The sequence below is a fragment of the Quercus suber genome, unplaced genomic scaffold (genome assembly GCF_002906115.3).
Source record: "Quercus suber isolate HL8 unplaced genomic scaffold, Cork oak 2.0 scaffold_44, whole genome shotgun sequence".
Classification (NCBI taxonomy): domain Eukaryota; kingdom Viridiplantae; phylum Streptophyta; class Magnoliopsida; order Fagales; family Fagaceae; genus Quercus; species Quercus suber.
The window spans coordinates 1,184,775-1,256,863 of NW_027069509.1; the positions used below are offsets into that span (position 1 = coordinate 1,184,775).

A 72,089-nucleotide genomic window follows, 5' to 3' on the forward strand; every position below is an offset into this window, starting at 1 on the left:
AGCCAAAAATTTATCCCATTTTTTTTTTTTTTTTTTTTTTTCCAAAAACTGATGTTCTGGTAAGATCATGTAGGATCATATAGGATCGTAGGATCTTACATAAGATCCTACTATTTTTACAATCCTAGTACGATTCTAAACGTTTTGGTAAGGTGGGATTGTAAAATCATACGATCGTATGATTTAGATCACGATTTTGACAACCACGAATACAAGTAATCATTTCAATGACTATGTAAATTTTTTAAAACTAACAATTTATAGAAATACATTCTTTTTATTGGTTGAGAAAATCATTTAATGTCCTTCTGTTATTGAATAATTTTTCGTATTAATCTTTGTTTTTCTCTATTCGTTGGGCCATTGATGGCATCTATGTCTAAGATAACTAACTAACAGCTTGAAGCCTTGAACACCTCTTCATTTTTTATTCCTCTATACTTTGTATAATTTGGAAGGCTAAGGAAAAAACAAACAAAGAATAACTTATTTTAAATGATATAGTAATTTGTGAAAAACTAAATTTTCATTTGTGAAATGGTACCTCTCACTTTCAATAATAAAATTATAAATAAGCAGGATCTTAATACCTTATTAAAATGATTCCTCATTTTGCTTAAAAGACACCACTAAAAAAACACACACAATAAAAGAAAGAAAGACATAAGATAGAGACGGAAGCATTTAATCAAAATATTGTGTTTTGAAATAAACAAAGACCATTTCATACTAAGATGTAATTTTATAAATAATTTAAAATTATTCATGGTACAAGGTAGTTTAGAATCTTATTATTCTATTTAATATACTAATGTTAAGGTGACATAATAAATCTTCACCTTAAAACGACTTCAATGATATCAATTCCTCCTAAAAAGAAGAAAATCCTTGTAACTTCAAGTCTTCAATTCTAATACAAAGTCAAGCTCAAGTTTTGTCTTGCCTACCGAGGCTTGAACATCATTATAAAGTTTTTGACTCAGGCTTGAGAATTTTTCTGCCATCATGAACTTGGCCCTTTTTCTCTTTCACTTCCAATCAAGTTCAGTTTTTCATCTTTATATCATACTAGTCGCCAACCCGTACGATGTATGGGAAAACTATTGATAATAAGATTTAATGAAATTTAAAAATAGGAAATTGAGTTTATGATATGCAAATCATTATAAAAAAATTAATGCATGGTCAAATTGAAATATAACTCAAAAAAAAAAAAAAGTATGGTTGCGTGTGTTTTATGTGCATCAGAAGTAGAGGTATTTATAGAACGTTGCTTCTCATCCGAATTTCACATGTTTTGATCAATGCAGCATCATAGGAACAAAGACCTGAAACAGTACTACCTGTTATACAAAGAAGAATACCAACCAAATAAGTTTTGTACTAAATATACAAGTAAAATTGTACAAACAAATTATTGATTCCTATAAAACTATTTTATGCTCAAAGATATACAAACATTAACCTAAAGTAAACCCATCCAAGCACTGAGATTCAAAACTTTAACACTAAACTTAAAATAATATCAACTATTTCAAGCTTTTAGGAAAAATAAATTTTTGGTCACAAAATAACCATTCAACCACAAATTCTAAATACAAAGAAGGAAATATGTGAATTAAGAACATGCAAATACATGGAGAGAGAGAGAGAGAGAGAGAGAGAGAGAGAGAGAGAGAGAGATGCTTAATTGGAACAATAAGAGTCATTATATATGATAATAGGAAAATGAAAGAAGAGGAAAGAGAGTATAGATATTATGGTAATAGGAAATGAAGAAAAGAGGAAAGAGAGTATAGATCTTTAGGTTTATGGAAGGGGAAAAAACATAAATTGTTTTAAATCCAAATTTCATAATATATAATTAGATTTGTGTTTTAGGAGCGATGGAAGGGGGGGGGGGGGTGGGGGGAACCAAAAAAGGGAAAAAAGAAAAAAAGAAAAGGAAAGAGTGGTTTTGTTTTTTCTTAGGAAACATAGATTTTGTTAGGGGTGATTTAGTTATGGTAAATTGGGTTACCTAAAAAAAATCTAAGGGAAAAAAGAAAAGGAAAAAAAAAATTTGATGGAGTATTTAAGTTTATAGTGGATATTAATTATAATGGTGGAACTTATAGTGCATATTGTTGACACATGCTAAAAAGATTGATATGTATCCATAATTGTTTGCTACATGGCGTTATTTGTCATATCATATCTAATAAATGGAAGAAGTTATAATTGATAGAGGAGGTGAGGAGGTTGTAATTTATTGGTGACTGTTAGAATTCCATATAATAGCTGTATTTGAAGAGTTTGGATTAATGGAAAGACACATGATAGAATTGGAGATAGAGTAACACTTGAATTTAAAGAGATACTCAATAAATGTCGAACGGTAAATCTAAAAATAAAAAATAAAATAAGAAAATAAATGATGGCATAATGCTGATGTGGCTTAATTGGAGCATAACAACAAGTACACTTCAGCTTTTAGATATATATATAGATTTGAAATCATGTGTACATGTTATGTTCACCTCCAATTTGCTTGTCACCTTGTTTGAATTTCCCCAAAAAATCAATTTCATACATCAACCAAACTAGTGCCATTGAGGACAAAGCAACTAGCGCTGGACCAAGCAGCCATAACAACAAAGGGAAGGTAATGCATAGAAGTCGGCTACCAATAAAAGCCAACATGAACCCTCGCTCGAACACGATTTGTGTGTGTTCAGGTGATGAGAATTCAGGAGCAGCATTTATCAAGAAATTGGCATCGATTAGGTACCCAATGGACATAGAGCTACACAAGAAGCTAAGCAACAAAAGAAGTGTTGCTGAGCCAAACTTTACAGCAAACATCCCACCAGATTGCAAGCCAAAAATAGGGTTGTCAAAGAGGTGGCTTGTTTCGCTTGCTTTGTAGGAATTGTTGATTAGAGCTGCCAGTGCCACGCTAAGAAGAATTGTTATTGAAGCAGTGACTGAGGTAGCCATTAGAGTGTTTCTCAAGCTTTGCACAGCCAGCATACCCTTCTTATCATCACCCTGCATAGCAAAACACGTATTAGCAAAAAAGTAATGCAAAGTACACAATAATTTTCACAACTGTCAACATGATTTGTTGTGATTTGGAGCAACGCTAGTTGAGTTTACATGTATGTCACGAAACCATGCTCTCCTCTTTATTTCATTGATTCCAATGGTGGTACTGAAGGGCTTCTTCTTGAAGTTAAGCCATAGATAGACATGATAACCTGCTGTAAGGAAGAGACTGAAGGGAACCAATATGGTGTCCAAATAAACAACCAGTACTCCCATCTTTGATAAATATTAAAGGCATGCATGGTTTGGTAGCCAAAGGAACCTATTTATGAAGGTGTAGCCAAGTGATATGATATTCTTGATCATTTGGCAGGTCATGATAGTAAAGTCTAGCTGACAATGTAATGCATTTTCTTTTTTAATGATGGGGTGGGTTCATTTGTGGAAATCGTAGAGTGGACATTAAAATATGATGCTGGGACGTGTGAGCATTGCACTATATATACAAAATGCCTATTACTCAAAAAGTAGATTCAAGTGTTCTACCCACTAAATTTATGATGGAATTATTCAATGATGCCGTGCCTCTATTGCCTTACCCTTACGCAACCATAGTAAAATTGTTTCCCCTACGGAATTGGATGAATCATCAAATTAAAAGTCTATCATGGTTTGGATTGGCTAACACTTAATTAAGTCAGGTTGATACAATTAAACAAGAAAAATTCTTTTATCTTCTGAACTTATGCGTGTGTTTAATTGGTGGACTAGATATTATAGTACCAAATTCGAGAACATCCCAAAGGGAATTGTTATTTAATAAAAGTTGTCTTTGATTGAGCATTATTTTAACATTGATTTATTGTCTTGTTAAAGTAATACTAGTTATATTCTTTGTTAAGTTTTTTTTTTTTTTTGCTGAATATATTCTTTGTTAAGTTAGTTTGTAATATTTTTAATTTTCAAATTATTAGAGCAATAACATTAGGCGTTTCTAAAAAAAATTATATTTTAACATATTTATATAATTACTTTATCTATATTAACATAGTTTTTTTGATGAACATCTATATTAACATAGTATTTGACAATACACACCAAATTTGCATCTTTTACTTTTAACACATTACCATTAAAATAATCTAAAATAAGAACAACCTTTTATTAAAAAGAAAAAAACTTAGCCACAACGCTAACAGTTAAAAAGAAAAAAATTTCAACCAAGAATGAGAGATCTGACACGTGAGAGGAGAGAGAAAAAGAAAAGAAAAATAAAATAATAATAACATATGGTACACATGGTATACTCCTATAATTAGTAAAAGTGTATGTATTGTACCAAATGTTAAATTTGTTGGCCTTGAGAGATTTGATGTTGGGATATTTTTAATATTTGTGTCTGCTAAATGTTAAAATTTATCGTTAAATACTTGTGCTTTAAGTAATCTTTTTATAATCAAATTAGAAATATTAAGTATTTTCTCTTGATTTAGAATGAGCTGCCATGCAATGCAATAATGGTGGCATCTCAAAGTGACATAGATGGGAGTTGTTAATGAAAAGATGTTATAATGCCTGTACTAAAAATTTAAAAAGATGTCTCTAAGAAAAAGAAAGAAGATGCGCACTCATGAGTAATCTTTGTTTCATATAATGCAGGACATTGTTTGATCATTATTATTTATTAAAAGATGTCAATTTTCAATAAGTGCTGAGTGATTGTCATTATGAAAAATTTATTACATTAATAAAGGATGAGATTGCTTCAAACTGAAGCACAGCCAGCAGTGGACAGTTATCATTCCACTAGTCCCTATCAAGTATCAACCATGAGCAATGGAGTAGTTCCTCATTATGAGTTAAGAAGTTAAGGCCATAGCCCATAGCTTCTCAGAAGTTTCAATAATAAGAAAATCTGTACTGGTGTGTAGTATATTGATGACAGTGCCTTGAAGGCCACAAAAACAAGGAAAGTCTAAAGCACCAGTATGATAAGTGGGATTCTTGATGTAATTCGAACTTTTCAATGGCTGAAATATTGTAATATATGGAAAATGTTAGTAAATGAGGTGAAAACAAGAAGAGCTATAGAAATATTGGTTTTGAGGCATGTTGAATTGTTGTCTTTAAGAACCAAAAAAAAAAAAAAAATGCTAAACGGCTCCTAAAAAATTGCCTCTAGGATACAGTAAAGTCTAAAGTACAGTAAATCTGAAGTATACCGATAGTGATAGTAATTCTGGAGAATTTTATACTTTCTTTAAATCTTATTATATATGAAACCCCAATACACACAGTCAATGAAGAGAAACCAATGAACGTCACAAACTTTCAAAATATAGTTAAAATTGTTAGAGGCCTGTTAGTAATAAGTAATATCCTACTCTACCTAGTCTTATTAGGAAAACTTGTCTGCATAATTTTGCAGAGTGCTAAAAATTTGAACAGCTTTGCTTGACCGAACCATTGATCAAACTTTACAATGCCTCAAATAGAAAGTTTGATCGACCTTCTCCCAGAGTTGCTTTAGTGGTGATATAACTGGAACTTTGCTCGGTGGCAAGACAATTTGCTCAAGTGAAACTCAAATAGAAAGTTAGCATGAAACTCGCTTGAGCTAGCGATCCTTTAAAAATGATAGCTATAACTTTTTCTTCTTCATTTTTTCACTTCTAAAATGGGACTTTCTTTCTCTCTCTGAGCAAAAAAAAAAAAAAAAAAAATCTATTCACCAATAGAGTGTCTTATCTATCAATTTTATAACGTAAAAATCTTAATTAAGGCCCAGAAATGTAATGAATAAAAATTATTTTTAAAAATATTATATTCTTTTTTCAATGCGCTGCATTTTATTAATATATTTTACTATGTCTACGGAAATTTAAGATAGTAAAATTTTTTAATCTTTGAAAAATTTTACTCTATGTTTCTCTCTCTATCAAAATTAAAAATTATAATTAATAGTTTTTCGAACAAATCTACTATTGAAATTCATTGTTCAATACACAATGACCATCTTAAACATGATATTTATTATGATACTAATTATTTAGATTTATATTTAGAATTAAAAATTTTAAAATATGTTTTATAAATAGATGAAAATAGTTCAATTAACATATTAAGTTATGAAAAATTGCTATATTATTTTTCTAATGCATGTATAGCTTAATTATAAAATAATAACTAACAATACATCTTACTTTTTTGTATGAATAAGAAAGAAGTTATCCAACATTAAAAATGTTAAAACCCTATTTAGTTAAAATATATCACAAAAAAGATTGAGCGAATTAAGGATATTACCAATTGGAAAGAAAAGTTTAGCGGAAGTTGAACACAAACACATGATTAGTAGCTATCTTGCAGCAAAAAGCAAGAAAAATAGATTTTTAAATGAAAAAGATTAAAACACAAATATAATTCAATTAATATTTAAAATAAGAGAAGTCACACTAAAAATTGTCATCTTAGACTCAAAAATGTGTTGAGCTGATTCTAAACTAGGCCCTATTATTGTGGAATATGAATTTGAACAAAGTTTGAGATGAATTTATTTAAAGTTGAATTGAGGTATTTGACAAAAATGACACAATTTAGAATTTATAAGTTTTTTTATTTGAAATTTATATATAAAATACTCTATCCATATGAAAAATTCTCATAGCAATGTGGCCATATTTTGCATGAAAGACATTTAACATGTTTCATGATTTTGACATGATCATCATGGTATTAGTACAAAGAAATCAATTCAATTGGTGTTAAAATTGTTAAAAAAAACACAAATATCAAATTGATGGCTTTACAAAGAAGAATTCAACAAGAATCACCATTACTTTGATAGGATATTGGAAGAAATTAATAATTTTGTACAGCTTAATCCAAATATAGATTCCTATTCCAAAACCATTCTCAGAGTAACAAAAAAAGGAAGATACATTAGAGAATTGATGGAACAATTGCAAGCCCAATCTTTCATTTTAAAAAAAAGCTTAATTACTGTCTTATACTCTCTAATCCCTTTTAATAGTTTTAATTGTTTGGAAATATCATATATCTAAACAATAAGGAACTGTTGTAGAACAAAGTATGGGGTTATTTTTATTGTTTGTTTATTTTTGATATTATTTGTATTTTTCATTATTTTAGGTGATAAGATATATTTTTAAGCTTCCCTAATCAAATTAGAGCCGGTATCAATTAGTATCCGTTTAAGAATATTATTACTTGTAAAATAAATTTTCTAGATCACTTTAAACAGATATATATTACAAATTTAGAACAACATTCAATAAAATTAAGGTGTCTTCTTTGTTTTGATTCAAGAAACTCTTATGGATTTAAGGGTTTTATTATGCTAAAAAGAGATCTAGCCATATATCAGATTTTTTTTTATTCACATGTCAAATCTTTTTAGTGATATGGTATGGAAACTAGGCTGTGTAAATTGAAGAGGAAGAGGTAAGCCATATGGGATGCACATGAGGCTCAATAGCAACGTATCTATGCGATTTGTGACATACTTAATAATTTGAGTTTCAATACCAAACAAATACATGAACACCATGAAAGTAACCGTGTCAGAGAATTTTCTTATCACCGATCTATCAATAGAAACATTCATAATTTTAATGATGATCCATGCTTTGATGGGGTGTCATACAAATTCTAGCACTTCTCAAGAGAAGGGACATAAGCCATTAGTTAGTCCATAAAATGCCCCTTTATACAATTTTACCTTCATATCTAACCTTTGAAACACAAATTTTTTTTTCTAGTAACTGTAGTTTCTTAATTATTTTATTACCAAAAGATTTGAGTCCAACAACCATTTGAACCAATTAGTTTGATAATAGGGTAAAGTATAAGTTTGGTCACTAGCCTTTACATTATTTTTCAATTTGGTCCCTCTTATTTCAAATGTGTCAATTTAATTTCTAACATTTTGATATAGTGTTAAAACAGTCAATGCCATTGAGTAGTGGATAGAAAAAGCTAACATGGCTAACTGTAATATTAAAATACTAGTTGGAAACCCGTGCGATGCACGAAAAAACTATTGTGTATGAATATTTAAACAATTCTTTGTTTCTTCCTCTTTAATTGTACATTAGGATTTCAATCTCAGAAATTCTTATCCTTCATAAGAAACATTAAATTAGTGAATGGAAAATATCAATCAAATTAAATTTAAATTAAAATAGGATTCCAATCCATAACATCTCAATTATCATCAATATAAGCTTGCCAATAGAACATGTTGAGATTATGTTAGAGGATTGGACAGTCTACGAATTAGGCTTGAATATATTTATTATGCAACATCTTTGAATAGTAGAAGAAAATTATAACATTAGTTAGCAACATCATAGTTAGAAATAAGTCAAATAACCACTAGACATCATTGAAACCATAACAATTCTAAACAAATTAATTAAATAGCTATACAAATTCATTAAGGAAAAAAACCATGTACAAATTGTGAGCAGAAAAAGAAAAGATGAATCAAAGAGCACTAACAAAGCATTAATTAAGCAACTTCTCAAATTCCATCTCTAACTCTTTGTTTAATAATTAACAGCGGCTAAATTTCAGAAAACTAAAAATCAGGACCTAGAGTAGAATCACTCACTCACCAAAATCAAAAGCAAAATTCATTACTCAATTTGTGTGGAGCGTGATCAGTGTACTAATTTTTACATAGGTACATGATTCAAGGATACAATTTCTCTGTTTATACAGAAATGCATAAAGTGCTATTTGAATTTGATTACTTATTTACTTGTAAGCTCTAGACCCTGTTAAGATAAATGCCTTTGATCTATAGCTCACGTTGCCTCTACAGATCATGTTGCAAATCAAAATTCCAATTCAAATGCTTCTACAACTTTCAGATAAACTTGCAGTGGATTTGGTTCCAACTATTGTATTTTATTTAAATTCAAATGTCTCATCATTATGTTTTATCCCTAGCTTCTATCTAATAATCTTATTGTTTTCTTTTGTTTCTTTATATATAATTTCAATACAACTCATGGGTTGGTAATTTAGCTAACACCAATTATTTGGATTTTGATTCAACCAACTATTCTTTGAAAGTAAACAGGAGTACAAATCATCTCCTTCGCCACTACCAGCCCAAATTTGGTTGGTTTTATTTTATTAATAGTCTCTTAGATGTTGAGTCACTCCACCATAATTTTGTGGTGCCTTGCTTGACATATGACCCCATATTCACGTATCCACAATTCTTTTCAATATACATTCAAAAAAAACTAAAAACAGTAGCACTACCTATAAATTCCAAATTTCCAATAAAAAAAACTTCCTAATAGGCCAAAAAATCAAGTTTATAAGAGGTAGCCACATGAATCCAGATAAAAGTCCACAAAATTAAAGCCAAATTTTTGATATTATTTGTATTTTTCATTATTTTAGGTGATAAGATATATTTTTAAGCTTCCCTAATCAAATTAGAGCCGGTATCAATTAGTATCCGTTTAAGAATATTATTACTTGTAAAATAAATTTTCTGGATCACTTTAAACAGATATATATTACAAATTTAGAACAACATTCAATAAAATTAAGGTGTCTTCTTTGTTTTGATTCAAGAAACTCTTATGGATTTAAGGGTTTTATTATGCTAAAAAGAGATCTAGCCATATATCAGATTTTTTTTTATTCACATGTCAAATCTTTTTAGTGATATGGTATGGAAACTAGGCTGTGTAAATTGGAGAGGAAGAGGTAAGCCATATGGGATGCACATGAGGCTCAATAGCAACGTATCTATGCGATTTGTGACATACTTAATAATTTGAGTTTCAATACCAAACAAATACATGAAGACCATGAAAGTAACCGTGTCAGAGAATTTTCTTATCACCGATCTATCAATAGAAACATTCATAATTTTAATGATGATCCATGCTTTGATGGGGTGTCATACAAATTCTAGCACTTCTCAAGAGAAGGGACATAAGCCATTAGTTAGTCCATAAAATGCCCCTTTATACAATTTTACCTTCATATCTAACCTTTGAAACACAATTTTATATTCATATCTAACCTTTGAAACACAAATTTTTTTTCTAGTAACTGCAGTTTCTTAATTATTTTATTACCAAAAGATTTGAGTCCAACAGCCATTTGAACCAATTAGTTTTATAATAGGGTAAAGTATAAGTTTGGTCTCTAGCCTTGACATTATTTTTCAATTTGGTTCCTATTATTTCAAATGTGTCAATTTAATTTCTAACATTTTGATATAGTGTTAAAACAGTCAATGCCATTGAGTAGTGGATAGAAAAAGTTAACATGGCTAACTGTAATATTAAAATAATATTAAAATACTAGTTGGAAACCTGTACAATGCACAGAAAAACTATTGTGTATGAAGATTTAAACAATTCTTTGTTTCTTCTTCTTTAATTGTACATTAGGATTTCAATCTCAGAAATTCTTATCCTTCATAGGAAACATTAAATTAGTGAATGGAAAATATCAATCAAATTAAATTAAAATTAAAATTAAAATAGGATTCCAATCCATAACATCTCAATTATCATCAATATAAGCTTGCCAATAGAACATGTTGAGATTATGTTAGAGGATTGGACAGTCTACGAATTAGGCTTGAATATATTTATTATGCAACATCTTTGAATAGTAGAGGAAAATTATAACATTAGTTAGCAACATCATAGTTAGAAATAAGTCAAATAACCACTAGACATCATTGAAACCATAACAATTCTAAACAAATTAATTAACTAGCTAAAAAAATTCATTAAGGAAAAAAACCATGTACAAATTGTGAGCAGAAAAAGAAAAGATGAATCAAAGAGCACTAACAAAGCATTAATTAAGCAATTTCTCAAATTCCATCTCTAACTCTTTGTTTAATAATTAACAACAGCTAAATTTCAGAAAACTAAAAATCAGAACCTAGAGTAGAATCACTCACTCACCAAAATCAAAAGCAAAATTCATTACTCAATTTGTGTGGAGCGTGATCAGTGTACTAATTTTTACATGGGTACATGATTCAAGGATACAATTTCTCTGTTTATACAGAAATGCATAAAGTGCTATTTGAATTTGATTACTTATTTACCTGTAACCTCTAGACCCTGTTAAGATAAATGCCTTTGATCTATAGCTCACGTTGCCTCTACAGATCATGTTGCAAATCAAAATTCCAATTCAAATGCTTCTACAACTTTCAGATAAACTTGCAGTGGATTTGGTTCCAACTATTGTATTTTATTTAAATTCAAATGTCTCATCATTATGTTTTATCCCTAGCTTCTATCTAATAATCTTATTGTTTTCTTTTGTTTGTTTATATATAATTTCAATACAACTCATGGGTTGGTAATTTAGCTAACACCAATTATTTGGATTTTGATTCAACCAACTATTCTTTGAAAGTAAACAGGAGTACAAATCATCTCCTTCGCCACTACCAGCCCAAATTTGGTTGGTTTTATTTTATTAATAGTCTCTTAGATGTTGAGTCACTCCACCATAATTTTGTGGTGCCTTGCTTGACATATGACCCCATATTCACGTATCCACAATTCTTTTCAATATACATTCAAAAAAAACTAAAAACAGTAGCACTACCTATAAATTCCAAATTTCCAATAAAAAAAACTTCCTAATAGGCCAAAAAATCAAGTTTATAAGAGGTAGCCACATGAATCCAGATAAAAGTCCACAAAATTAAAGCCAAAACAGAGGGGGAAAAAAAAACAGTAGCACTACCAATTCCAATTATATGCCAACAACACCAATAAAAGAACTGCTAGAAATTGGATACAGAGCATCTCAACTGTGCAAACTGGGGCTAGAGTTTGAAGCATTGGTAACTGGGCCTGCTTGTTATGACAATGGAGATCTTGTGATGGCTTTGATGTGTAACGGCAGCTATGGCTCCGTCATGGTGTCTGTCCTCTCTTTGTGCCTTTGAGTAGACTTTTGCGTTTGGAATGTATTTTCAGAAACTATCGGGGATATAAAGAGAAGAAGAGCTTAGAGAGGTAGAGAGAGTGGTTGGTTTTAGAGAGTCTGTCACGTTATCATGATATGCTACAGCAAGAGCCTGATCTTCAATAGTCAGCTTGGCACGCAACACCCTGCCTTTGGTCTCAGTATTTGTGTTAATGATGGCAGGATCGTTCTGGAGCGATGATGTGCTGCGTTTGAAGAGATTGAGAAAAGAGGGAGAGCAGTTCTTAAATAGGAGAGAGTAGGAACGGTGGGAAAAGTGTTATTGTAGAGTCCTAAAGGTGAGTATCTCTTAAGCTTTTTTTTTTTTTTTTGTTAGTGAAATAGATTTTTTAATTTTAATTTTTTAAATATTGTGCTGACGTGAAAAATTGCGAGATTTTCAAAAGGTTTGGTTATATATATATATATATATAAATTATATTTTATGGCATATAAGCTGCCACATAGGATGCCACAATTCCTTAATTTATAAAATAAAATATTCAGAAATAGTTTATTTTTAGATTTGAAAATTTTTATTTTCTTTTCTTTTGATTTCTTAGTAACCAAACACAAACATACATAATAAACTTAGAAAAAAAATAGAGGAAGCCCAATTAAGTAGGACCCACACTCACTCGTCAAAAACTCACCAAAAGGATTGATCTCCCCATAATATGCAAGTAATTCAAGTTGCCTAATGATGCAAATCATGATCCTCCAAATGCCAAGCAAATCAACTAAACATCATCACCACATACACCATCAGCAACATGACCTCCTGAATCTCCTCCTTCATGAACTTTGACAATGACCCATTTGCCCTCAACACCCCTCATATTCCAAGCAATCTCTCCCAAATTCACACCCTCACTGCCACCAATACTTTCCTTACACTTCTTCTTAGAGCTAAATTGCACGAAAGCCAAACCAATCATGTCATCTGCGTACGTCATTGTAGCTTTCCACTACGCATGTCTTCCCATCCCATTACGCGCTTTAGCTTTGGCATCACCAAATCCATGTGAGAGGAAGAAGAGGTGAGAGAAAAACAATTAGAGAAATTCATTTATTGTTTAGTGTTCCTCTACTGAAGGTTTTTTATGGCCAGAGAAATTATGAAAACCTTGGGAAAATGTGGGAAAAGGATGGAAATTGGGTTTTGAATTCTGGGTTTTAACCTGTTTGGTTATCAAGAAAGCAAAGGAAAAGAAGAGAAAACTTTCAAATATGAAAATAAACTAATTCTAAATATTTCATTTGTAAATTAAGGACACATGGCATCTTATGTGGCATAAAAATAATATTTTGATCTCACTAATAGTCACATCAGTTTTTCCATCCACTACTTAATGACATGGACTATTTTGACATAATAAAAAGAAAATGTTGGGACTAAATTGAAACGTTGAGGACAAAGTTGAAAAACAATGTAAAAGTTAGGAACCAAACTTGTAATTTACCCTTTATAATATTTATAGGATACTTATATTTATATGGAGGTAATGTGAAGACGCGCTGATTAAGGAGGAAATTTGCTTGTTGAAGTTTGAAGTTTTTATTTATTTATTTATTTATTTTAATTTTTTTTAAGGAAAAAGATAGTGTATTAAAAAAATTAAGAAACACTGGCTGAATCAGCCTAAAGTACATTAAAAGATTATGGTGGAACATCCTTCATCCAAACTAAAAAACTTGGCACATTAACAGTGAATCAAGCCAAACAATAAGTTACCTTATTGCCTTCTCTCTTAATATGAGAGAATGCAATTGAGTAAAAAAATTAGACCTATACCGAACATCATCCAAAAGCAAACCACAAGGAGATAGATCAACACAACCATTTTTCAGAGCTTGAATCAACATCAAGGAATCACATTCCAAAATAGCATGTGTAATTTCTAACTCAGCAGCAAACTCCAAAGCCCTAGCAACTAAGGCCTTGACCTCCAGGGGAGCGAAGGCTTGGGAAATTTTTTGCAAGAGAGAGACAATAACAAGATCTTGATGGTTATGAATCACCACTCCAGCACTGGAGCAATTGGACTTGGAGAAAACAGCATTGTCGAAATTAATTTTCAGCAACTTAATAGATGGGGGATCCCATTGAACACAGGGGGGTTGATTATGTGGCTTCAGCTTAGACTGAACCACTTGAAACCTATGAAGCACGGCTACGTTTCTAGATTTGGGTGCGAGTGCAGGTGTGGGTGCGAGTGCGGGACTCAGCAATTTTTGAAAAAGTAGGGTGTGGGTGCGGCAATTAAAAAATTATTAAAAATATTTTTATTTATATTTTCTATATATTTTTACCATTAAAATATTCTTAAAAAACATATTACTATGGCCTTGATTCACAAAACAAAGAAAGAAGAAGGAAAGAAACACAAAACAAAAAAGAAAACACAAAATAAGCAACAAATATTCAGAATAAAATTGAGGAATGACAGATTTAGGATGTTTGGATCTCATTCAAAGCCGATTTTGGTTGTTCCGGCATGATTTAAGGCCGATTTCGGCCGTTTTGGTCGCCGGCCGATACAACCTGATTTGGCTAATACGGCTTGATTTTGGCCGAATTAGCCTGGTTCGGTGCGAATCAAAGTCAAGTTGGTGCAAATCCGAGAGAGAGAGAGAAAAAAAGAAAAGAAAAAAAAAAAAAAAAAAAAAAAAAAAAAAAAAAAAAAAAAAAAAAGAAGCTCAGACACAGCACTGACGCGTAGGCAACCGTGTCAGACGCCGCACCCCGCGTCGGTGCTTCAGTGCTTGAAACCCCTCAAGGAAATCTTTAGAATTCTGGCCTAAAAGATGAGAGCTGCAACTAGGTTGATGAAGCCGAATTTGATTTTGTTGGGACCAAATCAACCAAATCATAACTGCAAAAAGCTTCGGTTGCTTCTGATTTTGGAAAATCCACCGAACCAATTCTTTAAAAAAAATCAAAAGAGGAGGTCATGCAAAAATTCCAGGCAGAAGCATCAGACCAAATGACATCAAGTTCCGGACATGACCAAAGGGGATGCAGCTGTTCTTCGGGCGCTGATTTACAACAATCACACATGGGATTTTCAAATAACAATTTGATGAACCAGATTCTTTTTCGTTAATCGGTAATAAATGTTTGAAAGTATTATGGTACGACCTTTTTGTTTGTATCTGTATAGATTGCAACTATTGGGATTTTTTTTTAGGGTGCAACTATTGGGATTGATCATTGATATAATGCAAAAGTTACAAAGTTTGAGTAATAATTAGGTTGATCGGTCCCAACTAATAAAATACGGCAATTTATGCAAATGTGGCATTGGTAATTTTTTTATTATTTATTATTTATCTTTTATTTATTGTGCTAATTAGGAAATTGACTTTACACATTTGCATATATAATATCGTTTCATTGATTTGGATGACCACTTCAGTAAACTTTTTGGTAGACTTAATAATTTTTTCCAAAGTCCCAAACTAGTTGGACAAACATCCAGGCCTTAAGTAGGCTTATGCCACTTTTAACCCAACTGAATCAAATTCTCTCTTAAAATTATATAAACCGATCTATCTTGAACCTAAAAAGAAAGGAAAGAAAATAAACAAACAATATAGATGAATTATAAATGAAATTTTTTTAAGGGTGCTCAAATCCGACAAGGAAAGCTTTGCCTTTCTCTGTTTAGGCTTTGACCAAGTTATTATGGCATTATTGATGAAGCATAAAATCATCAAATAGTCACAACTTAGTGTTCTTAATACTTTAAACTGTTTTTTTAGAAGAAACTTTGAAGTTAAATAGTAATAAATATTTGAAAATTTTATGGTAACCTCAAATGACTTTTTTTTCTTTTTATTTTTATTTTTATAATTTTATTTTTTGATAGAAGCAACAATTGGGATTGATAATGCAAGAAGTCCCAAACTAGTTGAACACACATCTTCTAATCCAGCCTGATCAAATTCTCTCCCAACATTCCTTATACAACTAATCCATTAGGTATAAAACTTTACTAGATAACAATCACATTCAAATTTACAGAAAATTCCATCCTTATCAATTGCAATTAGATAACATTTATTTAAAAAAACAATTTCTATATATATAAAAGCGTGAATGAGCTAAATCACTGTAGTTACAATGCTTTGGTTTCGTGAGTCACTTTTTTTTTTCCCCAAGTTTTGAACAGTAACTACAGTGCCAAGTGGCACTGTAGCTACAATAACTACATTTTTTTTTCTAGTAATTGGTTTGTGTTTTTTTTTTTTAAAATATTTATATAAGTTGGTATATATATTGTTATACTGACACAACAAATTTTACAATATTTTTACAATTATTGACGTTCACGAATGCGCTAAAGCACTGTAGCTACGGTGCGTTGGTTTCGCGAGCCACTTTTTTTTCCCAAGTTTTGAACAATAGCTGCAGTTTTTTTTTTTTTTCCTTTTAAATATTTATGTAAGCTGGTATATATATTGTTATACTGACACAACAAATTTCACAATATTTTCACTATTATTGATGTGTCAATTTCTTACAAGTCGAAATAAAATATGAAACTGTGACCAATCACAACTAAAAATAAATGTTTTGAGAAAATGTTTCAACACTTATTGTGCAATGCTTTTGGTTTATTCAGCTGGCACGGTAGCTATAGTGCCTAAAGGGTTTTGTTTTGTTTTTGTTTTTTGTTTTTTTTGTTTGTTTTTTTTTTTTTTTTTTTTGTTTTTGTTTTTGTTTTTGTTTTGTTTTTTTTTTGTTTTTTTTTTTTTTCAGTAATCGGTTTGTGTTTTTTAATTTTTTTTTCATTTTAAATATTTATGTAAGTTGGTGTATATATTGTTATACTGACACAACAAATTTCACAATATTTGCACAATTATTGACGTGTCAATTTCTTATAAGTCAAAATAAAATAATAAAATATGAGACTGTGACCAACTACAACTAAAAATAATTGTTTTGAGAAAATGTTACAACACTTATTTTATAGTGCTTTTGGTTTATTTAATGGGCACGGTAGCTACAATGCCTAATTTTTTTTTCCCTTTTAAACATTTATGTAAGCTTGCATATCTATTAACTATATAAAAAGAGCCAAAGACTCATGAATAGTATTTTTTTTTTTTTGTTTTATTCAATTAGTGAGATGCTCTTTTTTTTTTTTTTTTTTTCCCCTTCAAGTATGCCAGTTGGTTTGAACTTTGTATTTGTTTTTTTTTTTTTTAAGATCTTTATATGTTTATTTTGTACTTGCAATGCAAGTTTAAATTGTAAATACACAAACAAAAGTAGTTAATATTATACACATTTGCACAAAAAATGGTAAATTTTGTACAAATTTTGTAAATGTGTACAAAATTTGCCATTTTTTTTTTTGTCTACAATATAAATTTACATTGTAATTAAGTAAAATGTATACATAGAGATATTATGAAAATGTTGTGAGGCATGTGTCAATTCCTTATGGGTCAAAATAAAATATTATATTGAGATTTGTCGTGACATTTTGTTGTTATTACAATATATTTACAACTGTTGAGGTGTAAGTTATAGGTCAAAATAAAATAATAAAATATTAAACCGAGATCTGTCACAATCTTATACGAATGAAATTAACTTTTTATGACATAATTATTAAAATTCTTAAAATTAATGTCTCTTTTGATTAATGTAAATCTCTATATATTTTAAAAATTAAATTATTTTTATTTTTATTTTATAATACAAATAAAATCTAAAATTGACCTTATTCACTATTCTTCTTTTCCAATGACTAGCACGGGACTAGTACCTAATAAAACCTTAAAATTTTGACAGCCCAATCATATTGATCACACCACCACCCCCAAGCCCAGACCCATTGGACCCAGGTCTGGCCGGCACACCAACACACTAAAAGCAAAAACGGCAACGTTTTAAATATCTGAGAAAACATAGTCTTACTATTATACCAAACAGCCACGTCACAGTCGTCGTCCCAAATTCACAGTTGGTTCCTTCTTCTTCTTCAAAGGTCGCTCTCTAGAGAGAGAGAGGGAATTTAGGGAGAGGCATGGATTTAGGGTTTTTGATTGTAGCGTTGTTGATGTGCGTAAATGGAGTGAGGGGTTCGATCCACGAGTACAGAAACGAAGGGTTTATTCCACAGTCAAATGACTCAAATGCTTTCTTCTTCCATGGCGGCAGCGAAGGCCTTTACGCTTCTAAGCTCCTCCACTTTTCCTCCATTTCCCAAGATACTGGCAACAACAATAACCCTAGCCTCAAGGGCAAGTCCTTCATCAGGTTACTCTCTCCCTTTAATTTTTGACTTAATTGCTTCATAATCAAACTAGATTATCACTTAATTTTCTGTGTACAGCCTTAATTTCAAGCTTTACTTTAGTAATCCAGCTTAGCTTGTGAACTGAAAGTAATTTTGTGTATCAGATTGTGCTTATGAAATTATAGGGTGCATAAGTGCGTTTGCATAAGCGGTTCGAAACAGTGTTTTGAGTTTAAAATGAGCGTTTGTAAAAAAAAAATCTATGTGAAATTGTTGTTGCAAAAGCAAAGCAGAGTTTTGGGTTTTAAAAGCGCTCCCAAAATGCTTAACCAAATAGATCCTATATGATCTTAGATTTTTTAAAGAATTTGATCTGTTGAGGGCAGTAAATGATCCGAGCCAAGTATTAAAACACAAGCCCAGATGTTCATGCTTGATCACGAGCTACTTGATTGAACTATGGCTAGAATTTATACCACTTCACAAATTTATTCTAATGATTAATAATCTATTAATTGGTGAAATGATTTTATTGGAGTTAATTAGATAGAATGATTCTCTCTTATGAACTTATAAGATTTGATTAAACAATGTTGTATTGTTAAATATTATATATAATTTTTGCTACAAAAATGGACTATTTATGTTATCTATAAATTACAAATTATAATTTGATATCAAGTCTATATAAAATGTATTTTTATTAAGCTATACATATAAATAGACTTAAAAAATTCGGTTTTGACATCCATGTTTTATCATATGTGCTGAAACGTGCAATGCTGGGAGTTTTATTTGTTGGGGATGGAACTGTTGTTGTCAAATTTCAGGTTTGAAACTGTTACTTTTGTGAGGACGGAAGAGTCTGCTGGTAAGCAGCATGAGATGCAACAGAACACGGGGTTAGTGGAAGCTATCATACTTGAGGTAAAAGACAGGAAAAGGATTGGAGGTTCTTTCCTAAACTCCAATTTGATATGCTGCAACCCGACGCTTGCAGATGCTGGATCCTGCAAATTAGGAGAGGTTATTATACAAAAAAATAAGGATAATCCCGAGTGGCCTAAACGCATTAAAACCTTCTTTGCAGGAAATAATAGAGAAACTAAAGTAGATACCCAAGATGTTGAAATAAATAGTACTGGAATGTACTACCTTTATTTTATGTTTTGTGATCCGAATCTTAAGGGCACATTAATCAAAGGAAGGACTGTGTGGAGGAACCCAGATGGTTATTTACCTGGGAAGATGGCTCCTTTGATGACATTCTATGGTTTCATGTCTTTAGCTTACCTTGTACTTGGTCTACTCTGGTTTCTAAGGTTTGTTCAATTCTGGAGGGATATTACACAATTGCACTACCACATTACAGCTGTAATTGCTCTAGGAATGTGTGAAATGGCCGTCTGGTACTTTGAATATGTCAATTTCAATTCAACTGGACATCGACCTATGGGCATTACTTTGTGGGCTGTAACTTTTAGCTCTGTAAAGAAGACTTTGTCTCGCCTTCTTCTTTTGGTCGTATCAATGGGCTATGGTGTGGTGAAGCCAACTCTCGGTGGTTTAACCTCTAGAGTACTTCTTCTTGGTGCAGTATATTTTTTTGCAACAGAGGCACTTGAGCTAGTTGAACACTTGGGGAACATTAATGATTTTTCTGGAAAGACAAAGTTATTTTTGGTCCTACCTGTTGCTTTCCTGGATTCCTGCTTTATTCTATGGATTTTCTCATCATTATCAAGAACTTTAGAAAAACTTCAGGTAACTTTCTATTTCATCTGTACCTATTTCCACGCTACCAATGCCTCAGTATAAATCTTAAAAGAAACCAATGGATGACGCATGGCTAAAATTTAGTTGTTGTTGTTGTTGTTGTTGAAATGGTTAATCTTTATCCATGGGCAATGGTTCTTGATGTTGTTAGACATACTTTATTTGATTTATCCACCATTAATTTATTGGGAAAAAAAGAAAAAAATTTGGACCTTTACATTTCAACAAAAGACTTATGCCAAAGTTTCGTAGATTTGGTAAGCGATTGCATTTTGATAAAAGACCCATATGAAGTTCCATAGCAGCATAGCTTTGGTGTATCATTTTTGTTGGTTGGTCCAGTCTATTGCTCTTTCCTTATGCCTATTTCCTAAGCTTGTTTTAGGAACATTTATTTGTTTATTGGGCCTCAGGAATTCCTTTCAATCAACAAGGAATTGATTGGATATATTATCCATATTGTTAACTCTAGCTATAAACCTTTTAGCTCAAAATTAAAATAATTCTGTGCATTGATATGAATTTGTGAAGAATGCTAGTTTTTATTGAGTACAGCATATCCTGGTATAAAAAAATTATTATACCATAGTTCTAGATGAATCCCATTAAAGTTTATTCAAGGCTAGCTCTCTGAATGCAAACCTGGCTAACTGGCCCATCCTCTTGCCACAATTTGAATTATTTATGTTTCCCAATTTTTTTTTTTGCTTAGTTCTTAGGAGCACACCAACAATAAAATGTGATGATGAAAACATTTGTGTATAATGATGTGTGTGGATGTTTTTACGTGTCTATGGATGTGGCTTGTCCCTAACAAATATCCCAGTATCTTTAAGAATATGCAAGTGGTTAGTTATATAACATTTTTGTAATCTTAAGCAATATATAATTTTATCAGCTTAAATCCTGAATATACTGTCTATCATGGTGCAATATTTGATATGAAATTTTCGTGTGCTCTAATCTCTGGTTATTGTGGATGCAGGTAAGGAGAAACACGGCTAAACTGGAACTCTATCGCAAATTTACTAATTCTCTTGCAGTGTCTGTGCTGCTCTCTATTGCTTGGATTGGCTTTGAGGTAATTCTTGTGTTGGCCAAATAATATGCAATTCCACAAGTGACATCAATAGATGAAATTTGGTGGAATGTTTCGTAGTCTCATTTATATATTGATCTTGAAGAATACTGATAACCAGGTTCCTTTGACTTGTGTTGACTCAGCTATACTTCAATGCAACTGACCCTTTGAGTGAGCTGTGGCAAATTGCCTGGATCATTCCAGCATTCTGGATTCTACTTGCGTACTTTCTCTTGGTGGTAATATGTATCCTCTGGGCTCCTTCACGTAACCCAACTAGGTACTTGTTCTGACATACCACTTGATTCTTCTTTTATGTTTTTTTACTTGCTGCACATGCTTCCTGGGCGGTGATGGTTTGTTTTGCCTCTAATGGTTTATACAGGATCATATGTGTGCAGGCTTAAGTGATTAAGAGAGAATAGTAAAAGAAAAAAATTAAATTGACCAAAATAGAAACTAACATTCTCCTGACATTTCCTTGTTTAAGTTTCATGATTTCTATGGATAAAATATAGTTGTATAAAAGGTAATGGAATGACTTCCTTTTGTAAATATCATCTGAAGTGTGAATTCACCTAATCAAATAGGTAATGCTAGGAATTATAACTTCACTTTGGAGAATTAAGACAAATCTGGTTTCAAGCAACTGTCAATTGTGCTACAATACCAAGAAAGATGGGAGTTCTCTAGGTCAAGTGTCATTTTATGGACCTAACTTTCCGAAGTGTTTGTTTTTCCTTTCTCTTCTTTAGTTCTTTTGGTGGATGGTTTGAGAATATAAATGGTAGTCACCATATTAGTATCTTTTCTTTTCTTATATTTTTGAAAACAATCACATTAATAAACTACTCTTAATTTGGTGGTGGACTTGTAGATATGCATATTTAGAGGAGACAGGAGATGACTTTGATGAGGAGGGTATCTCATTGACAAGTGGTGCAACGGTGAGCGGGGATGCGGCGGGTAAGCTGGAAAGGAAGGGCCTGAGTGCTGGGCTTGGAGAAGATCTTGAGGAAGATAAGCGAGAATAGATGTTTCCGTGCCCCTGTACAATGGAGCTCTTCGTTTGCTATCTAGAAATCCCTGTAAATCTCAAAATACAATCTGTCTGTAGAAAGGCTTGTAAAAAAGACCAAAACCAAAAAATTGCAATACTGGTAAAATCTAAAAGTCAACTGTAAGGGTCTGACCAACATTAACTTGTGGAACGAAACAAAAAGAGAATTTTAGTAAAGCTCAAGAGAAGGGACAACAGGCCATTACTTGGTCCATAAAAGCGCCACTGCTTTGGGTTTTACCTTCATTTCGAAGTTATGATGCACAATTACTTTTATCTAGTAACTACAGTTTCTTCTCATATAAAAAAAAAAAAAAAAAAAATGAAGCTATGGTTTCTTAATTATTTTATTATTAAGATATTTTATGAATTTTTTATGGTTTACCTATTAAACCAAAAGATTTGGGTCCAACAGCATTATATCTTGTGGATTCTTCGTGCAACCATTTGAACCATGCTGGTTTTGTATTTATGGGGAGGTAATGTGAAGACACTTAGATTAAAGAGAAACTTTGTGATTTATAAAACAAATTAAAAATATTTGTATAATATTATAATTATGGATTTGTTTGTTTTCTCATCAAATAAGGACTAATGTTTTACTGCAATAACTACATACTAAAATGAGTTTATGTATGTATTAATAATAACGTACTTCATCCAATTTAGTTAATGTTTTGATTAAACCATGCTGCCACTCAAAGAAATGGAAATTGTACCACAATTTTGTTGGGAATGTGTGCGGAAGTTCCAAACTAGTTGAACAAGCCTGCAGGCCTTAAGCGGCTTATACCACTTTTAGCTTTAGCTGGATTGAACTCTCTCTGAAAACCATATAAACTTATCTATATATACTGAACCCAAAATTCAAAAAACAAAAAATTATAAAATTATAAAATGAAAATATTATATGAGTTCCCAAATCAAACATTTACAATTAAAATATTTCCTGGTAAAAAATCTAATTGCTTTCACATACATATTTATTATCATCCTCAACCCTATATATACGCTTTTTGGTGTAGGGATACATCTTTTAATCCTTTTTTTTTCCCCTTAAAAAAAGGAAAATAAAAATCTAATTGCTTGTTTATATACGATTCTCTGTGTAGGGATATAATACTGTATAAGGTTTTATTTATTTTTTTCTTCTTTTTTATTTTTTTATTTATTTTTAAAGAAATTTTCATTTTTGATGATGTCATTAGTCATATGGGTCAAATGTAGACCTTCATCCATATAAAAAGAAGTGGTGTCTTAGTATTTGGCTTTTATCCAAGAGACAATCTGAAAACTCTATGAACTAATAGTGTAGCGCATTAAACCTAAAACCTCCGAGTTTATGTCATGCCCTAGATTAATCTTGATGATGTCATTAGTTAAATGTGTCACATGTAGGCCCTCCAATATTATTGTTATTATTTTGTATGTGGGAGGAGGGAGCGGTTTTGGGGGGGGTGGGGTTGTCAACAATTTCCTTTCCTTTCCACTCTTGTAAGGTTTTGTGCTTTTCTATTTAAGCTTTAACCCAAGTTATTATGGCATAAACATCATCAAATAAAAATGGGTGTAGCTTACATCTAGTACTTTTTTAACTGGACATTTCATTTTGTTTTAATGAGAAATTGATACGTCACCCACCAACTAAATAAAAAGGTGGAGATTAAAAATCACAACCACTTACCGATGTATATTTAAAACAACATAAAATGTTCAGTTAAAAAAGTATTGGAAGTAAGTCAAACCCAATTAAAAAATACTAGTATTCTTAATGGTTCGAAGTTAATTAGTAAATACTCACCAACTAAATAAAAGATGGCTTCAGTCTCTGCTCTTTAGTTTTTATATAAGTTCCATTTTACCAAAAAAAGAACTTAATTAGTAATAAATATTTAAAAACCTTATGGTAAGGTCAAATGACTTTTTTGTTTGTATGCGTCATAGCCTATCATTGCAACTATTGTGATTGATGATGCACACAGTCCCAAACTAGTTGAACAAATACCCAGGCCCAGATCCAAAATTAGTGTTCTTAATGGGGCTTATACCATCTCTGATCCAACCAACCTGATGGAACTCTCTCAAAAGTTAAAATCATGCAGAACCGATTGTATCGGTTAATGGGGCTTATACCATTCGGCTAGACCGGCCATTGTATCCGTTACTACTATGACTATGGCTTTTACCCATTGGCTACTACTACAAGTATGAGCACTACGGACAAACGTACGCACTACATGAGATGCAACGCCTTAAAATCTCAACAATTGTTTAGTAAAAAGGAAAATGCATATGCATTTTCAGTCTATGTTTGTTTGTAAGATTTATGTATTAAATTTGATAATATAGCAGTCTGCACTATTTTTTTTAATTCAGCTTGCATTCATTTTCATCCGACATGAATTGACAAACAACACTTCTCTCTTGGTTTGATCGACAGACTACATAGGAAGAGTGATACGACATCTATGAATAAATTTCTGATCTGGGTTCTTAAAAAATAACTAGAAACTTTATCAGAAAAGAAGAGCTTTGATTCTGTTCGAGGGAATCGTGGTTTAACGATGAGAGAAAAGTTAGGATTTTTGGTGTGTGTTTGGCTCATGGTATGTGGGTCTCGTTGTATGGGAAGCTTTGTTGGCTTGGAAGTGATTTCCCCGGACTCGTTGAAAGGTGTGTACGAATATGCAAACGAGGATTTTAGAACTCTTCAGTATGGAGGAGGAAGCATGGTTGGCACTGTGGTTTATCCAAAAGCCAATCAAAAAGCATGTAGGAATTTCGAGGATGGTGTCTTCTTCAAGTCTAAGCCCGGAGGGCAACGCATCTTTCTCCTTGTCGATCGAGGAGGTAGTAGACTTCTTCACAAATATTTCTTCTAGTTTACCCTTACAATATTCATATGATTGACATGATTCGTTTAGATTAGAGAACATCAATTTCATCTAAGTTCATCACAAATATTTCTTATTTAAGTGTAACATGTCACCCTAGATCATGGGATGAAAACAAACTTAGTGTAACATGTCACCCTATATATGTATGTATATTTTGTTTTTGTGTTCCTTCAATGAATATAAGTTGTCATCCATAAGTAATAATGTTGTGGCAGATTGTTACTTCGCCTTGAAGGCATGGAATGCACAGAATGGTGGAACAGCAGCTATTCTTATTGCAGACGACAGGATTGAGCCATTGAATACCCTGGGCTCTGATGAAGAAGACGATCCTGATTCTGAATATGTACATGACATTCTTATTCCTTCAGCCCTTATTAGCAAATCTTTCGGGGATACCATTAAGAAAGCTATATCCTGTACGGAGAGACAGTTAAAATGGGCCTTAATTGAGCTGAGGCTCTTCCACATCCTGATAATAGTATTACGTATGAGTTTTGGACAAATAGCAATGGCAAATATGGGTCAAAGTTTGTGGTTGAGAAACTGCTTGAAAGTGAATTCACAGAGATCTTTGGGAGGTGCTGAATGTGCAATTGTTGGGGTTCCTCATTATAGAGGAACCATGTTTGGCACTGTGGTTTACCCAGAAGCCAATCAGAAAGCATGCAATAGCTTCGCTGATTTAGATATCTTCTTCAAGTCCAGGCCTGGACGCTTACCAGTCTTTCTTGCCGATCGAGGAGGTCAGCTTTTGTTAAAAAAGTGTTTCATAATTGATCATGCACTTCAAAGTTTCAATTTTTATTTCAATTTCATCATTGATTACCCTTTTAATTATATGTTTTGAAGATTGGTTTAGTTTTTGGTGACATTTTATGGTTGTGATTGTGTTATTTATGGCTTGATGACAAAGCAGATATGGTTTCTACCTATTGTGTAATATATTTATGGCATGAAAGAGCATATGGTGTGTATGTATTGAATAATTTTTGTTACAATCTAAAGTCTTTGACACGATTATGATGTTAATATGTTTACAGTTTAGTTGCCAATTAGAGCTTAGTCTCTCTTAATCAATATTTTATTGTTCTTTGGCTGGATTCAATTTAGGGAAGTTTCTAATAGATTGCATAATGTTTTCCTTCTGTTTTTTTGGTGAGAGTGTATGACTAAATTTTCATTTTATTTTCGTGCAAACAAATACTATTCCTGACTTTATTGATTTTTTATGACATGAACTCTCTAAATCTTACCTTGTCTGTTATTTTGATTTTCCCAGGGCTGTGCCAATATGAATGTCAACTTACATAATTTTTGTAATTTGTTCTTGTCTTCTTTTGAATGTAAGTTTTCATCTATGACTTTGATGTGCTGCCAGTTTGTTACTTCACCTTAAAGGCATGGAATGCACAGAATGGTGGGGCAGCAGCTATTCTTGTTGCAGATAACAAGGTGGAGCCATTGATCACCATGGACACACCTGAAGAATATGATGAGTACGTAGAGAACATTACCATTCCTTCAAACCCTTACAAGCAAATCTTTGGGGGATAGAATTAAGAAAGCTCTATTCAGTGGAGAGATGGTTAACTTAAATCTTGATTGGACTGAGGCTCTTCCACATCCTGATGAGCGGGTTGAGTATGAGTTTTGGACAACTAGCAATGGTGAATGCGGATCAAAGTGTAACAACCAGATTGATGACTTTTGTCAAGAATTTAAAGAAGCAGCTCAGATACTGGAGCAGAAAGGGTACACTAAGTTCACTCCACGTTATACGACTTGGTATTGCCCATCCGCTTTTTATCGGAGCAAACAGTGCAGGTCTCAGTGCATCAATTTTGGGAGGTATTGTGCTCAAGATCCTGAGCAGGATTTTAGTAGTGGGTATAACGGAAAGGATGTTGTGTTTCAAAATCTACGCCAAGCTTGCATTTTTAAGGTGGCCAACGAAAACGGAAAGCCGTGGCTTTGGTGGGATTATGTGACAGATTTTGCAATCCGTTGCCCAATGAAAGAGAAGAAGTACAACAAAGACTGCTCAGATCAAGTTATTAAATCCCTTGGTAGGTTAAAGACTTCATGTGAATATATTTCCTTGGTATTCTATGCATGAAAGGCTGTTTATATTGTTTATATATATATTGTTACATCACCTCAAGCACACCCTTTATAAGTTCTGATTTATCTACGAAATTTGTCAATTTTTACCAATTCTTTTTAGGGTTTACTGCCTCATTGTCTCATTTTAATTGAGTTGGAACGTTTCCAGTGACACATCTTGAATTAACGATTTATGTGCTATTCTGTGAATTTGGTGTAATCTGCAATATATATTGCCATCATTCTAGTGCCAGTTATAGCGCTACTTATTATTTTATTTCTTTCCTTCTACTTTAATTTTAATTTAGCCAACAACTTATATTGATATCAACTTTTTGGTCTATGTTATAGCTACAACGTTATTTGTCTTATCTGATCTTTTAAGCTTTTGTCCATGACCCAAAACTCCATGATTTTGGATATATATATCTACTTGAAAGCAGTGCCTCAGAGTGTCATCTAAGTTATTTAATTTTGTAGGGTGCTTGGAAACACATTTACTTCGTTATACTTATACAGTCATTGGTTTCCTATTATATCTTAATTTACTAGCTAGGTATTAGCAGATGAGGGCAACCTTTCTTGTAGATCTAAGGATTTCAAACTAATATTTTTATGTATTTGTGATGTACTTTAACAGGTATTGATCTAAGAAAAATAGAAACTTGTGCTGGAGACCCCAATGCAGATATTGAAAACCCAGTTCTTAAAGCTGAACAGGATGCACAGGTAAATATATACTCCTAAAAGTCTAAACTGTTCATGGTGCTCTTACAGCCCGTCTCTTCAATTTCTCGCTGATTCCGTGCTAATGTTTTGCTCATCTTGCTCTTTTACAATTCTAATTTCAGGTTGGCAAGGGCACCCGTGGAGATATTACTATATTGCCAATTCTTGTTATAAACAACAGACAGAATAGAGGGGTATGAGGAAGCTCTTTACAGATCTTATTATATATTTTAGTGCACGAATCTTCTTTAATCTTTATTTGATTATGATAGGCCAAAACCGTATTGACTCCTTGATATGAATTAATCAATTAATTAGTCAAGTGAATTAATTATGTTCAATTACATGCAATGAACGTAGTAGTACAAACAAATCACCAATTAAACTATGTATGAAGCGAAAAATAAATTGACACGGTGATTTATTTACGAATAGGGAAAATCTACACGGCAAAAACTCCACCGGATAATTTTAAAGTCACCACTCTCGAGAATCCATTATTATCACAACAAGCGGTTATAAATAAAGGAATCCCAGTATTTTATACCAACCTACAATTGAACCCTTACTCTAATATCCAATTGGACTTGTTCTGTAGTGACAATCTTTTCTTTTGATGCACGGCTCCCAATATGTGACTAACCAATTGTGCGAATCCCAGTACGCGACTTGAATCACCAACTAGAGAAGAATGGTGGCTGCAAAATTCTTCAGTTTATCACACGATGAAGATCACGAAGGTCACAAAACCCTACGGTGTACAAACATAGCAGCTTCTTGATGAACTAGGGCAAACTAGGTCTTTGGTCACAATTTGCTTGAATAAAACTTTGCTCAACACTTGTGCAACTTGTGTCTCTGTTTACAGCCCTTAAAATAATCCTTATATATGTCTAGGATTATAAGAAAAGAAAGCTCAAACATATAATCATAGATTGGATAAAAAATAGTCCTAGAAAACTAAGTTTCATAAATCTTGACAAATACCCTTTCTGTCGAGTTGCTGTCAAGCCACGAGATTTAGACAGCTCTAAGTCTCAATAGATGCTAGCTATCAAGTTTTAATGAATAACACTTTTCACACTTGAATCTTAGACAGACTTGCATGGCTTTAACACTTGAACTTGAAATAAGGTTTCTTGAAGCATCAAACACATCCTAAATCTACCCAATTACAAGTAAAGTGCGTTTTATCAAAGGATTAGCCAATTACTCAAAATAATGACATATGTTCTTAACATATGAAATAAATATGTCCTAACAGATTATGTTAGGAAATTTAGACCAGATTGATATCAATTAGCCAATTTTAAGCCAAGTTGGTTAACTTAACCAATCATGCTTGTAGCAAGATCAGTTTGTGGTTAATCAAAACACACACCAATGTCACTAAATTAAACAAGTGCAGAAAATAAATAACTCAGGGATATGGTTATAAATAAAATAAATAACTCAGAAATATGATATGGTTATAAGAGAAAACCCTAGATAGGGAAAATTCTCCCACTGTTATTTACCACTAACCATCAATGAAGCAAATCCACCATATCAAATTGAAGTTTTACAGTAGAATTGACTCTAATTCTACAGCTATCGAATTGAAGTTTTACCGTAGAATTAACTCTAATTCTACAGCTACACCAAGTATTATTTACTGACGTAACTATACACAACTCCGAATATCCTCAAACTCTTCTATAGCGGATTAAGTTCAACATGAATACCAGTTTCCTAACTTCATGAACTTTCTTGAAGATTCTCATAGCAACAACTCTCTGTGATTTGTGTGTGCAACAACTTCACCTTGATTATGATCTTGAAATCTTCTTTCGTTAATGGTGAGTGAGAACTCAACTATAGAAATCCTAAGCACACAATACGTAGCTCTCAAAAACTTAGTATGGTCGTCCATTATGAGTCCTTATATACTTTAGGTCACGAAATTCTAGAAATTTGACAACTTAATGGGCCTTAATTGAATTCTAGACCAGCAATTCTCAATCGATCAACAAGTATCTAGATATGTATCGAACTTCTCAAAAGATTCTAGAAACTTCTTTTTTCTTGAATTGTTCTACGCATTAGTCTTGAGCTTTAAATTTGCCTCAAAACACATTCTAGACTCGACTTTTGTTCACAGTTTGCCAAGCTATAACTATGGACCTAACAGATTATATGAATGGTTTCAGGTAAGTTGGAAAAGGCATTAGTTCTCAAGGCCATCTGTGCAGGATTCCAAGAGACCATGAAGCCAGCCATTTGTTTGAAGGAAGGTCTTCAACTAGCCTTGTTGTGTTTTCTGTGTGTGTTTTACCTGATAACGAAAGAACAATTTGTTCTGGCAACACTTTACCCTAAGCAAGACATGTGAATTGTAAAGGGACTCTAGTCCATATGATCTTAATTTTATGATCTCAATTACACTTGTTTATCTGATTTATATATTGTCCTCCTATGGATTGTTCCTGCAGATATAGAAACAAATGAGTGTTTGCACAACAATGGTGGCTGTTGGCAGGACAAGAGTGCTAACTTAACTGCATGCAAGGAATATATGTTCATTGTCTTAACGCTTTGCAGGTGTGTTTTTGTGAGAAATTTTTGAAAAACTTTTTATTTTATTTGTTTCAGTGCTTCCTTGCTTCTTATGAGGCTTTCTGCTTTTTCATAGGATCCTTTCCGGGGAAGAGTATGTGAATGCCCTACTGTGCAAGGAGTCAAGTATGTTGGTGACGGTTATACTCATTGTGAAGCTAAAAATTTTCCTTACATAGAGTGTTGGTTTACTTTCTAGATAAAGTTGATCAAACAAAATCACATAATATATGTTCAAAGCTATTTGGTAGCTAATACTTATGGATAAGATACCATTATTATTTTTACTTCCTTGATTGATACAACTATGCACTTGAATTTAATGAAAATCCTAATATACAGCATGTAAGGAATTTTACCTAAAATTTTCCCTATTCATCATCTAGCAAGTTATTAATATTAGCCTTTTGGCTTGGTTTATGTTTAGTATTATTTCTCTTATTCTTAATGTTTGGACTTTGGACCTTGTCGTTGGCTAAATATATGAATTTGGACAATTATGTTTGAATAAAATTCAAGGATAAAATTTAGATACAATTCTTGAGATGTTGTAACTTAAGCTTCCAATAGAATACAAAGATATGAATATACTACATTTAATTATGATTAGAAAGATATTCATCAAAATTGCGATTAGAAAGATAACATTGTTTATGTGAGAAACCTAAGATACATACCTAAATATTTTCCATTCCTGAAAAGGCCAAAGAAGTGATTTGATCTTGTAAGGAACTTAAAAGCGCAGTTTGTTTGTTATTGAGGAATTGGTTTTTGATAAATTAATCTCTTAAAGTACTGCAATACTATTAGCATGTCTTAGTTCAAGATCCCTCTTAACCTAACTGGAATATTAGTAGATCTGTTCCGCCCAAAATGGGAATGGGCTAGGGTTATGAACTTATAATCATGGAATCGACTCGATCATCAGATTATAGATTATAAGTTCATTCCATACCGGGATAGGGTCCGAATGAGGAACTGGGGGGAGCCCAGACTTATTGTGGCGATCCAAGAATTTCATTATTTGAATCGAAGGGTTATACTATAAGACTTATCTGATCTTATGAATTGTTAGAATTTTCTTTTAAGAATAAATCATGAATTTTTCTAGGACCGTATTAAAGATCTCATCGAAAACTTACAGCAGCTTGCCAAACAAAAGCTAAGAGAAAAAAGAGCAAAGGTATTACTGGCATAAAATCTACGATTGGATTCAAAAAAGCATAAGCCTCGGGCAATTTTGAGAAGAAAAAACTACTTGAAGAAAGAGCAGAATTAAGACAAATACAGATCAAACTAAAGATATTAAGCATAACAAACATTTTTTTCTTTGTTCTTGAACCTCCAATTCTTTATGAAAGACGTCCAGTCCATTAGAATAGAAGTGAAAGAGGGTATTTATGCTCGTCGTGTCCTTTATATGGAAATCAGAGGCCATGGCGCTATTCCTTTGACTCGTACTGATGAGAATTTGACTCTACGAGAACTTGAGCAAAAAGCTGCTGAATTGGCTTATTTCTTGCGTGTACCAATTGAAGTATTTTAAAAAATGAATTGAAACTGAAATGAAAAGAATGAATGCTTTTTTTTTTTTTTTTTTTTTTTTTCATATAGGGAGATTATATCTTCAGACTAAACTGATCTCCCAGATCGAAAGACTTTGTAGCTAACGTTATCAATGTGTTTCCTGTGATGTATTTGGGAAGGTGTTCACCTCATGAAGATAGAAAAAAGGGTGGCAAACCCTACTTTTTACAACCGAAAAGTTCCCACGCAGGTGCTCTTAGACAACCAATTTTCCATGGCACTGTTTTGGCGTTGTCTCTCAAATTTCTCATTGCCTCTGCACTCTATGTTTTTAGTCATCTTGCTGCTTCTATACTTCTGGTTTCAGATAAGCAACGACTTTTTTGGAATTACAACTATATTACAAACTCTTGTAAGTTGTAATTTTTAAGAAATAACAAATTAACAGTGCACTTCTCTGGGAAGCTCCTTACAAATATTTTTGCAAATAAAAACCTTCTATCTCGTTCTAAGTGTTTCACTTTATTTTCTACCAATCACAATATATCATATGTTCTTTTTTTAGTACTCCCTCCCTCGAAAACTTTTTTTGCTCCAACACTGTTTACCATAATTAAAGAAGTATAAATTGAAACATTATATTTGTCATAATTAAGAGGAGCATAAAGTAAAACATTAAAAGTAAGATAGAGGATTTCTATTCTTTGGTAACTATCTTTTTGCATAGATTATGGATATGAATAATGTTAGAGATACAAACTATTTAACAAAAATTTTTACAAACTGTTGATGTGGTGAGTGATTATTGGTAAATAAAAAAGTAATATTAATAATGGGCCTAGATGAAAACTAATAAGAAATTAGTCATATCAACATTTTGTAAAAATATTGTAAAATAGTTTGTAGTTATAACATTACTCTTATGGATATTAAAAAACTTTCTAATATTAACGCGTCTTCATGTGCATGTGTTTTAATGGTTCAGGTGACTTGGATTAAGAAGCAGTTATTAAGGCTATCTTTGTAGGTTTCCAAGGCACCAAAGAACCTGCAATTTGTTCAAGTCTTCAACTGAATGTTAGATTGAACTTTTATGATTTTCAATTGATAAGCCACTATCAAAAATCAACTTTGATCTAAAGAGAAAACCCAAATTTAAAGTTTGAACAAGCTATGAGTTTAGAAACAAATATTCACAATGATGGTGCTACTTTGGTGATGAAGAGCTGAAGCCTCAGAACCATCTAATTCCAAATCATAATGGTTGAGTTGGAACTATAGCTTGTGCACTAATGTTTTTCTATGGAGGATAGAAGAAAGAAAATATTTTTCATATGAACAATGCTACAAACACAACAATTTTCATTGAAAAAAAATTCACAACTACTGAGTTAGTAAATTCACAATATGCGCTCACTACGAACACTATTTTATTATCTACAATTAATAATCTATTACCTCAAACAACTATGAGATTTTTTATAAATTATGTTGTGAATTTAGTGTAATTTTTTTCCACTTTTCCTGCCCTGCATATATTTAAAAGACCACATGAAGCTTCATATTCCATTAGTTTCTTAACTAGTTTACTTAAGCCTTTTAGATTTTGTTGTTTTTTCTTTTAAACCAAGAAAAGATGGCTCTAAAGGATTTTCTGTGTGGATTATTCTTGCAAGCAATTGAATAAGGTGTTTGTTTCTAGCTATAAGGTATTTATCGATCGGGAGGTAATGTAAGGATCCCTAATTTGTGATTTTTTAAAAAGAAAAATCCACGTTGCATGTTTAGGGGTTATTTTACTTTTTATTCCAATATAAGGAAATTTTTTCTTCAATAATAACTACAAGCTATACATTAACGATCACCTACTTCTATCTTTCTTTTCCAAAAAAAAAAAAAATCACATATTTTATCCTATCTATTCCAATTAATGTTGGTGACATCATTGGTATGTGTAAATTGTGATGCTTTGCCTCTATTTGTTTTGGCTTTTCCCTTTTCTACTCGGAATTACTAAACTATACCGCCTTTCCCTCCTTAATAATTAAGTCGGCGCTGATTTAATATATAACTTGACCCAAGTGTTAAAGATTTGTAAACATCAGACAAACTAAACAGAAAATAGAATACCGAAACAATTTCAACATGGAGAAGAAACAGTTTTTCAGTGGTGGTGGTGGTGGTTTCTCTAGTTCTCAGCAGCAGTTTCAGGGAGGCTATGCCTATGCCTATAATCTCGGGCTTCAAATCTCAGAAGAAGTCAATTACGGTGATAAACAGATGCCACAACTGGTAGAGATTATTGATTTGGAGGTATGTACTGTGTCAACTATTTTATATATGTCTTTCTAATATAACATAACACTGTTTGCATTTTTGATTTTTGATGTTTTTCATGGGGTTTAAGTATATAACTCATAGCCATAGGGTTTAATATTATTCATTCTTGGTTCTCCTTCTTTTTCGGGTGTGATTGTAAAAAATTGCTTCTCTCTCTCTCTATATACTGTTTGATCATGTCATCCCTTTTTTGTCTATATTATAGAGTGCTAGATGTCATTGAATGAATTTTAGTTTCATGTGTGTGTTATAACTATACTCTTAAAAGTTAACTTTTAAGAGTATAGTTAATACATTGATTTAGCCTTTTGGTGTATCTGTTTAAGGACCATGTACGTGTATGATTTTCTATGGTTTATGATGGTGCATGCATTGGTTTACGTTGATTTTTCTTCTATTTTATATATATATATATATATATCTTAGATTTTGACTTTTTTTCTTTTCTTTTCTTTATACACTAATATCTTCATAATTTGTAGGATGACTCGGACAGTGAAATTGTTATCAGCAAAGGTCCTTTGGGTTTAAAGCTTAGAAAGAGTGACTCTTTCGTAAACTTGATAAACAAGATTTTAAACACTGATGAAGAAAAGACTACATACGTTGATGAGATGACTAATCATGGTCAGTTTCAAGCCAAAGATAGTGAGCATGCCAAGAAGTACTTGAAGCCTTTGAACTTCAATGCAAAGAAACTCAAAATTGGCACATGGAAGGTACGCTATACTCATAATTTATATAGACCTTAATAAATTAATATTGGAGATGAGAAAAAAAAAATTCACAATAAATTTTAAAATGTGTAGGGAGTTGCTAAATATTTGGTGGTAAAGTGTTATTTTGCAACCAAAAAGCTAGCATGGGAAATTCGTCAAGAGCAATCAGCTTTGAAGAAAAAGATGGAAATAAAGTGGTCTATTATTTCAGCAATTAGAGCTAGAACTGGGAAAAATGCAGTTGGAATTCTTGAAATTGAGGTAAATAGTTTCTCAATCTTANCAACCCTTTGGTCCGGGAAACGATAATGTGGCTTAATTACCTAAAAGCAGTTTAACGTTCCGCACAGACGGCGCCAACTGATGATGCCGAAAATCTCACCAGTGAGTTGCACGACGCTTGTACGCTCAAAACAACACCTGCACAACAAAAAGGAAAAGACCTCACAGAGAGCACCAGTGTGGTGCCGGCCAAATACCCTCCGAAGGTCAAGTTAGAACTTCTTTCAACTCTAGAGTGCTAGAGAGGGGTTTATTATGCGTACCTCGGCTTATGAGGGTATTGGAGTTTTTATAGTAGTAGAGGGTAGACCTTTCTTCCTTGGAGTAGAAGTCTTTTCCTTATAAGAATCCTTATGCGCGTAGATTGCGGAATCCTTTCCTTATAGGACTCTGATACTGGGCGTGGAATACAAGCAATTTCCCTAAAACCCATGCGTGGTGACCAAGTCATGGTTTTCATAGAACCGTCGGCCTTAAAACCGTCAGCTTGCACTTTCCCCTTTAGCTGGGTTGGCGTCAGCTTCTCGCTACGTTCAGTAGCCTAGGGGCTCCAAATTACCGTCAGTTAGACTTGGGGACTTCAGCCCGTCGGTTTTGTCTTGATCTAGTCAGCATGCATTCCTTCACGCTTGGCCTACAGCATTCGTCATAACAAACCCATCAGCCAGAGCAGAAGCTGACGGGTTAGGCTCATGGTACCTGCTATAATTCTTCCATATCAATTTGCTAGGAGCCTTACTAAGGCAAGGGGTGAAACCCAACCGTTTATTGTTATGTTCTTAACAATTATTTTATGGTTTTAATGCTTATGTTATTATGTTTTTGATTAATTTACTCATCTAGAAAAGTGTTTAGTTTTGTATAATTCTTTGATTTATCGTAGACTTTGAACACGTTAAATGCTTAGTATTCCCTGTGAACTAATTCACTAGTTTTGTTTTGCCTGAAATCAATCAATTTCATGAAACTACCTTAGACAATTAATTCTTGAGTTTTTATTGTTAAATCATCCCACTATGATCATCCTTTGTATGATTTTTAGTTGACTTATAAAATAAATATTATTAAGACTACCTATAGATGTGGTGTGTGGATCCCTAAATTTTAATGCCTTGATATATTGTTATTTTCTCTCAATTTAAATTAACTTTACTAAACCATAAAAAATCTCGTCAAACAAACTTTATTATTTTAGTTTTATTCTCTTGTAGTTTGCTAATCAATTCCCTTTTCTATGTGGATTCGACCTCGGACTTACCGAGTTATTACTTCGTGACAATCATGCACTTGGGAGCATTATTTAAGTCACAGCAAACACTTTTTATTTTTACCTATACCCTTTGTTCTTAATTCGTCCTCTTTATCCTACATTATGTCCCAATGAAAGTCCTATTTGATCTTAAGGAAGGTATGGTTTGGATCTTGACATGACTAATCAATGTGTGGGGTGTAATATTCTTATTGTTTGGCATCCTTTCATGAGATTATAGATGTCCTTTATTTTGCTTCACCATTCTTCATCTTATTTATAAGTGAGATATTATTCTTTGTTCTACATTATTCCGCTCACATATGTTTGAGAGTGTTACACTCTTTTTGGAATGATTTTATTTGTTGAGTGTTAATAGCTATGAGATTTGAGTTGAAGCATAACTTTGTATAGAAATTCAAGCCGTATTTTATCTTAAGACTAAGGTTGTGTTTATGTTGGCTAAACTATTCACACACTAGGTATTGATGGCATGTGGAATGTCTTTGGTAGTTGTTAGTGTTTTGACCTTTGATTAACTATTTCTACTAAAGTAATAAATTTTTGTTATTTTGTGTCCTTGTTTTGAGTCACTTAAATTGCTAGGGACTAGCAATGAGATGGTTGGGGAGTGCCACTGCCTCATCTCTTCATTCCTCACTTTTGCATTTTCAGCAAATCTCTCTCTCTCTCTCTCTCTCTCTCTCTCTCTCTCTCAAAGACCATGGCTCCATAATCCTCCCATATCCTTACTATAGACAACATCAACCTCACCCACTAGATGGGTTGAAAATGGCTCAGAGAGCCTCCTACACTCCTTTACAGGCCTCGACAACACCTATCTTGTGGTGCACTGGCTAGAATAGTGAGTTTTCTAAGTTTCCCTTTAATCTTGCAGTTAATATGTTTTTAGCCTTGAAAATGATTGGGCTTTGTTGTGGTAGAAACATGTTTAGGAGTAGTTTTGATTCAAAGGGGCCGAAGAAGAGTGATGAACACCTTCTATGTTCATCCTTGAGTACGTGGGCTCGTGCATGCACATGTGTGGTTGAGTCTCTGCATACATGTGCTTGAGCCTACACACACATGAATGTTTAGAGCCCATTTAAGAGAAGCCCATATATGGTAAGTCATAATCTTCCCTCTAAAGTTGGTCGTGCACAATAAAAAATACTATGCGTACCTTCTAGTTAGGAAGATGGGGATTTATAAAAACTGTTGAGTTGCTTTCTCTTTTTTTAAGTCCAATGGATTTAAAGAGAGAAGACAACAAAAGAAAAAGGGTAGAAAACGATTATTACAAGTGTATGGAAAGCTTTAAATAATGAGTATAAACAATAAATAGAGAGGTATAGAACAACATGTAAAGAGAATAGATGAACAATATAAAAAAGGAGAGCATTTCATATATATAATGATGTATTTACAAGGAAAGAAGGAAATAAAATGGTATAGCTTTAAACAAAGCTAACCTTTTTTTATTACATAGCTAACCAAGCTTAACTAAGAGCTTTGGAGGTATGGAAATGGTGGACAAATGGGCTGAAGTTTATGATTAGAGATGGGCTTCCTAAGGAAAAAGAGAAAGAAACTAAGGCTAGAGAGATTTCTTAGAGAAAGAGAGAGAGAGAGAGAGAGAGAAGAGAGAATTTTTGTTGATTTTTATACCTATTTTGTTATGTAATTTCTCAAGAGGAAGGGGGTATTTATAGATGGGTAAATGTGGATTCGGATCCTCTCCATTTCCCTTTGAAATGGAGAGGGTCCAGTTCACGGCTTAGATTGATTTAAAATCAATCTATGGCCTAAAATCAACCACGCCATTTAAAATAAACTTAACAAAGCCCTGAGTCATAAAATACCCTTAACGTTAGTTTCAACGTTTCTTCTGTCTTCTCACTTTCTCCGTCTCTCTCATCAAAAATCCATAGCTCCTCTCTCTCACTTCAACCAAGTTTCTCCCTCACTCTCCCTAGCGCTCCACTCTCTCAACCTCAATTGCGCCTCCACCAGTCTCTCCACCTCCTCCACGCTTGCTCTCTGCCTCTCCCTCAACCCCGTCGTCACCGCTTCCCACATACCCAACTCAAACCCATAAGCAAAAACAAAGAAAAAACAGTAAACTCATAAGAAACCCACACACTCGCACCCTTTTTAGACCTAGATCAGAGAGAGAGTAAGGGTTGGGGTCTGGAGAGAATTGGGTTTTTAAGTGAGAATTTGATGCTTTTCAGACCCAGTTCAGAGAAAGTAAGGGTTAGGGTTTGGATAGAATCGGGTAAGAGAGAAGTAGATGCTTAATCTCCATGGCTACAGCTAGCAGTCACCGTGTTCCGCTCCACCAATTCCGGCGGTGGTTCCGGTAAAGTTCCTTTGTCTCTCTCTCTTTGATTTTTCCTTCTTTTAATTTTCTCAACAAAGAGGAAGATTTTTTTTTTTTTTGGTATTGTATTAGGATTTCGTTTTCTTTTGATAAAGAAATTGAATTCTCTGTTGTACTTGGGAAAAAAATAATGTGGAATTTGTGTTATTCAATACAGATTGTGTTCCAAGTGAAAGACAACAAAAAAAATAGAATCTGTATGTATACTAAAGTAAATTTGAGATTTAATGTAAGAATGAATTTATCTTAGCATTTAAATGGTTATATTTTGAATCGTAACTCATGAAAATAGGTATAAAAATTTGGATTAGTAATTTTGTTGTTGACTCATATCTTATTCCAAAAGTGGTTGCAATTCTGTGAGATGTGCCTATGCATTTGGGAAATAAATCTGTTCTTTTGAAACAACATCTGCAAAAGTAGTATTGTATAGCAATAAATCTTCAATTAGGAGTTAGGACTACGTCACCATGTCCATATTCATTATTCCATATATTTTGTCGAAATTTAGGAACACAAACTAGTTGTTTCCCAAATTAATTATACATTCTTAAGTGGTGTTGGTGAATCTGTTATGAAAAATATGTCATAATTTGAGATAGAACGTGATTCACCCATCAATTCTCACGCAATCAATCAAAAAAAAAAAAAAATCTCATGATCTAAACCATTCCAGAGACAGACACAACGATTCAATTATTTCGTAATTCCTCATCTCATCTCATCTTTTTAATTAATTTACTATTATTCTGCTTTCATCCTTTATTCTTTTTGTTGGATCGGCAGATCTTCATCTTCTTCTTGTGTTGGAATTTGATGTGCTCAATTTAGGGTTTTCTTAGGTTCTGGACACATTAATTTTCATCAAATAAAAAGAATTAATTAAAAATTACTTGGGTTCTTAATTATAATAAGCCTAACCTATTTGAAAATTGATTTGTTGATTTTGGTTTGGTTATTGGTAAAATCCAATGATTGATTGGGCTTTAAAGACTTAAGAATCGTCTGTTGGATGTCAACTGCAAATTGATTATTGATTATTTATTTTGATGGTTATTATATGAGCAATATATTTAGTCTTTATTGTAATTTACTAATTTTATGTGCATTTAGAATCTCCAAAATCCAACAGCAATGACTTATGATCTCATACAGGGAGCTGTGAAGTGCCATTGGGTTAGTTATACTTATGATCTGATTGTACTCCTTAGCAGTTAGCTGATATCTTAGATTGATACGGAGGCTTTAGGATTTATCTGTTCTAGTACATACTGGTTGAATAATTGGTTGTTTTTTGGGACTGTCTTGTTTGTTGTCAAAGTGTTATTTCTTCAAAATGTGTTTTTAGTTGGCTAAAGGTTGAATTTTTATTTTATGCTTGTTTTATGTCTCTTATGAAAAATCTGATTTGTAAACAGTGGCCAAAAGGCCATTGGCTATAATTGAGAAGAATATTTTGTTGAATTTGATCAAATTAGCTTCATTTGAAACAATGGTGAGAACAGGCGTCAAAGTGTGTATGCATGTTGTTAATTGAGAAGAATAGTCTGTTCCTGCATTTACAATCCTTTAAATTATTCATTATGTGTGTGCATGTTTGTTAATGTGTTCAGCTTTGAAAGTAAAGTCTTTTTGGTTACAAATAATGGCCTAGTTATGGTTGGTTGTCATAAGAAAAACAAGAAAAATATAATGGTTCTTATGTATAAAGTAAGCTTTATGAATTGTGCTTCAAGAAAAAAAAAAAAAGAAACACTGTACATTTTGTTTGTGTTAACTTGTATTTTCATCCTTTTTTAACTATTATTGATATTGTTTTAGTTATCATTTAAAAAAAAAAAATGTTTGCAATGCATTGATATTGCATTGATGGTGTGATGACTACAGAGAACCTGCAAAATATTAATAGAGAAGATTGCTCCGTTGAATTCAGCCATAGACGATGTTTCTGCTCAACTTCATGGAGATGATGCCCCTAATGGAGTTGCGGTGAATTCAGATGAAGTTGGAGCTTCAATGTAACAGAATATTTGTTGTAATTACCATATAAACCATCACTACTTACGTGTGATTAGTACTGGAAAAACAATGTTTTGAATCCTTTATCCCTTTTAATTTTCTATTCGGTTAATAAATTCAGGTTGATTGTACTTATATAAAAAAATTTACTAGAAATGATAGCAAAATATGATTTGTTTCACAGTAATTTTCTCTTAGTTGTAATTATTTATATTTAGGTACTAATTGTTCTCTCACATGGTATTCTCACATTCCTACAATAGAGTATTGTGGATTATTTTTTTTCACACAATCAGTAGCAGATTTTCCACCTGAGATTGCACACTTGAGCTTATGAATAGTGCAATGGTTTTTATGAATAGTGCAATGGTTTTAACTCTCTCCCTTTCCTTTTTCTTGTTTTTTATTAAAATAAAATTTCAAAGAATCCTTTGCTGCTAGTGCTTTAACTTCAAGATGCATTCTATCTGTTGTTGACTGATTTCTAATAATAATTTGATTTTTAACTTTTGGCTTTAGAAGTATCGGTCATAAAGCAAAAAAATTGAAACATGACCATTCTCAATTGAGGAGCATCTACAGTATTTACTGTAAATTTGTTGTGGTTGGCAGTATTACTTATCTTAAAGGATGTAAAATTGCTGCACAAGTAATATATAACTGTGCTAGTTTCTCCAAGCTATGGCCTTTGATTTTNAGAATTTGCAAAGATTTATAGGGCTCTTAATGCAAGTGATGTAATGATTGGGGTTCATGGGGCAGCCATGACTCATTTTCTCTTTATGAGGCCTGGATCTGCGTTTATTCATTGAGTTTGTTGATAAGCAGGAAATGAAAAGTAGGAAGAATTCTTTGTAAAGATTAGTGAAATTTGTACATCCAGCAGCAAAATGAGCTTTCATAGATGTAATATATTTCCTTAATTTTGATAATATAAGAGTTTGCTATATTATGAATTTTGTTGGTGATGGACTTCCTTGAGCTTTCATTCATGTTATTTATCTCAATGAAGCAATGGACAAAACCCAAAACAAAAAGGCCTTATAGCTTAGCTAAATTAGATTCACAATATAAATGTGTGATTTCAGTGTTTCAAGAATGCCAAAATAGCTTCATCTTAATTTTGAACCCAACTAAAATAGATAATGAGTCATGTAGCAGTAAAGAAACTTGATAAGTTGGTATACCTTATCTAGCAGTAAAGAAACTTGATAAATGATAATAAGACCAAAAAAATTTCCTATCATGCATTACTTTAATGGTAATAATAGCGCTACTGATCACCATCATCATATCCATTTACAACTAATCCAATCGCCTTGAAGGACTTGAAACTTTTATGGGAACAGCTAAAACATAAAATTAGGTTAAGTAGGATTCGTTTGCTTCACAATGAGTAGCTTGAAAGTCACAAGCTTGAGCTATTTGTATCAAGCCTTTTTGCCACACTGAACTCCAAGCCATAATTCAGCTAAAACTACCCAAATACTTTTAAGTACCAATAGAGGCCAGATGCAATTTCTACAGCTGTGGTTCCTTTAATCCTGAAAGAGAAATGCAAAATTAAAAATTACAGAATATATATATATATATATATAAATTGCTTTCTCTCATTTGGGGGAGAAGGGGGTAGCAGAAGATATGACTGAAAGAAAAAACCAGCAGGAATCTTTCATAGCTAGATACCTACCTATCCTTTAGAAGGGGTTAAAAAATAACTATTTCAATGGTGACATCTTCCGATGCACAAAACAATAAATTTAAGTTCAAATCAGTTCATCCAATGAGCCCAAGAGGAGGGGGAATGGGTTCATCTTCAAATCAGTTCATCTTCAAGAATTTTCATCTTCAAAAAAATAATAATAATAAAAAAGAAGAAAAATTGCAAAAAGAAGTCATCAAATGGCTTAAAATGAATTACATCAATAACTGCAATTTCAACATTCTCTTGAGCAAATAGGGTGAATGCCATTGCAGTGAAAATCTGAACATTATACACTAGCAAGTAAATGTGAGTGCAAAGGTAATTCGATAGATACAAAACATTTAACTAGATAAAATTTCCAATAACAGAATTTAATTTGGCTAGGTAACCAAACCAAGTATATTCCCCCCCCCCAATCTTCAATTGAAATTTTTTTGAAGGTACAAAATCAAATCTTAAACATGAGACTTTAACATGTGAAAATATTCGTGGTAACTACTTTGACCTGAAAGCTGCAGTAAAATTTTCAGAGGAAATTAAAAGAAGAACAAACAAGGCAGGTCAACTAATTGAATCAATTACATATACCATCCCCAAGCATGCACAGGGTCATGTAAATACCCATCAAATAATCACTGAGTCTAACATCTTTAGAATAGCTATTCAGTTCTAAAATCACTAGCTTCTGAGTCTCTTTTTATTCCTTGAACTAAATTCCATTGTTCATCTAATTCAATTGGGAGGGGAAGTCCCCGGGGGGGAGGAGTACTGTACACAAGTTGACTTATTCTTGAAGAAGAAAATTTCTAGAAATGGACAAATAAAGATACTTAAAAAACAAAAACTGGTATTTGAGTCGATGAACTCACCGAGTGGAAGATTCAAGTCCTAGATCGAGATTGTAGCGTGCATGGTGGAAAGAAGCAGAGACGGCAGCTGCGCAGGGGAGTGAGAGAGGAAAATTTGATTTTCTGTTTGGTTACTCAGACTTTTACCAAAACAGTGGGCGGGCTGCTGTGACCATGAATTGATGGAGAGGAAGAGAATGGGTTGAAGGAGAGGCAGAGAGCAACCTCAAACGCAGGGGACAGAGAGAGAGAAAAATTTGATTTTAGTTGGTTTTACTCAGACTTACCAAAACAGTGGACGGGCTGAACTGATTTTAAGGGTAAAGTAGTATTTTTGTTATTTGGTGAGGTGTCAATATTTTAAGTCATTAGATTAGATCTACGGTTGACAAAAGAGGTATTGCACACTTACATACTTTAGCAATTAGGTCACGAAATTCTAGATATTGGACAACTTAATGGGCCTTAATTGAATTCCGGATCAGCAATTCTCGATCAATCAACAAGTATCTAGATATACTTCTCTCAATTGATTGACGTATCGAGATTCTAGAAACATGTTTCTTCTTAAATTGTTCTACGCATTAGTCTTGAACTTCAAAACACGCCTCAAAACCCATTCTAGACTTAGCTTTTATTCATAGTTTGCCAAGCTATATACCTATGGGCCTAACAAATTATATGAATGGTTTCAGGTAAGTTGGACAAGGCATTAGTTCTCAAGGCCATCCGTGCAGGATTCCAAGAGACCATGGAGCCAGCCATTTGTTCTAGGGAAGTTATTTGATGTTGTACGGAACTTAAAACCGCAGTTTGTTTGTTATTGAGGATTTAGTTTTTGATGAATCTCTAAAAAGTACTCAGTATTTAAATGTAGTTTAAAACAAAAATATCTTCGAGATCAAAAGACTCTAAATTAACGTTATCAATGTATTTCCTGTGATGTACTTGGGAAGGTGTTCAACTCAAGAAGATGGAAAAATGTGTGTGAGACACTACTTCAGATTTCGACAACCCAAACGTTCTCGAAGATGAACTCGTTGTACCGGATCAGGATGCACAGGTGCTACTACCAATTTTCCATGGAACTGTTTTGGCCTTGTCTCTTAAATTTCTCATTGCCTCTGCACTGTATACATGTTTTTACTCATCTTGCTTAGACTTTCTGGTTTTAGATAGGCAGCGACTCTTTTGGAATTATTTATGACCATATTACAAACTCTTGTAAGTTGTCATTTGTAGTAAATAACAAACAGTACACTGGTTTGGGAAGCTCTTTTACAACTATTTTTGCAAATAAAACGTTCTATCTTTTTTTTTTTTTTTTTTTTTTTTATTTTTGCAAATAAAACGTTCTATTTTTTTTTTTTTTTTTTTTTTTTTTTGAGAAGAATAAAACCTTCTATCTTATTCTAAATGTTTCACTTTATTTTTTACTGATCGCAACATGTCACATGTTTTTTTTTCTTTAGTAAAGATAATCCAAGCTTAAAATAGCAATAATATGATACGTTCCCAAACTTTTTAAAATCCCTCTCTCCCCATATTGGTATAATAGTTTTACACTTTTACATGTATACCTTAACAAAACATACTACTTGGCCCCCTCAATTATTTTTTTTTTCAACTTTAAACTCTAGTGTAAGTTATCATACTCCCAAATATATATAGTTTATAAAATTAGCATAAGTGTTGTTTTTGTTTGTATAAAATGTAATAATATCCCTCTAACTATGATCAATTTCTTAATAAGCCATTTAGTTTTTAATTGTTTTTTGACCATGTGTCTACAAGTTGTTATAGATCTATTCACAATTTTGGTCCAATATATATTGTAAGCAAATTGTCATATAATATATTCATGCGGTTTATAAATCACAAAGCGCAAAATCATGTGTTTTGAGAATATATGTGTGTATTATAATACATCTAAAAACTTTGTAATAAAAACATAAAATTGTAAAAATAACTCTTCAAATCATTATAAAGATGTAAGTTTTTTTCCTTAAGATTGTAGTTATATATTTTTTAGTGTAGGAGTAATTACATACAATTTATAAGGGATACACACAAACACATACCTATAAGATTAAGGATAGTAACTTAGGGTGGCCGCGAAAATTTTTTTTTTAGCTTTGCCACTGTTTACCATGATTAAAGAAGCATAAAGCGAAACATTAAAAAGTAAGATAGATAATTTTTAGTTTTTGCTAACTATCTATTTGCATGAATTATGGATATAAAAAAATTAAAAAATAAATAAATAATTCTAGTATCAATGCACCTGCATGTACATGTATGTGTTTTAATGGTTCAGGGTGACTGTGACTTGGATTATGTCACGCCCCCAAACCCAATAGGGTCTAAAGCATGAAAAAAAAAAAACATCTTAAAGGTACTTGTAGATTTTGTTCTTTTTGGTGATTCAATCTAAATAAAATCAAATCAAGTATCAACATCAAGAATTATTATAATAATCCCATTAAATATACTCTCAAAGTAAGCCAGAACTCTATGCAATAAACACAATGACCATTGGTCACAAAATAATGAAGTTCTAAATAAATAATTACATATCATCAATTTGTCCCAATAATGGAAATAAAAGCATAACCACTATTAGATACAAAAGAATTAGGTCAAGCCTACTCTAAATTATACATCATCAATTATCTCTATTACAAAAGTTAGCTTCCATCAGCAGTTAGTCTAACTACTACTAGACACCAAAAAGCTATCTCAAAACGATAGTTGCCTATTCTGAAAAAGTTTGTAAAATAATGGAATGAGACAGAGTCCAGTAAGTAGCATAATTAATGGGGTGGGCGAAATGTAAGTTTCATGATAATGAACACTTTATTGACGGGAATTTCCATTTGAATTTTGCAAAATAAATTTCCTTAACATCATGACAAGAATGATAGGCATATTGTAGCACCAAACATCTTAAAGTAAATATGAAATTACATATTATTCATTGTGAGCCATAAAATATCCAATACCATTCCAAATCCAGAAACCTCACCCAAGGCCACATGACAAGGTCGTCACACAGACGGGGTAATCACCAATATCATGGCACAATAACAAAACTATGTCAAAAGCTCACAAGTTAATGTATTTGAAATACACAATTCACTTCCAAGTAATTTCATAAAATATTTCAATAACCAAATAGCCACAATTTTGTCAATGTCCTCTAAATTATTTCTTGTCATAAATATTTTGCGTATATTTCCCAAATAATACAAGCTAAGATAAAGCATCTTTAGAATTTGCAAATAATGCAATAAATTCATAAAATCCGTTCCCAAGAATTTTATAAAAGATGCTTATTTTTTCCATGCCAACAAATCATGCATTTTTTCATATAGATCACCAAATATATATAATGCCGATTTCCTTCCAAAATATATGAGCGATTTCTGGCATCATTGCACCCTACAAAACATATGAATTACTTTAGACATCAGAATCTGAAAACTCTCTCCGTTTAACTGATGTTTGCTATAATTATCCAAAATCTAAAGCAACTTGAAGTGGCATTTATGTGACGAGGGGAAAAAAAAATAGCTAGCTAGATCTGTGGGTATTTTGGGTTCTTTGTAGATCTTCAACTTAATCAATATAAGATCTCAATTCTCCACAAATCCATTCAAAAAAGACGACCTTATCTCTATGGTATTTATCTAAGTTTTCTTTTGTTCTTTTGCAGATACATGAACAACAACTATCTATGCTCACGTATTCCTAAGGAGGATAATACTTATCTGTCCCATGTATATAATGCAAATAAAAGACCAGCAGCTTTGGTTGTTTATCCAATTCTGTAAATCTTCAGAATAAAAGATCTTCTATAACAGTAAAATCTATGTTGAAACTATAATAATAAAAATGAGAATTCTTTATCACATGACATGTTTGCTTACTGAACACCTCACTGGACCACATTACTTCATTAAGAGGCCAACTCAAAACAATTTGAGTCTTAAGGCCGTGTTAGGTTTTAGATTGACAAATTCCATGATACTGTAATAAATATTGAGTTTGAAATGCATTTTCAAATATCCAAGTTCAAAAGGTCCAAAATGTAGCTCAAAGCGACCTTTATTCAAGATTTCAATTGTCATTCGATTGATAGAACATAATTAAGGTTTCAACAGCCTTTTGATCGATCAATTGAAATCATGAAAGTTCAATCTAACATGTTTTCTTACAATCGGCTAATGTTGTGCTTAAAAGGTGCCTTTTATAGGTTTGAATGTAGGGCATGAAAACCTAGGCAGCAACCGATTGTAATTAAACATGTTATTCCAATATAAGGAAATTTTTTCTTCAATAATAACTACAAGCTATACATTAACGATCACCTACTTCTATCTTTCTTTTCCAAAAATATATTTTTTTTAAAATCACATATTTTATCCTACCTATTCCAATTAATGTTGGTGACATCATTGGTATGTGTAAATTGTAATGTTGTCGTTCCAATCTCTAAGTTGTCAATGTTTTCCTTTACACTCTCGGATATACTCGGCTTTGCCTCTATTTGTTTTGGCTTCCCTTTTCTACTCGTAATTACTAAACTTTACCGCCTTTCCTTCCTTAATAATTGTAAAGTTGTGATTTTCAACTCGCTTGTGTTGACTTCAATTCCATGCTAAATTTTATTGTAATTTCTCACTACAAAAAGCCATCGTAAAAACTAGTTTTTTTTTTACGGCAAGTCTCTTCCGTTGATAATGACTCGTCAAATATCAACTCATTTGTGACGGCAAAATGAGTTTGTCAAAAATGCCTATTATTTTTGTTGAAAATGTGATTTTTTTTGGAGGGAAATGTTCCCACCTTCCTTTTTACAACGGCATAAAAATGTTCGTCGCTAGTAAAGTATTATTTATGATGACTGAAGAAAAACCGTTGGAACTATTAACACTTGTGACGGCTTTGGTAGATTGAAAATACAATATATATATATATATATTTTATGCTGTTAGTATTTGCGACAAACAATCTTCCATCGTAAATATAAAAGAGGGTATTATTTACGATGACAGAAGAAACACTGTCAGCACTGTTAACACTTGTGACGGCCTTTGTGCATCGAAAATACAAAATATATATTTTTTTTTATGGTGTTATTATTTGCAACAAACATAATTCCATCGTAAATTTAAAAAAAAAAAAAAAAAGAGTAAATTCCAAATAACTACCTTGAGATTTGGGGGTAATACCAAACACATCCAAAACAATTAAAAAGCAACCATTTTAGTCCTAAAAGACAAATGCCGTTACAAGCCGTATGTTCATTACACAAAACAAAATTTGCATAGTTTTCTTTTTTCATTTCCAAGGCAACAAGTTTAGAAAATGTACCCACACCATCTATTCCCGCCAGGCTAAAATCATCACATTTGAGTCCAACACGTTTTCATCATTTTTGCTCTTCCCAAGAGCAACAAATGGCTCTTAATACAAACTAGAAGAAAGTAACCCAAGTCAGTTGGTTCAATGGTTCTTTTTAGACTTCATCAGAGTTAGAATTTCAACTCTCACTCAAAAAAAAAAAAAAAAAAAAAAATCTGGCTGAGCAAAGGGAAAGAGGACTTCTGTTTAAGTTTTAATCTAAAGAAAGGTACAAATTAGTTCTTGATAAATATAGCTAAACTTCTTGTAATGGAAGAAGTATTAATTACTTGAAAAATAGTTGATTTAGTTTTTGTTCTGGTTTCTTTTGTAGGTTCTTTTAGCAACTTGGCTCTTTTACTTAGTAATTTCAACTCTTCTGGCATGTAATCTTGGATTTTTTTTCTAATTTTTAGTTTTTGGTATGCAAAGAACTTGATCTTTATGGAAATTAAAGGATAAACACACAAAAAAAAAAAAAAAGGATCTACTAAGGAATCCTTGACCTTAACAGATTTTTTTACATAAATGGTTTTTCTAATGATTTTATTCTAGCAAATTACTACTACTTTTATACAAGATAGCCCCTGCATTTTAGGAAAAACTTATCTTAATAAAAAATCAAAGATCTCCACTAGCCGTTACAATCCTATTGAGGATATTTCAAAATCAAAATTTATTCATAATGAATACTGTAGGGACCAGATTTGAGCACTTCTTCGGGTTGAGAGAGTAGACCCAAGCCCAGTTTGCCCTTCAATGAATTTATAGAGAGTGGGCTCAAGAACTAGACCCTAGTAAGGAATGCAACTACCCTGCATGGTTGCACGCGGGCTTAACAACCTAAACATGAATTGGGGTGCACGATGACGCTCCTCGGACTTGTCTTCCGGAGCTTGGAGTTCTTATTATTTCTTTGAAGATTGATTACAAGGGTTGAGAGAATACAAGTTGCTACAGTACTTCTTAATACAGATTTTTCGTCCCCCCTTTCAAGAGAGTCTCCTTACATTATATACACTTCTCTAAACTGATCCTAACCCTACATTCATTGATCAGCCTGGCCACCACTTGAGAGCCTGTCTCATCAGCCGCATCCCCATTCCTCCTGTGGGTTGCAGCACCCAAGATAGCACTGTTCAAGAATCCTATCCTCATTAATGCGGCCAGGACGTTAGTTGAGGGCATTTAATGTGGAGGTAATAGCTCGCCTTAGACTTGCTCCTTCACCATGCTCCTGTCGCCGACACTTGGCTCTTGCCCTTTCCTCCTCGGATATTCAAGAAGACCCCTCTTTGGTGGAGTGGTGCTCATGTACTTCTGAGGCCTCGGATGTCCGAGGACGGGGTCGTCCTCGGATATGTTCCTTGGGGGCTAGACACCGTACTTTCATCCTCGAACCCCACATGCATCCTCAGCACGGGCCTCTGGGCCTGGTTTGAGGTGGGCCGAGGCTGCCTGATTTTCTGGCCCCAAAAATACCATTTAGATGAAATGATATTCTGAATGATATCATTCAAGTATTTCTTTTATCTAGCACATATTTGACTTTGGCTGCTAGGCTTGGTGTAGTTGCTTGATTTATGGATCCTTTGATTCACGTGTACTTGATTAATGGTCAATAAATTTGATTATGAAATATCCTCAATAAATACAATCAAATGACTAACACATTCCCTTATCCTACTAAAATGCAAATACAAGTGCAATAAATCCTAATATCATGCAACAAATTATTATGAGCCTAAATTATGCAAAATATCTAAATGCTATGCACATTTAAATGCTATGCACGTAAAAGCTGTAGAGTCTTTTATTGTTTTCTTTTTTTTCCTTTTTAAGTTTAATTTATGCCAAGAAACCCAGTGTGTTCAAGGCCAATTTGTATCTTAGTTACTGATTTTTTTTTCAAACTTTGTTTTATAGATATCAATGGCAGCAACACTAACTGCAACACCAACTCTATTTTCTTTTCTTGTCCATCATGGTCCAACAACATCGATCATTTATGATGTTGATAGGAATCGGTATTTATATATGGATATGTGTCAAGATGTATTAGAGACTGCACTTATGGACTTGAATGCAAACATAAGTGCAGACATCAACATCAAGTGTGAAATACCAAATTCAATGGACATCATAAATGTGAATAATGATATTGATATGCTACATATGTTTGATGCATATGAAGATGAAGGGTGTCATAAAATTCACACTCATGTTTCATTTGGGCTTAATGATCCTTAGTGCACTACTTCTCAACCCAGTCAAGAACAAGTTATAGTTGTTACGACTTCTTTATTTGAAGATCCTGATTTTAGTGACTTTGGCAATGATCTTTTGGCTGGGGCTGCTATGAATTTTAGTCATGACATTAATGCCGTTAAAGGGAAAAAGGTTACTAATGAAATGCTATTCGCATTGGCTAGTGTTTCTGAGGATTTTGATATTCTTGCTCCTATGGGTGTAGATTTTGAATATCCTGAATAAGAATTACATATTAATGCTTATGATGAAGAGTGGCAAGTCGGAAGTGAAGAAGAAATTGACAGTGATAGTAAGTATGAAGTAGATGGGTTTGTAGTTGAGAAAAATTCTGAATGTGAGGACGATGGCCTCTCAAACTGTGACTCTGAAGAAGTTCATGAGGATGGGCCTAATTCTGATGTTGACATAGAGCAAATTCATGTGGGTAGGGCTATTCAAGGAAGAAGGTTCATTGTAGAAGAAGGTTCAATAAGGCTAGAAAATGGCATGGTATTTACTAATGTGAATGAGTTTAGGGAAGCGTTAAGGGATTTTGCAATTCAAGAAGGATTTGAACTTGTTAGGGTGAAGAATGATAAAGCTAGAGTGACTGCACATTGTGCCAGTGATGGATGTCCATGGCGGATTCATGCTACTATAACACCTGATGAGATTACATTTAGGATCAAAACCTATGTTTCACAGCACACATGTATTAGGACCTCCAAAAATTCAAATGCAACCCCCACTTGGATTGCTAGGAAATTAAGGAGCAAACTTTATGCAGACCCTGACTTGAGGTATTCTAGTATGCAACAAGATCTACTCGAGAAGTTTGGAGTTCAAGTAAGCCAAAGGAGGTTATATCGAGCAAAGAGAAAAGCTAGAGAAGGGGATTATGGCAACCATGCTAGGTCTTATAAGAAAATACCAACATATGCTAATGTGGTCTTGGAAACCAAGCCTGGCAGTATAGCAAATATTCAGTATGAGAGATCTGATATTGCAATGAATCCTACCTTGAAGAGGTCCTTTTTATGCTTTGATGCTATGAAGAAAGGCTTTATCAATGGTTGTATGCCATTTTTAGGAATTAATGGTTGCCAGCTCAAGGGGTCATTTGGGTGTGTTCTACTGGCTGCTATTTCTCTTGATGGCAACAATGGCTTATTTCCAATTGCAATTGCCATTAAAGAGGTTAAATGCAAGGATGGTTGGCTATTTTTCTTGCACCATTTAGATGCTGCATTGGTGAGCATGATTGATAAGCAACTTTGTATTATGTCTGATCAACAAAAGGTATGTAGATTGATTATTTTAATACTTTAATTTAATGTGTCAATTTTTTAAATCCCTAAGTTTTTTTTTTAATCTATTTGAGGATGTCAAATGCATCAAATATGCTAGAAGTGTTTATTTGGTATAGTCTTTATTTTATATAGTGATTTGAGCATTGATAATTTTGATCTTATTTGATATAGTCTTTTTTTTTTTTCCTTTGTTTATTCTATAATAATTTAATGCCACCCCCCCCCCCCCCGAGTAAAAGCTTCCACAGCTGGTTGACCATAATGAGGTTCCCAAATTGCATGAGCAATAGGCCTTACATGTAAAGGGTCTTGTACCCATGTCTCAAAATTTCCTTGCCAAACTACATGAAACAGATTTCCGGAAGTCCACAGAAAAATTATTGCTAATTGCTCAAAATGAGAAGCAAAAATATTCTGATAAAGACGTTCCTCCGTAATATCATCATGACTTTCGAAGTCATGTGCAATAGCAATACCAAACCAAATACGATGAGTAGTAGGGTCCTAAGCTAAGCCTTGACTAAACCTTGGAAATCTTAATGCCATAATCCCTTTCAAATCCTCCTAGCCATTATCCTACTACAATAATTCTTACTAAGAAGAATGCCCATGTTGTGGCAATTCCGCCCAAAAGGTAATGAGCTACTCCTACATCACGTCATTGGATAATGCTCAAGGCTCGAGGCTGAATAGTAGGATCAACTTTTGATTTATTATGAGCCCAAACGATGCATTCAATAAGTTCTTGCCAATAATCACATCCGCTGAATAGAAACATTGAACTAAAATCGCATACAAAATGAGCACCTAGGAAAAAGAGGCCATATGCAGATAATAAGGAATCATAAGACTGAATTACCTGGGATGCCTATGCCCATAAGAAATCGCAGAGCCACCCATTAATAGTAATGGAGCCACCCATCTAGTTAGATGTTATTTTGTAAAGCTGATTTATTTTTTAAGAGTTAGTATTTTTAGATGTACATTGTATGTTTGTGCTATAAACATATTCTATCTTTAAGAATTGCATTTTTCAAAGTTAAGTTGTTAATCATTTCATTGTCATTATGGTTTCTTAGGGTTTAAATGATGCAGTAGCTCAAGTCTTCCCTGGAGCAAGTCATAGGCTATGTTGTAGGCACATATACAGTAATTTCAAGGTTAAATTTCCAGACCCCATGCTTAAGATAAATTTTTGGGCTGTTACAAAAGCGTATAATGAGTTTTTATTTAACAATGCTATGCAGCATATAAGAGTGAACAATGAGGCAGCCTATGTTTGGTTGATGAGTGAGCCTAAGGAAATGTGGGCTAAACATGCATATGATCCAAGAATTAAGATCAACCATGTAACTAATAACACGATAGAATCATTTAATCAATGGGTTGGAGACCTTAGAGATAAATCAACTCTTACCATATTAGATGGAATCCGGATCAAGAGTATGGGAAGACTAAATAAAAGGTTTGAGAAGGCCAATACATCAGATTCTTTGGTTGCTCCTAAGATAAAGAAAAACGTTAGACTTGATCTAACAAGATTTGAGATTCTGCAAGGTAATAGCAGCTGGTGATAATGAGTACTAGGTTGTTGATGGTTTTACTACATTTGTAGTGAATTTGATTATGAAGACATATGCTTGTGGTTATTGGAAGATAAATGAGTTGCCATGCAAGCATGCAACAACATGTATTATGCATAAAAGGGCAAATGTAGAAACTTATTGTGATGAATTCTTGACAAGGTTCACCTACCTAAAAGCATATGGCAAAATCATTTATCCCTTACCTAATCTGAATGATATTAATGCTAATGAAGAAGTGGAGCCTCTATCCTTTGTAGGTTGCCTGGTAGACCAAGGAAAAATAGGAGGAGAGAGCTAAGAGAGCAACCAATAGGTTTGAATGTTGTACAATCATCATAGGAATGTGAAAGTGGATTATCTTATGCATAACATTATTTAACCAATTGACATGGTTGTACAATCATAAATTATCCTATCTATATGTAAGAAGTGTTGTTGTTAAGGAAAATTCCTAGATCAAAGAAAATTCCCACATTAGGAGTGTTGATATATCAGGTAACAAAAATATTTCAAATATTAGAGGCTATGCAAATATCATGGGATTGATTGAAGAATCCTCTTCTCACACAAAGTCCTCGACTAATCAATTGGACATCTCATAGATTATCACTATTAAGGAAATATAGTACAAATCTTTACAACAACTTCATCAAATAAAAATATATTTCCTTAAATCTCTCATATACATATGTAATCCCATGAAATAGAAGTCTGCTTTATGATTTATATAAAATTTTAGAATCTTGTATATATCCAACTAATTCATTCACAAGTGATTTGTTGGACCATTTGCATTTTAATTGAGTTTGTTCGGAATAAAATTGCATTTATTTATTATCAAACAATGGGTCCCATAGTTGGACTAAAATGGAATAAAACTAGAAAGCATTTGCATTTGCAAAATGCATTTAGGTTGGCGGGAACAAATGAGTTTGGGGTACTTGAACATTCATTCTTGGAAATGGAGAAAAAGCTGTGCAGCTTTTGTTTTGGGTGGAGTGAACAAACAGCATGCTAACAGTGTTTATCTTAAAGGACTAAAATGATTTCTTTTTAATTGTCTTGGATGTGATTGGTATTTCTTCAAACCTCAGGGTAGTTATCTAGAATTTACCCAAAAAAACAAAAGGTATTAGCGACAGACATGAAGCCATCAAAAATGGTAAAATATTTTGGAGGGAAAATTTCCCCCTTACTTTTCACATTTGTGACAACATTTATCCATCGCAATTAATTTTTTTTTTTTTTTTCTAATTGAGTTTGTATTTACGACGAACATGCTAACTATCGTAAATAGTTAATTTGCTTTAAAAGAAAGAATATACACTTTAAAATTTGGCAACCCAATTTTTTTTTTCTTTATCGCCACTCCCTCCCTCCTACCCCCACCCCTCTCAAAATTTAGAATTGGCAGCAAAAAATTTAAAATTCAGATCATCCAAAAAAAAATTTAAATTTATACTTTAAAATTTTATAATTGACCATTACAATTTGTCGAAAAAAATTCAAAAAATAAAATAAAGTTAGTACAACAATGTGAACAAACTCATCTTCTCAACAACAACAACACAAAAGTTAAAAAATCCAAAAATATATGAAATTCCTTTCAGGTAAACATATCCCTAATAACAAAACAAAAAAAACAAAAAAACAAAAAAAAAAGAAAAAAAGAAAAAAGGAAGAAGCTCAAATCTGTCTTCCTTAACAAATCTCTAATTTCCAGTACAAAAACCAAAAAAAGGAAAAATAAAAAAATAAAAAACGCAACACTGTCTTATAGTTACTCTCTTGCATCGTCAATATCTTTGCTTATCTCTACACCATCGCTCTCCTTACTTGCCAAAATCTAATTGCCTTGCTAGGCCACTGGTATCACTTTCTCTCTGTCTCTCTCTTTGATTGCACTTTATTTTTTTGTACAGTTTTAAGTTATACTGCACGTTCTGGTTAAATGAATCCACTAAATAAAGATAAATTAATAGTGGATGGCTGGGTGCTAAGCCAAAAAGATAATGAATGAATGGTTGATTTTTTTTTTTTTATTAAAAAAATATATTTGAATAAATAGTTGGTATTTGTGTATTTGTGTTGTGGATATATAATAATATAATATTGATTAGTGTACCATTTGAATAAGTTTTTGTCTATGAAACTACAAGGGGAGATTAGAATAGTACTATTGACTACTTTTCAATAATATATGTATTTGTTGAAGCTGTAATAATAGTATAATAATAGTATTTGTATTGTGGATATATAATAATATATGTGTACCAGTAAAAGTAACTTTAGCAATTTTTTTTTATACCAAACTTTAGCAATTTGTTGAACTTGTGCATGTTATTTGTATATAATTATTTAATTAAATTAGTGGACCTCTAAAATTTAATTAAAATTTTCATGTTAGTTAGTTTACAATATATTCAGAGGTGGTGTTGTTAATTTAGTGCTTTTGTTTTTAACTTTTATAATAAGTTTATCTATCACAATTCAGACAGGAATAATTGTTAATATTTATGTCATTTTTGAAGGGTGTAGATATAATGCCGGTTGATAAATCTTGGATCAGTCTTTCTAGTAGGTTATGTGAGGAATATATAAATGGAGTAATAGAGTGTGTTGATTATGCATTTCAGCATATCAAAGATGAAGATATGAAGATAAAATGTCCTTGTAATGATTGTAACAATAGATATAGAAGAACACGAGTTGAGGTTACATGAGACCTCTTATGGAAAGGGATAAGGCGTGATTATACTAGATGGCATCTTGATGGAAAGGGAAATAGTGATGAGGACGAGGAAGATAGTGATAAGGATGAGGATAATAGTAGTGATGATGAACAAAATATTGATGATATCCATAATATGATACGGGATGCTTATCCTCATATGAAAGATGTTGAGGAAACAAGTGGGAGTGAATTGCAAGATCCAAATGAAGAAGCAAAGGAGTTTTATAGATTGGTTAAAGAGGCAGACTAACTGCTTTATTTGGGATGTAAAAAGTATTCCAATTTGTTCTTTATTGTCAAATTAATGCACATAAAGTGCAAGAATTCATGAAGCAACAACTCATTCGTAATTTTGCTAGAGCTACTGAAGGATGTATTGCCAATGTGCGAAAAATTGCCCATATCCCACTATGGGGCAGAGAAGATTGTGAGTGATCTTGGTCTAAACTATGAAAAGATCGATGCATGCAAAAATGATTGTATGCTATATTAAAAGGAGCATTCTGTAGCAAATAAGTGCTCAATTTGTCAGATCTCAAGATGGAAGTTGAACAAGGGTGGTAAAAGGGACGCTAAAAAAGTCCCATAGAAGGTATTGCGATATTTTCCTCTTAAGTCGAGGCTATAAAGCTTATTTATGTCATCAAAAACAGCTCTAGACATGAGATGGCATCATGAGAATCGTTCTAATGATAAAGTATGCATCTCGCATACGTTGAGGCTTGGAAATCATTTGATCAAACTCATGAGTCATTTTCCTCAGATCCTCACAATGTAAGGCTTAGGTTAGCTACCGACGACTTTAATCCTTTGGAAACATGAGTGTTAGCTATAGTTGTTGGCCCGTTGTCATATTCCCTTACAACATTCCCCCGTGAATGTGTATGAAATAGCCTTACCTATTCATGTCTCTACTTACTTCGGGCCAAAAGGGTCTTGGCAATGATATCGATGTATTTTTAAGGCTATTAATTGATGAGTTAAAAGAATTATGGGAAAATAGTGCTGAAACCCATGATGCTTCAACGTAAGAAAACTTTCAAATGAGAGTTGCATTAATGTGGACTATCAATGACTTTCCTGCATATGCTTATACCTTGGATTGGAGTACACAACGGAATCTGGAATGCCCTTGTTGTGGTAGTGAGACTTCTCATCGTAGGTTAAAGCATGGTAGCAAAATGTGCTATATATGGGTCATCGTCGATTTCTTCCTCCTAACCATATATGGCAATCATAGAAAGCACAATTTGATGGTGAGAGAGAGAGAAAAGGTGCACCAAAACGATTATCTGGAGATGATATGCTGAATCAACTTGGTACTTTGCCACCAGTAACACTAGGCAAGACCGTTAAAGGAAAAAGTTACCTGGGCGTGGAAAGAGCCATAATTGGAAGAAGCGTAGTATTTTCTTTGATTTGCCGTATTGGAGAACATTATTGTTGCATCATAATTCAGATGTGATGCACATTGAGAAAAATACATGTGATAGTGTGATGGGGATAGTATTAGATATTGATAAGGAAAGTAAAGATTCCTTAAATGCTAGGCTCGATCTAAAAATGATGGGTATACAGAAGGAACTTCATCTTGAAGATGGGAAGACTACTTTTCCTTGTGCTTGTTATACACTCTCAAAAGATGAGAAAAATGTTGTGTTTCAATGGTTGCAAAATGTAAAAGTTCCGAATGGTTACTCTGCAAATTTTTCTTGGTGTGTGAATGTAGGGGAACAGAAGATTTTTGGTATGAAAACTCATGACTATCATGTCTTCTTGGAGAGATTACTCCCTCTTGTAGTGCGTGAATTATTACCTAAAAAGGTATCTGATGCTTTTGATCGAGCTTAGCAATTTTTTAAAAGAATTATGCTTTAAAGTTTTACAGTTGAAGGACTTGGAGCATATGAAGCACACAAATCCTATAATTCTTTGTAAGTTAGAAAGAATTTTTCCACCTGCTTTCTTTGATGTAATGGTACACTTGCCAATTCATCTACCTTGGGAAGCTAAAGTTGCTAGTCCAATGCAATATCAATGGATGTATCCGATTGAAAAGTAAAATGAGTTTTTTTTTTTTTTTGATAAGTGAAAGGTAAAATGAGATATTATTTATAATATAGTTTTTTTTTTTTTTTAATTACTCATATTAATTTGATGCATCAATAGGTATTTGTGAAAGCTCAAGGGTTATGTTCGTAACAAGGCACACCCTGAAAGGTCGATTGCAGAAGGGTATACAGCAGATGAATGTCTAACATTTTGCTCACGATATCTAATTGGGATCAAAACAATATTTAATCGACCTGAACAAAATGATGATCGATGTCCAGCAACATGTGATGATACCCCTTGATTACCCATATTCTCTAGCAACATAGTTTTCTTTAGTACTTTTATGTATCTTGGTTCTTATAGCTGTTTCTTGATGTTTATAGTTATCTATTGCTGCTTGCCTTAGTTTCTTTAATGCATCATGCGGTATCTTGGACATGCAATTGATTTTAGCATGGCTCTTAATTGCATTACATGTCCGGGTGATCATTTACTAGTTAAATGCTCATTGTGGTCATTTCCTAATGAATGTTCATGTTTAATCAAGTTATGCTTTATATCTTATATCTCTTTTAGTATCTTGATCACATTTTACTTGTTCTTTATACATGCATTGTGTTCTACATATCTAGTGCTTAATGAATTCTATTTGTTATGTGCAAGTGTTCTAGGATACAAGTGTATATGGTTCAAGTGCTTCACAGTTTTTAGATTTAGGTGTGAGTGAGTTTTGTCTTTGTTTTCAAACTCACATTTAAGTTTAGAGTCTATTTAGGGGTTTTGTCACGGAATAGCCAAAGAGAGAGATTATAAAGTTGTGATTTCCAACTAGCTTGTGTTGGCTTCAATTCCATGCCAAATTCAATTGTAATTTCTTTAATCATTTTTCTTGTATGTATGTGGGTTTATTCATAAGGAATGAGTGTGAGAAATCGGTGAAGAATCAAGCTTCAAAAGATGAATCAGTGCAATTCACGACTAGCTTACGAGTAGCTCACGAGAAGCAATCCGTGAAAAGGTCATGTATGAAGTACATGACTAGAAGCTGAAGAGTCATACCAGGCTATCAAGTTCGTGAGTGTTTCGCAAGAGGACCATCCCACGAAGTACCCGCGAAACATTCTTTTTGGCAAAAAGTTAAGTTGCTTTACCAAATTCTTTACCCACACTATATATACCCTAATTACTCACAAATTGTAAGGAGTTCTTTCAAAGAGAAAACCCTAGCAAATACACTTGAGAGTTAGAGATTGTCATACCCACAATCATCTACACATTTCTTTGTAGTTTTCCTCTACTCCTACCTCTCCATCTCTAGATCCTTGAAAAGTTATTAGCCCAAACACTTACCACACCCATTCTGAGTGTTAAGTGAGATATTGGTGCTACTAGGAAGCATTGGAAGGAGCCATTTAGTGGCAGATGCAATCGAGCTGAATTACAGGATCTGTAAAGTTAGAGAAGACAAGACTCCGAGAAGTTCATTGGTAGTAGGAACTTGGAGGGCTCAAGTACATGGGGTAGACTAGGCTTGGCGAGTCTTTTGTTATTCGTGTACTCCAAATTTATTCTTTAGTGGATCGATTTCGACTTGGAGAGTTACAAAGAGGTTTTTTTCTGAGTTCTTCAGTTTTCTCTTCGTGTGTTTGCATCTCTCTTCCCTACTCTTTAAGCTTTCATTTTATTGTTGATTGTGAATGAATATGGCTTAGAGTAGTGTTATCGGTTCATTGCACATATTTACTCTTGTTTCGCACTTTGGTGGTAACCATGAAGGTCTCATAGAGAAATTGGCATTGCTAGAGTTGATAGGGTGTGAAAAACCATTGGTATTACTTGGTTAAGTGTTAGAAAGGTTCATAGATTCTCTGTTGCCAGTGGTGAGGGGGTCAAAGTGGGTGAGTTAACTGGGGTTGGTGGGGTTTTCTGTGTTCTACTCAGTTCAGTCAAGCTTGTATCATCCTGTTGGTTAAAAGGATTGGAAGTGTCTTCAGTATAATGAGTTATGGAGTTGAGATTAAGGAGGTTAATGGCAGAGTGAAGGGAAGAGTCATGGGGTTGTTGCTGGTTAATTGAAGAAGTATAAGAGGGTGTGGGGTCAGAAAAACTGTGTGGGGGTTGAAAATTGGATGTGGAAGTTGCTGCATGTGGGGTATGTGTTGAACTAGGGGTACTAGGGTCAGAGAAAGGATTATTAAGGTTGATAGGATTTGCATGAACAGGTGCATGATGCAGAAATCCATATCTAATCTGCGTGGTCCATCTACTTCTGCGATTATGGAAGGCTTTAAGATCATTGGAAAATTGGGGCTGTAAGGCATCAAACCTAAACTGTACGTGATGAAGGTCTTGGATTCTAAGTCTCTGCCTGAACAACATAATCTCAATATCATCCATGCAATGGGTGCATTGACCCCGAGAGTGATCAATGAGTCCACATCTGGTGCACAGCTTATGGACCCTCTCATATCTGCACCTAATCCACACCCTTGACCCATCACCCAATCTGAGCATAAAATTAGCAATTACAGGTAGCCATGGATCAATCCTAACCTTAACCCTCATGAATCTTATGTTTCTTGGCAACCTGTCATCTGACCCATTTTCTCAACCAACTTAGGATATTAGTATTCCAAGGGTAGGCCGTGGAATTGAACCCAAATAGAGATGAAGTTCAATTATAAATGACTTAAAATCAAGTTTGGTCTCCACCTCTCTAAGACTAACAGTGCTCCAGATATAGCCCATGGCCCTTCATTGCAAATATGCAGGAGGTCCTCTTCAAATTCTAAATGAAGTACATAAAAATAAGACTCTCTGCCAACAACTGAAACTTTCCCTCTCAATCGCCATGCATTATCTATTACATGTTGAAGATGACTTACTGAGAACTTTCTACAGTCCAGAATAAAACCAATTGCACATAGGTTCCAAAAATCGCATTGGATTGCAATTTCCTCAGGATCAGGGTGAACCAGAGGGCCATGCCTAGCAAATGGCACTTCATCACCCTCACTGGATAGCAAATCAGACTCCTGTTCTTCAACAAAGAGGTCAACACTGAAATCTGAGTCACTGCTATCCGTCCATCCATATTCTCTAGCTTGAATGTGAGTTTCCAGGAGAAGTGCAGTGCGACTCAGGTATAAATATTTGGAACAGAAGAAAAACAGGGAAAAAGAGTTAACAGGGAATGAAGTTAAAGTTAGGAAAAGAAGACAAAGGAATAAACAGGAAGTGAACAAGGAAAGGTCAGACGGAGGGAAAAGGGGATATTTGTTTTATTAAGCTGAAATTGGGAGAAATAAGGAAAGGTTGACAAGGCATCTAGTGACACGCCTCAAGCATGCACAGCCTTGGGGGAGCAGTGTACAAAGATGAGAGTAGTGGGATGACACAGAGAAGTAAAGGAATGATAAGATGGTTAATCAACAAAAGAGAAGAGAAGTAATTGGAAGTACAAGAAAGGACCAATAAAGGTATAGGAATCAAAGGAAGGACAAAGAGAAGAAGAAAACTGGCGGTGATGACCCAAAAAAGCGGAAAAGGTGACCCACAGGGAAAAAGCTCTCAAAATGTTAGGGAAGCCCAGTCTTACTTCACCTACTTCAGGTTTACACCACTGGGACTTTTCTGTAAACTTAAAAAATGGTAGTAAACGTATAGGTGTACTCGTCTTAGTAAACTCCCATCCCATTCAACACGCACGGCACATGGAGTAATGTTAGAGGTACGCAATCTTTTCAACAAATTTTTTTTTTTTTCATATTTGTTATTGATTTTACTTTATTTTTCTTGTTAACTGAAGACGACAGAGTTATTGATTTTTAAGTAGGCTCACAATAATTTGTACTTTTTTTTTAATTGTTTATCATTAATAGTTTGTTACTTCAATTATTTTGAAAATTTTATGAAAAATAAAAATTGTTTCTTTACAATTATTTTATCTAAGTAAGGCAACAAAATACAATAAAAAATGGGGACAGGAAATGAAAAATAGAAAAGTACTCCACTTTTGTTTTATTGTTTTTTTTTTTAATTTTCCCTTTCTTTTGTTTTCTCTCATGTTGCCATACTTTAAATCTTATGCAAAATCAATGTTCCAACATTACTGACTTTTTTTTTTCGAATCACCAAAAGTACTAACTTTGAATTTCAATCCAATAATATGGAATCATGAAAAAGGCCATTACCATGCTATATAAGTAAAATATTAAAAGACATCACATGACAATATATTTAATACACATAAAATTAATTTTATATCAAATCCTTTTTTTTTTCTTATAATTCAATTTTATGTCATATGATTCAAATCCAACAGCACCATCATCCACAATCAAATGAAAATTATTGAAATAGAAAAATTGAAATTGGGGACGGTAAGATTGGAATATCATAATGTGGCTTTCTGTTTGCTTGAATTTGAATAAGACTAGAGCTAGAGAAAGAACAAATGGATAAATTACACCAATTTTCTTTGATGTTGATCAAAATGACACTCCTCCCAAAATAAATGACTCCTCACAATATTACTTACCTAATGGAATATTGTGAGAAGTCATTTATACAATGAAAACAGGTTGATGATTTTGTGACTTGCATGAAGGAAACTCCAAGGTTTTTAGAAGCAGTTATTGCTCATGATGTAAACGCTGCTATTTCAATTTGCAGAAAAGTTAACCCATAAGCTTCTCGTCAAATAAAAATAAAAATCTAGACTTTGATTGTTATTTCTTTGTGATAATTCACATTCAAATTTTTGCATAAAATGAATAAACCAAATATGTGACTTTTTGGTTTCTACCTTGGCTGCCTGACTCTTTGGTAGATGCAGAAGGAGAATATCTTAGTACTAATAGAGCAATATTATTGGTAATGGGCTAAAAAAAACCCACGTTCACGCCTATGTTTTTTGCAATAGAAGCTTCCGTGGGATCCGAAATAGGGACGGAATTATCTTGGGGCTGAGGGGGGCCATGCCCCCGCCCCCCTCCAGCCTTTGGAAAAAAATTCCCTAGTATATATATTAGCATAAAAAATTTACTTTTAGCTCTAAAATTAATATATACTTGGCCCCCCTCTCCCGAACAATTTATAAGCTGGCCCATGATACCAAAAATGAAAAATAAAGTTATTAAATCATCCCTTGTTTAATTGTCTCAAGAATATCAAGAAAAACATTTAGCTAAACATTTGGACAATTTACAAATCTGGACAATAAGGAAAATCTACAAAACAATTCCCATATTCAGATAATAAAAAGAATCTTTGGACAAGGTCTATGTTAAAAAAAAAAAAAAAAATGAAATTATAACTGTAGGGACTCGATTTGGATTGGACCCAGAGTAAGTATGGGTTTCTAGCCCAACATACCCAAACAATAAATTTGTAGAGCGTAGGTGCAAGAACTAATTCTATTACGTAGGAAAAAGTATCATAGTAACTAAGCCAAAAAGATTCAGCGTCGACCAACCAAGAAAATATTATCCTCGGCCTCACTCTTTAGGAGTTTTTGGGATTTTTCTTTTATATCTTAGGGTTCCAATATTTTAGTCTTTCTTTCCCTCTTTCTTTGTTTTTCGACCACTCCGCTTTAGGTCCCTTTCCCCCGTTATATATCATAACCCTAATATCGTTTTCACCATACACGTGTAAGTTAACTTCTAGGAACTTCTTCCTGTCCCATCCAACACCTCCTAGGACCTTTAATCAGCAGCCATAAGGCTACCTGATTACTGTTCAGGTATCACCTCCGCATTAATGCGGCTATAGAGTTAGCTGGAAAATATTTAATATGGAGGTAACAGCTTTAGAAGATATTTGTTATCTCTCCCTGCTCCTCCTTTGTTCTATATTCATTTTTCAATTCTAATACAACCTTGCGAAGTATCCTGAATAGTAAGATAGTTACATCTACCTCGGATCATTGTATCCGAGATGGATTTTATCCTCGAACGCACCTTGGGCCATTATATATGATTTCCACCTCTTTTCCTTGTATCATTCCCTCAGTATCTTTATTTAACCATCCTCCGATAGATGAATGTCCTCGGATTGGGCCATTGGGCCATAAGCCCATTTCCTACGATTTCAACATTACAATTTTGGATAACCGGCCCCACAATAACAAATTAATTATAAATCCTTAAAAAAGCAAATCACTAAAACCCAATAATCTTTACCCAATTTTTACCTCTCATTTGAAAGCTCTTTGTCCCTCTCAAATGATTCCGCCCCATAGTCACAAAGACAACTTCTATGCTGCTAATCACTCCATCCACACACCAATTAGTGTCACCAACAATTTGGATCCGTTAGTGTCTTTAACTCAACCCATGAACCAATGGAAATTTTTTATTTTTTTTTTAATGATAGAATTTTATTAATTTTTAATGTTTTATTAACTTTGGGACACACTTGGCAATTTTTAAAAGGAACAGATGATCTCACATATTTATGCTACCTCAACCTTAACCAAGTAATTATAAATAAATAAATAATCCTTAACCAAGACACCAATAATTGTCTCATCCATTTTTTTTGCTGAATATTAGTGCATGATGTTGATTAACCATTATTTTAGTTGCTTTATTAATTTAATACTAGAAATGGATTTGAATTGCTAACTATAGCATTATGAAGTTATTAGGTATAGAATTATTTGAAAAGAATAAATAGATTTTTTTTTTTAAATTATAATGTGGATAGAATAAAGAATTGGTCCAACCTCAATCAAATCTTGAAAATATCAAGACATGCCAATTGACTTATAGAACTCTTGATTATAAATATTTGTTATTGATTTTTAAAAAAAAAAGGAAAAAAAATGCTAATAATGCATCGTTGTTAACCTCTAGTATTAATATTCCAATTTTTTCAAATTCTTGAACAAAGAACTTTGGCCCCCCCCCCCAAAAAAAAAAAAAAAATCCCTAACTTTTTTTTTTCTTTTGGGTCACTAAATAGTTTGGGTTTTGAAAAGAATGCTACTTTGTTAATGTATCAACAATAACTCTATTTATTATTATTATTATTATTTTTTTGAGAAGATATCATCAATAACTCATATATTGTGTAATTAAAATAAGTAAATAAGGAAAATAGTAGTATAACATTTCAAATTCATCAAACATTAGCGAGGAGATAGCTCTGTGATTGACGCCTCATTTAGCGAAGCTTGGTCAGAGCTACTTTTAGATTGATTTGACTCTGTCACCCTTGAATCATGCTCGCATTGCAAGCAAATGTTTGATTTAGTACCACTATTCATAAAAAATGCAGGTTGTGAAGGTATTGGTAGAGTAATAGCGTAGCTATTCAGCATGAGAACAACAGATGCCATAGTTGGTCTATCAACTACATTTTCTTGAACACATAGTAATCCAATGTGAATACCTCTCATTATTTCGGTTGTCGAACCTACCTCCAATGTGGGATCTGCAAGATTTGAAACAATACCATGTTTCCAATTTTTCCATGCCTGCAAGATAAATTAAATTGATGAATTTAGAAATCAAGAGAAAATTATTTTATTTTGTGTTTTAAAAAGAAATATATTTGGGCTACACAACTGGATGTATTTCTTGCTTTCCTTTAAAGCCAACTAGCTATACAAGCTACACCAATAATTTTACTTTATGGACATTATTAGTGCCATACTAATAGGTACCAAGGCCAACGGGTAGAAAACTCCACGTCATAAAGCTAAGTGTATTTTTCAAATTTATCCACTCCTGCTGAGGAGTTTAATCTTCCCCTCCCCCTATCCCACCACATGATAGGGTTTGAACAGGGAATCCTACCTACGGGATTTATGTGTTATTAGACCCAAAAATAATAATACTTACATAGCTTAAAAGGTTCTCAATATTCTCTCCATTTCCGAAGGAGCTATTCTTCTGTCCACTTATTATCTCTAACATTAGCACACCGAAACTAAAGACATCAGACTTTACTGAGAAGTGTCCACACATTGCATATTCCGGAGACATATATCCACTGCACATACACAATTATTTTCAACAATACTTATTAATACTCTCATGTTGTTTCTTTTGGTACAATGTAAACATAAAGTATACCCATGTAAGATACTACATTGTCATACAAAAAAAGTATGAAACTTACTAGGTCCCCACAATTCTACTTGTATTGGCTTCACTTTGATCAAGTTCAAATAATCTTGCCATACCAAAATCTGAAATTTTTGGATTCATTTCAGAATCTAATAGGATATTGCTTGCTTTGAGATCCCGATGAATAATACGAAGTCGAGAATCTTCATGAAGGTAGAGAAGACCTCGAGCAATACCTCCTATGATTTTGTAGCGTCTTGTCCAATCTAATTGTTCACGTTTTATTGGATCTACATATTTAGTCAAATATTTTATATTGGATTAAAATATGAAGGAAATCTACCTACAAAAGACATGTAAAAAAAAAAGTACAATGAATATAATTTGAAATAAAGGTAGAAATAAAATCATACCAAAAATGAAGTGATCAAGACTTCCATTGGGCACAAACTCATATATTAGAAGCCTTTCAATTCCTTCCAAGCAAAATCCTAAGAGTCTAACTAAATTTCGGTGTTGAAGCTTGGCCACTAACAAAACTTCATTCTTAAATTCAAGATCCCCTTGTCCTGAATTTTTTGAAAGCCTTTTCACAGCAATAACTTGTTCATTGGAGAGTTTACCCTAAAAACATTTTAGATTAAAACATATTTAACCCGTTGGACTTGACATATGGATCCTAACTACATACTTTTCCAATTGGGCTAGGGGTGGGTCATGGTTTTGAAACCCGAATTGTTCAATGAATCGTAAAAATGGGAAGTTAAAAATTTTTGAGATTGAATTGAGGTCGAATAATAATGACATTATAATTAATTTAATAATTATTTAAAATATAAATAAATATATTAAATTAGTAAAAAAAATAGAAAAATTAAGTAAAATCATTCAAATAAATATAAAGATCTATCTTTCAATTTTTTTTTTTTTTAATATCATAACTTTCATAAGGCAAATAAGAAATATTAAATTCTAACCAAATATAAATAATTTTTGTCAGAGCTTAGTAAATTAGGGTACGTTTGGTACATTGAATATAGATTATATTAGAAATAGTAATTTTTATTACTGGGAATAGAAGACATTGTAATGGAGTAATTATTACTATTCATAAGTTTGGTTGTTACATATGGAAAGTTTGTATAAGATATTGTATAAGGAAACTTTATATTTTTGGAAATATATTAATTTTAAAACATATTATATACACTAAAGAATAGTTATTACATCCATTTTAAAGAGAAATAACTATTCTTCAATTTAAAGAATAGTTATTCCAATGTAATAACTAATCCATGTAATAAAGATGTAATCAAATAACTGAATTGATATTATATATGAATAACTATTTCATTACAAGAATTATTACGGCATATCAAACATACCCTTACTCTTTTATGAGAGGATTGGAAACTTATGTCTAAATTATCTTAAGTCGTGCTCAAGCCCTTTTGACAACCCAATAATTTTTTATGCCCAAGCCCATTTTACTACTCAATAATTTTTTTATGCCTAAGCCCGTTTGAATAGTCAACCATTTATGAAAATTTTTAAAATAAAAAAATAAAAACAAAAACAAACTCTAGAATTAGAAGAGTTGGCGGACAGACCATTAAAATATTTGATTAAATGAAGAACAAAGCCCAATAACATTTTAAAAAGAAAGTGGCTGACAACAATTATTTAGTGGATGACTGAAAAGCAAGTTGTCCATCATGGATCATTTGCAGAGTAGACCAGAAGACTGCAGAGTGCAAAGGCAAAACGCATAGGGAGAGAGAAAAATGCAGAAATAACAATCAGAAAAAAAAAAAAAAAACGCAGAGAGAAAATGCAGAAACAGCAGTCACCAAAACCATGATAGAGAGAGCGAGCGAGACTGAGAAGAAGAATAAGAGGAAACAGTGGCACGATCTAAAGGTCCAAGGTCAGAGGCGGAGTTAGAAATTTTTGTTTAGGGGCCAAGTTGTGGTACTAATATATTTATTAAGATACTTCTGCACACATATATCTATATACGCGCTTTTTTATTATATATACATAAACATATATATATATACACACACATTTTTTATTTCATAAGTTATATTTATATATATACACACACCCAGCAACAACAAAAAACTTTGTATTTTTAATCAAAATTATATTTGATGGCAATCTTTCATAAAATAAAATTTATTTTTACCATTTTCATAGTGAAATTCTTAAAAAGTATTATTTTCGATACAAATTATCAAATTTTATACTAAAGTTAGTAAAAAAATCTTTCCATTAAACTAATGCAATTTTCAAAAACTAATCTAAAACTTGAAGGAATAAGTTTAGCTACGAACATATTTGAAGCTATCTTGCTTTAACTCATTATATGGCTACTAAAGAGACATTTCATGTGTTGTTTTGTGACAAGATTTTTTAAAATGAGTCAGTAACTTGTTAATCGCCACATAACGAGTTGAAAGAAATAGGTTCAAACATGTTTGGTGCCAAACTTTATCAAATATTTTATAGATATAAGAACACATTTTTCAATAAAAAATAGAATTAAGAAAAATAAAGTTATATTTCTATAACTATTAGACCAATTATTGTTTTTAAGAACATCATTGGACTGATTTAATTATATGGGGGGCTAACTTTTATTTTTGTATACTAAATTTTAAAAATATAAAAATAATTATATTAAAAAAAATTCAAAATTTTGGGGGGCCTCCACCCCTGTCCAAGGTTGAAGAATGAAGATTCAACAATGGCTGAGCCCGTATAAGTACCCAAAAAAGGAAGAAAGAAAAGCTTTTAACTGAACCTGCAAGAACCAAAGGTTCAACCGCGATTCACACGGTTCACTGATTTTTTTTCATGAGCCAATTTTTAGAGTTAAAGAACTATTTTGGTAGATGATTTTCGGTTAACCCGGTTGGATTGTATGGCCCAGCAGCCAAATCCATGGGGTGGAAAGGAAACTGTTTGAACCAATAGCCTACTTCAATCATGAGGCTGGTCTGCCCGTTAAATGCTCTCTTTTTTGAAGTTAATGATAATGTAACAGTACCTTGTAAACAACACCAAATCCACCTTTTCCAAGCTCATTTGCATTAGAAAAGTCATCTGTTGCTACTTTAATAGTTTTAAAGTCTAACCGCAATGATTCCGCATTTCCAATCTCCTCCACTGCTTGGCCTGAACAAGACTTTATTAGTGTCTTATTTAGAGAGCAACACAATTTAAAATACGTGCATGCAACATCAATAACCTATCAGGCAATATTAACGTGCACAAAAAATTTTGTAGTAGTAATATTTTTTATAATAGTTAAATGGGTAAGAATATATTTATTTTTATTTGGACCCATAACCGACATCAATTTTACCTACTATTAACACTCTGGCACGTTAATTGGGTGTGAAATTTTTTGTCTAACCTCTCAAAACCGAATTATTTATGAAAGTCTAGATGCCAAATAGAGTAGTATATAATAATTTTCTAGTTATTTTAATGGAAGTCATTTCTTGACCAAACATATTGAAAGCTAATTGGTGGAAGCTTAAGTATCATTTTATAAGAAATATTCACCAAATTGTGTAGTGGTTTAAAATTAAGACTAATTATTATTACACAGCCTTTGAAATTATATTTTGAAAACACGATTTCAATTATAATTGTGAAATTAAAAAAAAATCGCAATTTTAATTGAAATCGTATTTTCAGCTTATAAGTGCAAACACACTATGTGCGGTAATCATTAATCTTAAATTAATAATTTCTGGAAAAATTATTTTAATAAACTAAATAACAAATAACAATAGAGTGGTGTTTAGGATGTTATAAATTTTACTACATAAGTTTTACAACATTACATATCATTAATTACCAAATAAATAATCTAATTTAACATTAATTTATGGAATGGATCGCCCTAAGTGCATCCAGGGGCATTCGTTAAGTTATAGTAATTGACTAACATATCCCTGCATTTTATGATGAACAGGAAACAACAACAGATTTGGGTGAATGTCAGAAAAGCATTAAAATAAAAAAAAAAATTCAAATACTCCCGTTAAGACTAAAATACCCTTTAAACTTTTTTTTTTTTTTCCATCTTCCTTTTTGCTTTTTTCATCCGTAACAATTAAAAACTTTTTCCCCAGGAGCACTGTTTTTAAAATATTTTTTTAAAATAAATATTATCAAAATTTTTCTTGTTATATATACTTTGGTCCCAAAAATTATGAGCTCCCCTAAAGAAAAAAAAATTGAATCTCCCAAGCTAACGTATCAATTTTAAAATTCACAACCACACACATATATGTATACAGTCAAGATCAAGTTACACTTTATTGTCTTCTTAAAAAAGAAAAAGTTGAACATTATTATGGTTAGATGATGTGTTACATCATCTAACAACATTTTATTAATTTAATAATTTGAAATTTTTACCATTGAAAATTAAAGGCTATCAGTGTACTTACCCAATTTCGTGCTAATAAAATGTTATTTACTATTCGCAAATATGAAGGATATATATATACATATATATAAGAGGTCAAGATCAAGTTATACTTGGTGTAAATTTTAGAAACGTTACACCACTAAATTTTTTGTTGGATGTCAATTTTAAAAAATTTATTGTTGGATTACATTTTCTTCTTATAACCTTTACGCATATGAAATTTTAAGATAACCAGGGATGAATAACTACCTCATCCATAAATTGGTTAAATTTTAAATTATGCATAAAATGTACTCTTAATAGATTAAATGACCATTTTATCTATATCATATACTATATAATAAAAGTTGAGCCTAGGCGTTGTGGTTGTGTCAAGTGGCAGCACCGAATTACAAAAGAAAATTTAGATTTTAGATTTTAAAAAGATAACATTTACATAAATATATAAATAAAGGTCTAATGCATCTTAAATTGCAGCAATGTAGACATAGTGTAATCTAATTCTTCTTATTTTTTAATTACTCCACTAAAAAAGAATCTAATGCATTTTCTTTTTTTTAGGTCTAATACATCTTAAATTTCAACAACCGTATACTACACTAAAAAAGAGAGGTCTAATG

At 32.7% G+C, this 72,089-nt stretch overlaps 3 protein-coding genes, 2 long non-coding RNA genes and 1 other non-coding gene across 7 annotated transcripts in view; 3 read left to right on the top strand and 3 right to left on the bottom strand.

The window, feature by feature from the left end:
- Positions 1-2,449: 2,449 nt before the first annotated feature.
- LOC112034721 (uncharacterized) lies at positions 2,450-3,513 on the bottom strand. The gene is made up of 2 exons (XR_010628211.1): positions 3,139-3,513; positions 2,450-3,030 (listed from the first exon to the last, which is right to left on the bottom strand). It is a non-coding gene; the product is annotated as an uncharacterized LOC112034721 (transcript).
- Positions 3,514-17,936: 14,423 nt separating this feature from the next.
- On the top strand, positions 17,937-22,378 carry LOC112034737 (uncharacterized). The gene is made up of 5 exons (XM_024067550.2): positions 17,937-18,304; positions 19,115-20,048; positions 21,046-21,141; positions 21,285-21,421; positions 22,019-22,378. Exons 1-5 carry the CDS (start codon positions 18,072-18,074, stop codon positions 22,173-22,175), a joined length of 1,557 nt encoding a protein of 518 aa, XP_023923318.1. The 5' UTR covers positions 17,937-18,071; the 3' UTR covers positions 22,176-22,378.
- Positions 22,379-25,618: 3,240 nt separating this feature from the next.
- Positions 25,619-35,423, top strand: LOC112034726 (vacuolar-sorting receptor 1-like). The gene is given in 13 exon segments (XM_065771476.1): positions 25,619-25,844; positions 26,480-26,625; positions 26,627-27,167; positions 27,845-27,933; positions 28,056-28,127; positions 30,128-30,206; positions 30,405-30,496; positions 30,605-30,710; positions 31,890-32,065; positions 32,423-32,467; positions 34,174-34,368; positions 34,878-35,114; positions 35,205-35,423. Coding segments are annotated over 13 exon segments (2,223 nt in total).
- Positions 35,424-38,046: 2,623 nt separating this feature from the next.
- On the top strand, positions 38,047-41,234 carry LOC112003049 (uncharacterized). 2 transcript variants are annotated; one of them, XR_002881921.2, is made up of 3 exons: positions 38,400-39,007; positions 40,142-40,204; positions 40,916-41,234. It is a non-coding gene; the product is annotated as an uncharacterized LOC112003049 (long non-coding RNA). The 2 variants fall into 2 exon arrangements; XR_002881922.2 differs by lacking the exon at positions 40,142-40,204 and having other exon boundaries at positions 38,047-39,007.
- A 1,035-nt stretch (positions 41,235-42,269) lies between these two features.
- Positions 42,270-43,992, bottom strand: LOC112034733 (uncharacterized). Its single transcript, XR_002885403.2, has 2 exons — positions 43,622-43,992; positions 42,270-42,591 (listed from the first exon to the last, which is right to left on the bottom strand). It is a non-coding gene; the product is annotated as an uncharacterized LOC112034733 (long non-coding RNA).
- A 22,034-nt stretch (positions 43,993-66,026) lies between these two features.
- The window catches only part of LOC112034719 (cysteine-rich receptor-like protein kinase 44), a 16,075-nt gene continuing 10,012 nt past the window's right edge, over positions 66,027-72,089 (bottom strand). The window contains exons 3-7 of the mRNA XM_065771449.1: positions 70,072-70,199; positions 67,433-67,643; positions 67,072-67,309; positions 66,792-66,942; positions 66,027-66,424 (exon numbers count right to left, since the gene is read on the bottom strand). Coding sequence (XP_065627521.1) covers positions 66,077-66,424; positions 66,792-66,942; positions 67,072-67,309; positions 67,433-67,643; positions 70,072-70,199 — 1,076 coding nt within the window. The 3' untranslated portion in view covers positions 66,027-66,076. The remainder of the gene's footprint in view (positions 66,425-66,791; positions 66,943-67,071; positions 67,310-67,432; positions 67,644-70,071; positions 70,200-72,089) is intronic.

Bases quoted from the DNA above. Each gene is read 5' to 3' on its own strand.
- LOC112034737 (XM_024067550.2), top strand. From the start codon at position 18,072: ATGGATTTAGGGTTTTTGATTGTAGCGTTGTTGATGTGCGTAAATGGA. The intron at 18,305-19,114 runs GTTACTCTCTCC...GTCAAATTTCAG, and splicing joins AAGGGCAAGTCCTTCATCAG to GTTTGAAACTGTTACTTTTG. The intron at 21,142-21,284 runs GTAATTCTTGTG...GTGTTGACTCAG, and splicing joins TTGCTTGGATTGGCTTTGAG to CTATACTTCAATGCAACTGA.